Source organism: Acomys minous (genome assembly GCF_964271855.1).
Source record: "Acomys minous genome assembly, chromosome: 9".
Lineage (NCBI taxonomy): Eukaryota > Metazoa > Chordata > Mammalia > Rodentia > Muridae > Acomys > Acomys minous.
The window spans coordinates 39,122,919-39,194,491 of NC_140490.1; the positions used below are offsets into that span (position 1 = coordinate 39,122,919).

The following is a 71,573-nucleotide window of genomic DNA, read 5'->3' on the forward strand; positions in this document are numbered from 1 at the left end:
ATGCCAACTCTATGGGATGGGCACTGACATCATCTTCTTCCCCTGGGGTTGTGTGCTGGAAGCTCTGGGTGGGCATGGCAAAGCCTCTAACAGCCAGGGCCTAGTGGACAGTATTGAGACTGGGAGGGCGCTGTCCTTGGAGTGGCCAGCATTGCCTCGGGGAAGAGTTTGGCTGCCTCAACCCACTCTTACCTCCTTCCTGTCTCAGCTTCTGTCACCTAGACACCATCCACCAGGAGCCACACACACACACACACACCAGCACCAGGCAGTTGACAATGCTATGTTCCCAAACTCTGTATAACTGTTAACTAAATAAAGCTCTTTTTTAAAAAATATATATTATCCAGCATCTGTTACAGCAACACAAAACAGATTAACACAGAGTACCCTTGGTGTTTTGTTAGAACTTATTTTATTTTTACCTGTGTCTCATGGGGTGTGCACATCTGAGTCCAATGGCCGCAGAATCCAGAGGAGGGCTTCGGACCCCCTGGAGCTGGATTGACATGGAGTTGGGACCCGTTTGATGTAGGTGCCAGGAACTGAACTCGGGTCTTCTTCATGAGCAGTTTGTGCTGAACCATCTCTCCATCCTCTACTCTTGCTTTGTTGTCAAGAAAACAGAGTCTTATCAAAATGCATTTACATAGGGATATCCAGGTACCGAGCCACCACATCAGGATTTCCACCAGCCAGGCCTGAGGATGCCTTCATTTTTCAGCACAGCTCATTGCCGGCTACATGAAGTAACATTTCCCTACATACATTTATGTCTCCCTAGGCTCTGGGATGCTTGAATATAGAGTGAGTGGGTTTCTCTCTAGATTTAGTCTGGTGTGCATTGTAGCCTGAGGGATATACGATATACTGTCATCTACGCATGCCTGGAAGGCTCAGTTCCCTCGTTCTCAGACCATGAGGACTGTAAGACTCACCCATCCAGATCCTGGAGAAGCTGACCCACATCCCTCCACCCCTGGACCTGTCCCTGGGTCCATGCGACTCTCCCATCTTGCCTTAACCCCCACTCCACAGCTCAAGGGCTCTGCAGGGCAGAAGTGCTGTTGAGGGAACACCCAACCCCCTAACTCACTCTCCTTTTGACCAGATTCTGAAGCAAACTCACAGAACTTCTGTCCTGGAAATTGGGCTAAGAGGAGATTCAGTACTGGGAGACCAAATGCTACCGTTTCTCTCACACTGCACTCCAGAAGTTCCAGCCACACACTACTTGCTCATCTGCCCAATATCTGCTTATGTGGCCTGACCCTCCTCCTACAAGCTTTAAAGCATTCAATCAGCTAAACAGCTAAACACAAGCACCTCCATAAACACATCTCCATCACCTGGTCGTAGACTAAGAAGTTAGTCCCTCACCTCGCATTCTGGAGATGGTGTGAGAGCGCCACCTAGTGTTCACCTAATAGATTGCATGTTCCTGGGCAGCCTGGAGTTGGCACTATAGGAAGGGAAAGGGGAAAGGCAACATGGCTTCCGGTTCCTTACTTTGTTCATCATGAAACCCAAAGGAGGATATTCCCTCGATGCAAAACACATCTCTGGGAACTAATGAGGGGCCTGTGTAATAACTCAGGCAAAAGCACAGCCCTGGAGTCGGGCAGAGACACCTGGGCTCAAAACCTGGTGCAGCCATTTTTCAATCTACGCTGCTTTGGTCAAACTATGTTCCTGGATGGTAACTCTGTTTAACAGAGAACCTAACTGAGATCAAAGCTGGCACAAGGATGCAATCACAGCAGAGAAACAGCCTCACAGGACCAAGATCTGTGGTGAACTCCAGATCCATCAGCCAGTTATTCCTACCTTGCTAGAGCCAAGGCATTTTCTTTTTCCTAAGACGAATCATTCTCATTTGCCTCTCTCTGAGAGGTGCAATCAGTAAAGATTGGAGGGAGGAGAAAGAGAAGGAAGAGGGAAAAGAGGAGAGAAGGGGCAGGGGAGGAGGAGGGGAAAGAGGAGGGGGAGGAGGAGGGAGGGAAACCACTGGGTCTGGTGGCATATACTTGTCCCACCAGCTATTTGCAAGACTGAAGCAGGAGGATCACTGCATCCCTGAGTTGAAGATTATCCTAGGAAAGATATGGAGACCACACCCCCCAGGCCCCAGGAAAGGAAAACAGTAAGGTCAAGTTGTAGAGAACAAATGATTGTTACATTAACTTTGCAGTGGCCAATGAGGTTTTGCAAAACAAATAAATTCCGTGTAACCAAACTTGAAAAGGTACACAGTGTGACAAGGTTGAAAGCAGTGGGCCTCAGTCTGATGGATTATAACCCAAAACAGGCACAGGAGAAAGAGTTCTGCATTGGGAGGGGTTTTGCTTTGTCTTTGCTCAACATGACACAGGATAGAGTCACTTGGTGTCTTTGCTGGTGTTCTGTTGCTGTGAAAAGACACCATGCCCTTATAAAGCCACTCTGATAAAGAAAAACATTTAATGTGGCCTTGATTATAGGTTCAGAGGGTTGGTCCACTACTATGGCATCAAGCACAGTGGCGTGCAGGCAGATGTGGCACTGGAAAAGGATTGTCAGGAAGGGATGGGGGTGAAGACTGGGCCTGGCCTGAGCATCTGAAACCTCAAAGCCTGCCTCCTGTGACACGCTTCCTCTAAAAAGACCAAACCTACTAATGGTGCCACTCCATAGGAGCCTGAGGGAGTAGCAAACCAATGACTGGCCCAACCTGAGACCCACCACATGGGAGAGAGCCAACCCCTGACACTATCACGAGTACTCTGCTGTGCCCGCAGACAGGAGCCTAGCGTAGCTGTCTTTTGAGAGGCTTCATCCTGCAGCGGATGGAAACAGCTGTGTGATGTTTGACCCACAGCCGAATAATTAGATGAGCTTGGGGAGTTTTGTGGAAAAGCTGGAGAAAGGATTGAGGGACAAGGAGTCAAGGGCACTAGCCTCGGCCCATGGGGCTCACAGAGACTGAACTACCAACCAAAATGCGTGCATGGACTGGACCTAGACCCCTACACATAAGTAACAGATGCACAGCATGGTCATCATGTAGGTCCCCCTAACAATAGGAGGAGGAGCTGTCTGACTCTGCTGCCTCCCTTTCGATCCCATCCCCTTAGCTGGACAGCCTTGTCTAGCCTCAGTGGGAGAGGATGTGCTTAGTCCTGCTGTGACCTGAGGGGCTAGGGTGGGTTGGTACCCCATAGGGGCCCCCCCCCCCCCCCCCCGCTTTATCAGAGAAGAGGTGGGGATGGAGGGCGGGGCATGTGGGCAGGGAAGAGAGGGGGAAGGGGGCTGGGATCAGGCTGTAAAGTGATTTTAAACAACACATAACTGACACAAGAAGAAACCAATCATTCAAGCTATATAAGTTACAAAGACATGTGTTCTCAATTTCACTTTTTTATAGCCAAATAAAATTCAACAAAAAACAAGCCAAATGAAAAAAAAAAAACCACCACAACAACTGGGAAGAGAGAACCTCAATACTGAAAATGCCCCCATCAAATTGGCCCGTGGGAAAGGCTAGCCTATTATGGGTGGTATACTTGGACAAGGGATTCTGGGTTCTATAAGAATGCGAACTGAGCAAGCCATGAGGACTAAGCCAGTAAGCAGCACTTCCCATGGCCATGGCCTCTGCTTCAGTTCTTGCCTCCGGGTTCCTGCCCCGACTTCCCTCAATGGACTGTGCCTCCTCAGAATATGTAATCCAAACAAACCCTTTCCTCCCCCAAGTTGCTTTTGGTCATAGTGTTATGTTGACTGCAGTGTAGAAAGAAAACTTTTGCAGAACTCCATCAGAAAGGTCGAATATAAACAATGTCTGGGTGTTAGAAGACAGCTTTGGAGAACTCTGTATGTTCAATACCTCTTGGCAACCTATGTGGCTCCATGGACGCATCCTCAGGAACTTCTTCATGAGCCTTCCTGTCAGCCAGCCTATTTCCAAAAGTGTCGTCAGGGAAGAATCCCGGTCGTGGAAACTAACGCCTGCCTAGAGGTGTTTCCATAGCATTATTTACCACGAGTAGGAATGAGTCTTCAGAAATAATGCAAGGATGCCTGGAAAAGCCATAAGGCATGTCATTATCCAGCTAAAATGACAAATAATACATACACGTCTTTGTATGCACACACAGATATAGTTAAAATAAAAGTATCTCATCTGGGCCAAAAACAACCCTCACAAGAGCCACAGACTACCTAACAAAAACCCAGCGCTAGTATGAGATGCCCTCTTTTCGGCTGTCGATGAAAGTTGCTCAAGAGACTCCCAAAATGTTGCCTGCTATTGCCGATGCCCTCAGTTGCATCCAGAGGTGAAAGTTGCATCCCTGTTTCTGAAGACACCATGAACTTTGGACCCAGGGCCCAGGATCTGAGCAGCAACTGAGCTAAATGGTTCCTCCCTGAGGACTTGCTTCTGTGGCCTCATGCATGCTCCCACGGGAGGGAAGCAAATCACAGTCCTAGTAGCGTTACATCTGTGAACCACAGCAACCAACATGGCAAAATACTCCTAAGCGTGCAGTAGTGGCACGCATGCCTTGGTGGCCACCAGCTCTCTAATCGGACTTAAATCCTGCCTAACAAGAGGAAAACCGTGCCTGGCTCTGGAGACCCAGTGAACACACAGCTGCCACTTTACTAAACCAGCATAGTTCCTAACTACATTCTAAATATTTATTCTTACGCCCACCCATATCAAAGAACCTTCTCTTTGCATCAGTTGGAGACCGTTACAGGAAACCGCGACACCAAAATGCCAAGAAGAAGAGATCATGTGGAAGCCAGCCCCAGCTGGGATCTACAACACAATCCCTGCACCTACGGCGATCACTGAGGACGACTGGGCAGAGAGGTTGTGAAAGCCAGAGACACAGGAAGTGTGCTGTGAGGTTGTCTCCTAGAAGCCTCAGAGAGGCCACGCCCACAAATTCTCATCAACATGGCCACCTAAACAGGACCTGAACAAAGACAACACATTACTAACATGGGAAACCTCGCGGGGTCTCAATCCTAGACGAAGAACTATGAATGGTGGGAGCTGATCATTTATCTCCCCTAGGTATGGTTAAAATTCCTTCCCTGGGAGAGACATCAAATATCTACCTCTCTCCCACAGTCCCAACAACAAATCGCCCCGCCTTCTAAGGCTGTGCCCTCTAGAACCATCGGGAAACCCATAATTCTGCCGGTCTTAGGAACCGAGACACTGCCCAGGAGAAAAACTATAGTTATGAAGCAGTAACAAAATTAAAGGTGTGATGGGTGGGGTGGCGGGCGCGGATCCCAGGACAATCAGAAATATGTGTTTTCCGATGTTCCCGACCCACACGTTGAGAACCAGTTGCTTTAGAGAATCTGTGAACTTATAGGGCTTGCTTACAGAACTACAGGGGTAGGCGTACTCCTCTCCCAACTGGCTGCACCTGGAAAGCCTTACCTAAAAAGAAGAGAGTTCCCTACTGCCTAGATGAAGCCTCCGCTCTTGTCTGTTCTAGCTCCTGTACTCTGTTATACCCCAGCCTCTGACCACTCCAGCCCGTCCCTCGACCCTGTGAAACATTGCCAGGGGTGGGCGGAGAACGGCTGGAGACCCAGGAGAGCATCTCGTGCCCTTCTTGGGGCCTGGGGGGGGGGGTTGCAAACCATTAGCTGGCCCATGGGATGCTCTTGCAGGGGGAGCACAGCCAGACTCCCTGAGATGGTTTGCTCGGAGGGCACCAGGCACCCAGGACACCAGGGGACAGCCTCTCAGTTGGTTACTCAGCACATACACACAGGTGCCATGATACGGACTTATGGCTGCATTTATTAACTTAGGAGTTTGTGTACGTGTGGTGCATGTATGTGAGTGCGTGTGTAAACAACTTTTTAAAGGGAGGGCATGCATTTTGAAAACAAAGCAAAGGAGTGCATGGAAGGGGCTGAAGGAGGAAAAGGGAGGGAGAAAATAATGTAATTACCCTATCATTTCAAAAATTGATATATACAAAAATATTATCTATGAAAGTCCCAGGCTCAGAGAACATCGTGGAAGAAAGGGTGGAGAGAATGGAAGAGCTGGAGGAAGGGATGGAGTGGGGTGGAATGCTGTCTTCCGGGCATGGCACGGCTGTTGCATGCATAGCGGCAGCAACTGCTCACGACCTGGTCAAGACTGGGGCCATCAACGTTCGGTCACCAGGCCCCACCCTTCCCCGAGGAGGATCTACAGGCTATGAATGGCCACTGGGAGAGGGAGAGAGAGATTTTCTCCAGTGGTGTAGTCACTGACAAGTTGCCCGTGACATGTAAAGAATCCCTCACCCACCCACCTGTAAGCAACCCTGGTCAAACTCACTAGGTCATCAAAAGGAAAGACGGAATGAAGGTAGAAGGTGGCCTAGTTAAGAAGAGGCAAGGTGACTATTAGGAGAAGAGGGACAGGAGCGTGTGGCAAAGGGTGAATAGGTGTATGACGCGATGTCATCGTGAAGCATGCTACTGTTTGTAACTACCACGTGAAGCTATGGCCCCCACCTTAGGAAAGTACAATGCAAGACCCCATCTTCTTTGAGTGCTAAGAGCTTTTACTCCTGGAGTGGCGAGCAGCACGGTGAGAGGGCAACAACTGTTGATCCAAACCTGGATTTCTGTAAAGTCATTCAGATTTTCAATATCAGTCACACATCACTTAACCGTGGGTAGTCCCCAGACACGGATCCTTAGGCAATCTCCTCACCGTGTGAACAGCAAAGAGTGTGTTTACACACAGCTGTGACATGGCTTAAGTGATGTAATCCTAAGAGAGAATGTGTATCCAGCACATGGGTATGTATAGGTGTGAGCGTATCTGGTACATAAAATGTATACACTTAATAAAGATAATTTGCTATAAGAACAAATGTGTGTTTAAATGTTTGTTAAACACGGTATTTTGTTGCTTTTGTTTGTATTTTTGTTTGTTTGTTTGAGATAGGATTTCTCTCTGTTGTAGCCTTGGCTGTCTTGGCTCTCAGCAAATTTGTTAATTTTTTTTTTAAAAGAAACATTTCTTTATGAATGAGTGTTTGCTTGAATGTACGTATGCACGCCGTGTGCATACCTGGTACCCCAGGAAGTCACAGGAAGGTGTCAGATCTCCGGAACAGGAGCTATGATGTGACTATGAAGCGCCACATGGGGGCTGAGAACCAAACCCAGGTCCTCAGCAAGGGCAGCAAGGGCCCTTAATGTCTGAGCCATCTCTCCAGCCTCAATAATTTATTGTTTTTATTATGGGCTGTGTTACATGTTTCATGTAATCCTTGGGCCATTTAAAACAGGCACTCTTTAACAAACCATTTTATAGTTATAGGCGAGTAAGCTGTGGGCTAGAAGAATCTAGAACCTTTTGGTGAAAGTGGCAGAAATGGGATTTGAACCTAGCCATGTCAAGTAGAAGTCCACAGATAAGCACACTCCCTCACTGTCTGTGAACCAAGGGGGCTGCTGGGAGGGCCTGCTGAGTTCCGAGTACAGGCACTGTGTGTCCGTGCTATCTAATGGGTTCCCATAATCCACCTTTACCTTTGCAATCGTCTGTCTTCCTAAGGAAGATTGAGATGTGGCTCAGCCATGGGGCCCTGTTCAGTCAGAGCATAGGGTGAGGAGCTGGCAAGAGTACGGGAGGTTTTGATGTATGGGAGGCAGAGGGAAATGTGCACTATAAAAAGGCAAAGTGGAATGGGGAGGACAGAAATAAATACCCCTCAACAACTGTCATTAGGATGCTCTAGGATAAACACTATTCTCTATGGTTTCCGTGAGGTCTCTCCCCAGAGGACTCCTAAGCAAGAAGCTTGGATCTCAGGGTAGCAATGCTGGGAGGTGGCCAGACCTTTAGGAAGTGGGGCCCAGAAGAAGGTTGTTAGATCTCTGGCATTATCAGCATCAGAACGGGTTAATGTGGTTCTCATGGGGCCTGGCTAATTCCTGCTAGTATAAGTGTTATAAAGACACCACCACCCTGGGCCATATTTCCTGGCATCTGATTTGTCATGGAGCTCCTGCACCCTCCTAGCACTGTGATGTCATCCACCATAAGGCCCGTACCAGACCCGAACAAATGCTAGTGGACCTCCAGAATTGTTAGTCACATAAACGTGTGTGTGAGTGTGTGTGTGTGTGTGTGTGTGTGTGTGTGTGTGTCCTAATGATAGGTCTTAAATACAGGCACTGTCATTCCATTTTTATAGATTATGACATTCGTTAAATAAGAAGGCCAAACAAGCTACATGTACGGCCCTGCCTACCCAGCAGAGAAAGCACCTTCTGAGGCACACACTCTCCACTCCTGAGGGGCTGAGCCTGGGCTGCCTTTCTGAACGTGGGAGACAGAGGAGACTGGGATGGGGGACCCCCCACACTAGGCTTTGGGGACCTAAGGTTCAGAAGAGTAACACACAGCTAGTGGGAGACAGCAGCCCAGCGCCCCACTAATTGTCCCCCTTTTCGGTGTTCAGTTAAGGACTCAGAAGAAACCAATCTTTGTGCCTTTTCACGGCTAAAATTCTACAAATTCTCAAAGCAGCCAGCAAGCCGGCCTTTGTTGGGTTCCTAGGCAATGCAGACGCCACATCTCAGCACTGAGCAGAGACAGAAAGCGCTCGGCCATTCAAAGGAGAGCTGAACAAGACCCTTGTTCTCCCAAGTCCTGGAGTCCTGGCAGTTTCAGGCTCACTTTTAATCTCCAGAAGAAACGTCGTGCATGCGCGTGCACGCACGCATGCACACACACACACACACACACACACACACACACACACACACACACACACCCTTCCTCCTCTACAGCACAGCACTGCTCCTGTGAGTTTCGAAGCTGCTGATGGAAGAACTTTATGAATGACTGTTTTCATTCTCGTAGAAGCATCTTGGCTTTGGGGACCTCAAGCTTCTGATTTTTTTAAAGAGATAAACACATTCAGACATGTGCTTAGGTGCACACACACATTAATATGTATTAATATGTAATAGTATGGTGGAGAGTGCTTAGGAAGACACATGATGTCAACCTTTGACACCCACGTGCACATGCACACATACACAAACATGCATACACACAGAGAAAAGAGAAGATTAAAAAAAGAAATTAAATGTTCGTCTCTGGAGTGAGCCTCTGAGGCCGATGGCATCACCTCAGCAGTTTGCTCTGTTAGAGATGGAACCCACTCACTGATGAACCACATCCATAAACATTTCTTCTCTCCTAACCCAGAATCCTTGCCTTGCTGCCTTGGAAACTCGGGATTCCTCTGAATTTATTTACCAGTTTGGTTCTCTGTCTTGCGGATACAATGGAAAGTATTGTCCCCAAATTAGCAATCTTCCAGTTAGTTACTGAACCAGACCACTGACTCAACGGGGTCTTTAACTGTCTTTGGTGTGGCTTTCTCCCTCACCCTGGAAGGAGCAATGTGTGGGTTTATCTTTCCCACAGGACAAATTACAATGCCCCTAGTGTGGGGACGGCAAGTGCCTTGGTCTCAGAATTTACTTTATCTTGTTTTAAATAGTGAATATCTAAGAAGAGTTGGGAGGGTGCAGGAAAGGCGTTCTCACTCACTCTTGGTGACAAGTTGGTAGAAACACTGCTGATGGCTACACTTAGTCAAAAGTTTTTACATGTATATTCTGACCCAGAATCCCTGCCTCTACTGTGATACACGTACATATCTAACATGATACATGAATAGGCATTGTAAAGTTGCAGTAACAACAGACTGACGGCACCTAGCAGAGTGCCACTGAATCACCAAGGGGTGAATCCGTCCAATGGGAAATTATTCAGCCACTAAATGTGAGGAAGATTTGATACTGAGACCTGGACAGATGCTTCAGGTGTGTGGGCAAGGTACAGAATCCTGATAGGGAAAAAAAAATGGATGGATTAATCAGACAGAGCAGTAAAGACAAAAGTCGGAGATATTTTTGAGTCCCCTCTTCCAGTGTCCAAGTGCCAATTATGACATCTTGAGATCAGCCACAATGAGAGAATTTACTCCACAGAAATGGAGAAAGGTGATAAATGGGAGAAGCTGCTTTGTCCCAGAAGCCAGATGTGCCCATGTCCAAGCTCGGCTCAGGACAATGCATAAAAGCACATGTGTTAATGAAAATGGAAAGAAAGCCAACCAGGATAATTGAGTGGCCACAGAGAGCAAGAGCGGGGTGTAGCCACTTAGTCAGAACCACACGGCCAAGACTGAGAAAGATGACCCAGTGCGTGCAGGGAAGCAAATGGCCAGTCCCAGCTCTTCCTACCTTATATAGAGACTCATCGTGAGTTGAGATAGTGCCCAAACACTTAGGAGGAGGAAGGAAGATGCGCCAGTTCTATCAGCAAATGCTTAAGAAGTGAATCACCCTCAACAGGCCAGGCTTACAAGGCACCCTGTTCTCACTATAGAAATTCCCTCTTCAAGGCTAGAACTCTGAGCCACACATGGCAAAGCCCAGGGGGAAAAGCCATGGCCGAGCTGCAAAGGGTCAGCAATTCTACTTTCCTTTTGTATTTCTTTCCTTTAAAAGAAACAAAAAACAAAACCAAAACAAAACACTAGGTTGAGAGCTGGAGAGTTGGCTCAGTGGTTAAGAGCACTACCTGCTCCAGGGGAATCCACATTCACACAGGGAGTGGGAGGGTTGCGGGGTAGGGGAGTGTCATGAACATCTGTAACTCCAATTCCAGAGGATCCAACACCCTCATCTGGCCTCCATGGGCACTGCACTCATGTGGTACACATGTGCATGCCAGTAAAACATTCATAAATTTTAAAAAACACACACTAAGTTCAATAAGGGATATACACACTTAATTTTAAAATTCAGAATTAAAAACATAAGAGACAATCCCAGAGTCAAAGGCCACTTTGACTTCAAAGCTATCCTGCACTTCACAGGGAAATAATTTTTTTTAAGGAACAAAAATAACCATAAGACACTAGATACACTGTGAGATAAATGGCCTCTCCCCGCCCCTACCTCTCCCTCACCCTGGCATCTGTTTCTTATGCATTTGTCAGCTCCCCAGGGCACAGACAAGCAAACATGGTAGCCATGTCATAGCCTTTCTTCTTCTGATATAATCTGGCACACTGTGGAGAATGTTCTAAGGCTTGGTTTTTGCCTCTCTCTTCAGATCCCTCAGAGATACTTCCGTATCAGAATCTGAACATCACGCTCACCGTTTTTGTTTGCAACCCCACGCTTCCCTTCCTGTGGATTAACATGTGCTGTTCTACCACACCTCTCCCCATGGCCACGTTCACCTCCTACATTCTACTGCAGAGAACAGCTTGAAACACTTCGGTTAAGCAAAAACGTAGGAGCCGCCGGGCGTGGTGGCGCACGCCTTTAATCCCAGCACTCGGGAGGCAGAGGCAGGCAGATCGCTGTGAGTTCGAGGCCAGCCTGGTCTACAAAGCGATTCTAGGATAGCCAAGGCTACACAGAGGAACCCTGTCTTGAAAAACAAAAACAAACAAACAAACAAAAATGTCGGAGCCTATCAGAGCTTTTCAAGCCAACGCACACTCCTCACTTCTACACCCTGCTTCTAGAGAGGACAATGGGATGTAGCCCAGACTCCCAAATCACCTTAACCACCGAGCCAGGCAGATCCATCCTCTCTCAGACTCCTGCAATACTCCACCCCTCAGCCCACTCCTTGAACCTCAACTTTGCACCTAAGTGATGCTCCACCCAGGAGGAGGTTAGTAAACACTGCTTAGGAGCCATTCTTTCCCGTCAGGCAACGGCATGCTCGATTTAACCAGCAGGTGGCGCTATTTTCCATCTCTGCGCAGCTAAGACCTCTCCAGTTCTCACAGGGGGCCCTTGTGCAGAGAAACACTGGAGGGTGGGATGTGGCTCTACAGACGACGTAATTCATAAGATGACCACTACGCTCTCTGAATGCTCCTCCCCATATCCTGAAGCCACACTACGGTTTTCCCTCTGTCCTGTTTAGCGTGTAGCGGTGTCTCACTTGTTTTCTTGTATATTTAGTGACAGAATACTTAGCCTCCGGTTTGCTGGCCCCTTAGACAGCTGACTTCACCTGTCTGAGCTTCCTCTACCTTCTCTGTACAATGTGGAATGTGATTTCCCACCTTGTAGAGTTAATGAGAGGGCTATATGGGATTTCTTGTGCACTAGGTGCCACTGAAGTGCTCGGAAGTAATCAGTTACTGCCTGTGGTGTGGAATGTGTGCTCAGTGTCTACGCCTCACCCCTGAAGGCTTCCCTAAGTAGACACGAGTCCTCTGCAGTGTTTTACCCTGCCCCAGAGTCTGCCTTTGCTGGGGCCTCACCTGAATGTTCTCCCCGTACCTCTCACCATGCCTGGCCTCTTTCAAGTTGCAGCTTCAGCATTTCCCTTCAGCTTTCTCTCCTGCTCCCCCCCCCCCCGCCACCCCCAGCTACAGGCAGCCAGGGTCTCTCCCTGGCAGGCCCTACACACACTGGCCCCTGTTTAGTTAGCAATCACTCCCACCTGCCATCTGTCTCTGATGCACTTAGGAATCACTCTGTAACTGCCTGGGGTCAACGGAGAGAGTAAGTGTGCTGCACCGGGGCCACACTGGTAGCCTTCCAAGTTGAGCTCTGCTTCCTAGGGAAGACCTCCAGACATGTGGGGATACCAGTACCCCCACACACATCGGCCAGCCCTCAGCTTCCCCATTGCAGGGGCTCAGCAGCACTTGTGGAAATGACCATATGCTCTGGGCACAACCCACTCAAAAGCACACAGCCTTACACTTGGAGAACTGAGTCACGCATGCAAGATCTGCTGCCCCCTTCTACCAGGGTTTTCTTGGAGTCCAAAAGGTTGGGCTATACCCTGGAAGGCTGCAGTGTTAACATTTAAGATACATTCAAATCAGTGTCTAAATCTGAGCAGCTCTTAAGTGGAAACACTGTTGCAGACATGGGACCTCAGTTGACAGGTGTGCTGCTGAGTGGCTCTCGCTTCTGTCTGCCCTCAGATTCAGACACAGAACCTCAGCTGCCAAGTCCGCCTGTGTTGCCCCCTTGCTTCCCACCATGACTGTAATGGACTAAACCTCTGAAACTGTGAGCCAGCCCCAATTAAAAGCTTGCTTTTCTAAGAGTTGCTGTGGTCATGGTGTCTCCTCACAGCATAGAGCACTGACAAAGACGGATTGTCTCAATGAAAACGGAAACCCCAGAGCTCTCGATTCTCGCCAGAAATACAAGAACAGAGACAAACTCCAAACTCAGCAATGTTCTTGATGGAACCAAGTCCTAGTCCTTCCCTGAAGAACTTCACCTACCTCCGCAGCTGGTAGGTGGGTGCCCTCCCACACATTCCAGCCCCAGCTAACCCTGCTCCTACCTCAGCTCTACTAATGGCTGGTCCCGAACCCATGAACATGGGATTTAACCTTCTGCTTCCTACCTCCTCATGTTTAGGAGGCAGGGAAAGGGCTGAAGAGATGGCCCTGCTTTTAAAGAGGATCAGTGTCCGGTTCCCAGCAGCCATGTCGGGCGGTTCCCAAGCACCTGTAACTCCAGGTCTAGGGCATCCAGCGCCCTCTCCTGGCCTACTCTGGGACCTATACTCATGAACACATACCCCACATAGACACACAGTCTTAGGGTTTCTATTGCTTCCATGAAACACCATGCCCAAAAAGCAAACTGGTGAGGAAAGGGGTTATTTGGTTTACACTTCCACATCACGGCCCATTATTGAAGAAAGTCAGGAAAGGAGCTCACTCAGGGCAGTGAACCTGGAGGCAGGAGCTGATGCAGAGACCATGGAGGGGTGCTGCTTACTGGCTTACTACCTATGGTTTGCCCAATCTGCTTTCTTATAGAACCCAGGACCACCAGTCCATGGATGGCTGCACCCACACTGAGCTGGACCCCCCCTCATCAATCAATAATTAAGAAAATGCCCTACAGGCATCCGATAGCCAGATCTTACGGAGGCATTTTCTCAATTGATGTTCCCTCCTTTCAGATAGCATTAGCTTGTATCTAGTTGACATAAAACTAGGCAGTGCGCGCACACACACACACACACACACACACACACACACACATACATAATTAAAAATGAATCTTAAATGGCAGACCAAAAGATATAATTTCCAAGCTTATGTATGAGGGCATAGTTTCCTCAGAAATGGCACTCCTATCAATATGGGAGATGGTGATGGTGATAATGGTGATGATGATGATGGTGGTGGTGGTGGTGGTAATGGTGATGATGATATGACAGTGACAATGCTACGGCATCAAGTGGAGGGTCTGACACTGAGCATCCTGGACCAGCACTCATGTCAGTGGACATGCAAAACATGCATGCTAAAGCAATAAGGAAGTCTGGGTTGACTTAGAAATATTTCCATTTTTCTTTTTTCTTATTTTTTAAAGATTATTTATTTATTATTATATATACACAGTGTTCTGCTGCATCTACACCTGCAGGCCAAAAGAGGGCATCAGATCACATTCTAGATGGTTGTGTGCCACCATGTGGCTGCTGGGAATTGAACCCAGAGCCTCTGGAAGAGCAGTCAGTGCCCTTAACCTCTGAGCCATCTCTCTAGGCCCCAGGTTTCCATTTTTTCTAAACATATTTTTGCCTAGTCTTCAAGTCAATAGAAAAGCTGGTCCTACTGGGTTCCCATGACCGCACCCCCTCACTCCAGATGCAGGAGAGCCTCCTCCCAGGTCTCTCACACTAGACACTCGCTTGCTTGGTGGGAACAGGTGTTGTGGTAAGAAGCTTGTGGCTTTGAGCTGTGAGGAGCTGGGTGTTATCACCCAGGCAACTCCCCCTCCCCTCTCCCTCAGAGTCCGCAAAGGCAGCTGAGGGTGTCTGGGGCTGGGTATCATGTGCCAGGGCCTGGGCACAGCTTGATGGTGTCCTCCCTATGCCCTCAGGAGTGACCTGAGAAGGTGAGAGTGTCACCAGGACTTTCAATCTCTTCTGGCCCAGCTCCTCCAGCCAGCAGGGGTAATTAGGGATTCCTCCCTCTGTGCTTGCGGCACCTCCTTTCCCATCCCACCCTCTCTATCCCCTAGAGATATGCTACCACAGAGTGGGTGATGAGAACCCACCCAGCAAGCCCTCTCCCAGCAGGGACTGAGCACCCAGCCAAGTTGGGGTTGTGACACCAATCTGTGGGCAAACTCTCAGGTTACAGAGGTGGCATAGCTTAGACACGCCCATGCCCTCCTCCCAGTGTGAGGAAGGGCGGCTGCATGTGCATATATGCATGCACACACGAACCTCCCTCACGCGTGAGCAACAGTGGCTGCGCATAAATTTATTCTCTTCGGGTGTACCCTTTGAGCAGGCATTGTGCCAGGGGCTGAGGGCACAAAAGGGGAGAGGAAAAGAAGGTCTCCTCCATGGGGAGACGTGAATGCACCTTCTTCGCTTAATCAATATTCCCTCTAGAGGGAATTTGGATGCCACCCCACAGATACTGTCTCCCCACCACTGGCTGTCATTGCTACTTTTAAAGCAGGTCATGTTTGGGACTCTGGGGATTCTCTACTGCGTCTATAAACTCCCTCTCTCCCTCTCTCCCTCTCTCTCTCTCTCTCTCTCTCTCTCTCTCTCTCTCTCTCTCTCTGTGTGTGTGTGTGTGTGTGTGTGTGTGTGTGTGTGTGTGTGTGTGTTGTGTCATGGTGGTAAGGAAAGGTGCAGCTAGAAAATGAATAATGTGTTTTTCTGTTCGTCTACAACATGGCTAAAATTCTTTCTGAGCAAGAGGCCTGAACATCCATCCTCCCCCCTCCTCCTCCTCCTCTTTCTCTTCTTCTTTTGTTTTTTGTTGTTGTTTGTTTGTTTGTTTGTTTGTTTTTCTGAGACAGGGTTTCTCTATGTAACAGCTTTGGCTGCCCTGGACTTTCTTTGCAGACCAATCTGGCCTCGGACTCACAGAAATCCACCTGCCTCTGCCTCCGGAGTGCTGGGATTAAAGGCAAAGGTGTGTATCACCATACCTGGCTTCTATCCCCACTTCTAAGGTCTTAACAAACTGAGGAAGAATTCTACCAAAGTTCATTCTGAGGAACCAAAGAGTTTAGCTTGTTTAGTGAGCACCAGTGAGAGATGCTCACCAACGCTCAGTAAGGAAGCATAGGGGTGTTCCAAACAGAAGTCTCTGTCCAGCAGGAATGACGGTCTTCCCACAGCCACATAAGTGGAGTTTCCTCCCCTAGTCTTCCCAGGCCTATATACCCTAGCCTGTACCCAAGGCCACATGCAATTACAGCAGAATTGCCTACAACAGGTGGATGGGAGTGACTGGGTACTCAGGTGAGGGTCTTATGGCCCTCCCGCCCCTCTAATGAGGGCATATAAGCAGTCAACAAGCCTGTCTGAGACAATCCTTTTGTAAAAGAAGTACAGCTCAGAGGGCAGTCACACACCATACACCCCAGGGTGGCTCCCTTCCCTCACACTCCCCAGGGACTTGCCCCACTTGCCTGGATTTGTCTTGTGACTTCCTCCTCTTTCCAGCTCCCACCTGCCTGGGGCCCAGGCTGCTTGTCAAAAGGTCCCTGCTTCTCTCTCTCTACTCAGAAAACTCTGTCTATCATGGCCCCAATTAGCATCTGGGACACAGTGAAAAGAATTCTAAGCATTGTTGCTATGTGTGCATTTCACCCAGAACTGCACCTCCTCTGTCCTGAGGCAGGGGCAATGGCCACCCGACTCAGCCTGCTCCCCTCCCCACCCCCCAGTACAACAATGTGGAAATGCACCCACTCACGAGCCTCCAGGGTCAGGCAGTACTCAGCCCATCCAGGACTGTGTCCTTCCCCCCCCCCTCCTCCTCAAGGGGCAGTCCTCCCTCCAGCCCCTGCCCCCACCTCCTCTTCTGATGCAAAGCGGACATATGGCTCATCTCCATCTTTGGGGGAGGTTCTGTCTAAAGTCGTCCCAAAGATTCAGATTGTATGACAAATCACGTTCTAGACTATCGTGGCGAGAAAGCGGCCAGGCATTTGCATCATTACCCCCAGACAACAGCTTTATTAGGCTGAAAGGGAGGTTTGCCCCAATGCAAGCGCCGCCACTGACCTGGGCCCCTCTCCTCTCCATTGTCTGTGGGCGCCACGGCTCGCGTCTTCATACCATATGGTCCATTTGAGCACCCCACACTGCCTTCCTGGGGAAACAGGCATATTGAGAAACACGAGGGAAAACAGAGGCCTGCCCCTTGAGTCCAAGGACGAACTTGCCACAGCGTGGGGTAGACCTAAGTAAGAAGATGGAACCAGGGGTCCAGGGAGGCTTGTGGACACTTCTGTTGTATTTGGAAGCTCCTAACAGATCCCTGGACTCCAAGCATTTCTCCTCCTTCCCCCCTCCAAAAAAAAAAAAAACCGGTTTAGTAGATCTGACAGGCGGAAGGCTGAGGCCCAGGTTCTCCTCTCTAAGACCCTAAAACCTGAAAACCAGGTTATCCCTTCGGAAAGATTCAGGACTGTAGTTTAAGGGGGATTGTGGAAGGAAAGCCAGGAGACCTACTTCCTGTTCCTAGCTCTTTGAAGCTTTGCTCCAAGTAGCCTCTGGGACCCGATTTCCCCAAGAGAGTCTTATGGAGCCCAGTACAGAGAACTTGAAGCCATCAGAGGGCACTCTGCGGGGGGCCGGGGGCGGGGGGGGGGGAGGGACGACAAACATTGGGATCCAGAAACCCGGACAAGGACCGAGCCTGACGTTTCTTCAAGGAAGAAAGCACAGCCACTACCGGTGCGGTGCTGGGTAAGGCCGGCCAGCCCGGCGGATTAGGGCCAGGATTAACATTTTCAACTCCGCCAGGCTCCCTGACTCAAAGATCTAGCACGCTAATCGTATTACTATCCCTCGGATTATTGCCTTACTCGCGGCAGAACAGACTCTAAAATCAAATTGATTAAAGTCCCCTCCTGTTTTCTCTTATCTCCTTTGGTGTGTGGGGAGGGACCTCGGCTTCCGAAGGAGCGGACTTTGAAAGTCAGATCTGACTGATTACTCTCCTTCCCCCTCCTCTTTCCACGCCAGGATACGGTGAGAAAAGGAGCGACACGGTTCCTTTAGTCCCGCCCATGCCAGCTCCTAATTCCCGGTCATTTATCCCATATTAAAACTTCTTTAAGTAAGAATGGACCAGCATCCGCACCTGCTATGCAAATGCGGCCAAATCCAGCAGGGCCGCGGGGAGCGCGGCCATTCAGCGATCGCGGCGCCGCGCGGCCCTTCGAATGCAGAAGCGCGAGTCAGACAGATTGCTGGGGGGCGGGGGGGGGGCGGGGGGAGGACAGGGAGGGGTGGGGCGGGGCGGAGCTGCGGGAGGGGCGGGCTAGCGGGAGACCCTCAACGCACCTTTCCCTTGAGGCCTTCTTTCCTGGCACAGTTTTCCACCTACCTTCACTGTTTTCTCGGACTCACGCCCTGTCTTAACGCCATGGTCCTTATGCCCGGGTGTTCCCGGAATTCATCCTTGAGCCCCATCCTAAGGCTAATCTGCCTCTCTGGTGTTGGCGTGGGGTGGCCGCGCCCTCTATGGGACAGGAGTAAGGCAAGGTCGCCTCTGGCTCCCAGCCGGCGCCAGGTTCCCGGCAGCACGCTCCCCACCGCAGCCAACCCGAAGGAGGCCGTGCGATAGGCTAACAAGGATTAGCATGTTGGGGGCCATTGAAGCCCGCCTGGTCCTCACGTGGCTAGAGCCACGTCTCAGTCGGGTCTCGTGCGGCCCTAATCCGCTCACGAGAGGAGCCGGGTCGCCCGCACTGTGCCCGGGTGCTTGGCCCGCACTGCGGCCGCGTGCTTGACAGCGCGCTGGGTCAGTTTGCGCGTTCCCGCCTGACCGCCCCCAGGGCCAGAGCGTGGGAAGAACTGTAGCCAGAGGGTCAACGACGCAAAGCTGGGGGTGGGGGTGGGGGAACCCCTTTCCTCCAGCCCCCAATCTTTATTTGTGTCTCCATAAAAGAGATGGAGAAACGCCGGCTCTCCGGGGGCGCCCAGCGACAGCGAGGACCCCAATACATTCAAAGCGATAAATACACACTTGCGCTGCCCGCTCGCTCAGTCCCTTGGGGGGCATAGAAAATGAGGCGCTTCCCTCCCTCCTTTTAACTCGAGGAGAGTACCAATAATTCATGTATGTTTTAATTCTTCATCGCCCCTAGGTAGTCTGGGAAAACTAGAAGAAAAGAAAATGACGGAAAGTTATGGTAAAACTTGAGTTGCTGCTGAAGGCGCTTTCTTTGCCCCTGCTGCGAGAGTTTGAATACCGAGAATAGCCCTGGACTGTAACAAACAAAAAGAATGAAGAAGACAAAAGGTTTCCAGAAAAAGGTTTAGCTAGAAGACAAGGCTAGCGAAACTGAAAGGAGGGGGGAAAAAAGCATTTACAACGGGACAATAAGTGTACTAATCGCTTTGATATATTATACAAGCCCAAAGACCCAAAACATTGTGTAATTATTTATAAATGACTTCTCCACTCCTGTGCATAATGCAGAGGAAAGAATAAAACCGCGGGCTACTCTCTAAACTATTTCTAAATAGACCTGGTTCAAAAGGAGGCAGAAGTGTTTGAAATAAAATAATTAATGGTGGATTTTATGGTTGTCTCATTAAAACATTTTAATTACTGCAAACAAAATGCAATTGTGTTTGGAACCTAACATGAGGTTAGGTAGCCCAGTGTTAAGCTAGTGTTAAGCTAGTGAGGGAAGCGCCTCAGTTTCAGGCCTTAGTTTTGAATTCTTTGCATAAGCCATTGGAGTACATTTCATGATGACCTCTTCGGCACGCATCTTTGCGCATGTTCCCACACGGGACCCACAGGCTTCCAGTGTCGTTGATATTTCTCTCCTTTCCACAATGAAGATGCTATTATTAAGAATTACAAACACACAAAGCAGATTAAAAAATAAAATGTAGCAAAATGAATTCTGGCCTTAGTGACTCGACTTCCGGTGGCAGGTATAGCCTGGGTTGGAGAACTAACCCTGCTGACAACAGCAGACGGGGCTGTGGGTTTTTCTTAGTTTTCTCTAAATCCAGAAGACGTAGTTTCAAGAAATCTTCCAGGATAAAAACTTGAAGGCTCTGCGAGCAGTTCCGGCTTGAGAATCCCTGACCTCTGGCAGCCAGTATCTGATGATTCCAAGCCTCCCAGCAGAGGGGGTAGTCACCTCAGCCCCTCCCTCTTTGCTTCTGGGCCTGAATCCTTGTGGCCCTCACAAACCAGCACACCCCTTATACCCTCCCCCCCACCCTACCCACCCCCACTCTTCTTTCTCCCCCCCCCCCACTCTCCTTTGGGCACAAAAGGGACATTGTTTTCCCCTAGATTGGTCCAAATCACAAACATCAAACTTTGGACCATCCCAGGCATTTATTGTCCTCCTGCACAGCAGCACAGACTTGCCAGTCCCACTGCAGCTTGAAAACGTCTTGCAAAAAGTGTTTCTCTAGCCGGTAAGTTCTCCCACACTATTTGGGAGACATTTTTTTTGCACTAGAATGAAGTAGATTTGCATCGGGGCTGCCATTGACCCACAGTCATCTCACACTTGTGCATATTGTATACAACGAAACACGCCAATCCACAATGCCAGGGAATCTTCACGCGGACGACTCTGAGGTGGCAAATGCATACAGACGGCACTGTATTGAGCAGGGCAGGGGCCGAGGGGGCCTCCATGGATTTCGGGAAACCATGGATAATTTGCCATTTTCCTTGCTCTGTCACTGAAAGACCCCTCTGTTTCCCCCCTCCTGCCTCGTTTTCCCCCTCCATTTTACACCCCCTTCCACAACTGTCATGGGTCATCAATAAAGAAAATAGGGAATTGTTTCCCCCTTTGCAGCCCCACCCTGCTGCTCTTCTGTGGAAACACAACTGCTTGTCTGCAGTGTACTTAATCAGAGGGAAGGACCCACCGTGTCTGACGCCGCCATCCTCCCAGGCCTTCCTCTTGAGGCAAGGCACCTTTTTGGCCTTTTATTCCTAAATAGATTTTTACTCTCCCCCCCCCCCCAGTGTCACTCACAAAACCAATGCCCCCCTCCCCCACCCCCAGGTAGCTGCAGAAACAGAACAAAGATTGGAGTGAGGCAGCCTTCTTTAGAAATACTGGCTCTCTCCACCACTTCACTTCCTGTAGGATTTACAGGCAAGGCTGCACCTGCCAACATCACCATGGCTGACAACCCCATACTTCAGTGTAGCATATCGCCATGTCCCATGTCCCAGACAGCCTTAGGCAGCAGGGCCATTTTCCTGGCACGAATTGTAGCTGGGAGTCCATATATATATATTGGACTTGGGATTATAGTTTTATCCAATCAATTAGAGGTGATGAGGAATAATGAAATGTGGTGGTGGTGTTCCCCATGAACAATCAGATGATCACCCCCAAACTTGTAATTTCAGAGCAACAACCTACCACCCTGGTTGCTAGTAAGAGAGCTCTGAAAGATTGTTTGTTCAGCGTCAGACTTAAGTGTTTCAGAAGGAGGTGGACAAGTGGCCCAGAGACCACTTGACTGGGCATTGCCTCTTCCAACAAGGGCTGCAAGGCTGTGGATACTGACTCCAAGTGAAGTCATACTTCATTGACGTCATCGAGGCACTGACCGAGTTGAGGGGCATGCCCCCCCCCCACACACACACACAGACAGTCTGGTTCCAGTCCTGGAACTGATCCTATAAGCACTATAGTTTGTTGTCATTTTAAAATCCTGAAGCTTGCCTTGTGAGCAGATGGTTTTTGTTTAGGTGTTGAGCCCATTCATTTTTATGCATAACTGTGTACAATTTACCACCACTTTCCTCCTAATCTGCTCTTTCTCCATGAAAAATAAAATCAAAGATGTCTAGAGACCCCAGATGCCTTCCCCACCCTGACAGCTTCCCTCCCTGTCTCCTCTTATTGTAGAAATCCTGTTTCATCATTACTTAAGTTGATCTCAGGAAGGTCTTCTCCACAAGGAAGGAGAACGGCCTCCTTGCCTCCCCTTCGAAGGCCTGAGCCTGGTGTCTAGCACTGCCTAGACTTAGGTCCTCTTTCCCTCACACCACCCACCAGAAACCCTGGCACAGCTCTGAGTCTTTTAAGACATCTGTTGCACCTACTCTTAACCTCCCAGAAGATTGGCAGCTGGATATGTCACACATCAGGTGGCCGGAGCACCTGGTGCACCCTTGCCACCTGGACACCTGCTGTGGTTGGACCTTTTGTGTGCCCATATCCCATCCTATTGCTCTCTGGGAATGGGAGTGTTCACAGATGTGCTCCTGGGCTGAGTGAGATTTAGATGGCAGGAGAAACCTACGCCTCCCTAGCAGGAACATATCCCCTTATAGAAGATGCAAGCCATTTTTCTCTGGGTCGTCATGTCCCATTCTCAGGGCCAGCTCTACTACCCTCAGAGGATCTTATAGGAGGGGCCTTTGAGTTGCACCCCCATCCTAACAAAAAGCACCCAGTGGGCACCACTCCTCTACAGAGGAAGCAGCTGCTACAGGAGCAGGAAGTGCAAGCTGGAGGCATCCATGTTGTCAAGCCAATCGTGGTCATGCAGTAAAGGTGGGCAATGGGAGGAGAAAGCCTAGATCCACTACTAGCTTGTAATGGGCCACATGCACATGAAAACATTTCCTCTCTGGTCTATACCATGCAGGGCACATGGCTTTCTGGGTGGCAAACAGGCTATTGCACTTACATAGCCAAAAGTATATGATTGCTTCCCATCTCTTCAGCCAGTGTCCTTTATCAGTGAACATGGAACAAATTAAAACAATAGTCCTGCTCAGAGAGAAGACACGAAAAAGAAGGTCTACCACAGCTGCCCGTCTTCTTCCCACAGAAGGCCCATCCAGATGTGTCTCTATAGTCATTCTATCCCCGCCCCCCCCTTAGGTTGTCTGTTTACATCCGACCCTTCTCTCCCCGTACTCTCAAGCCTGACTCTGAAGCCATCTCTGACAGCCCCTTTCCCTTTAGGAAGTGTTCTTCAGCTCTGCTCCTTAAGGATGCTCTCAACACCATGAGACAGATGCTCATGGCTGCCCTCGCAGGCAGCAGCTATTTCCCCTCCCCAGGACCATAGGCCTGCCTGACACTCTTCAGAGACCTGGCCCAGGCTAGCCAGCAATGGGTGCACAGAATGTATCTGCCAGTTGGCTGAGACAGAAAAGCATAAGATGGGATTGAAAAGCACTAGCTCTGGGTCACACGGGGTAACCTGGGGAAAAGACCTCCTCATCTCATACCTCAGTTGTGTGTGTATGAGGTACAGGGAGGGGTTAAATGAACAACCCCCATAGGTCCTATTAGCAGTGAACCTCCACCAAACAATAATTAGGAGACAGTGCCAGTCACCCCCAACCTCCCAGAACCCCAGGCTTAATATAACATCCAGCCCAGATCAAGCCATCAACTTGTCTAGGTTGCCTCCAATGAACTGAGTGCAGGGTTCTAGCTTTGGCAATGGTCCTGCTTTGCTAGCAAATGGGAGCCCAGAAGCCTCACTTGGAAGACTGTTTGGACAGTCCTGAGAAAGCTGAAGAGTAAGCCTAGAAGACAAATAGGGAGGGGAAAAAAATGGCCACAGGGCAGGGCAGGCCTGATGGGCTCAAGTTTAAATTGCATGGCCCAATCATCAAATGGAGCAGCAGAGTGAGCTCTCCTGCTCTGGACCCCTCCAGCAGGAAGGTACTTCAAGAGGTGGGCAGCTCAAGTCTTGCTAGAGGTCTAGTTCAATGATGCTGACAGGCCCCCAAAGCCTCAGAAGGTGACCTTAGCTGGAGCAGGAGTTCTGGAAGATGCAAAGGAAGTAAGGACCTGTAGTCACCCTTGACACACAAGCAGAGGCAGAGATGCATAGTTGCAGGTATGAATTAGTGACAAGGACATCCGGGAGCCACAAGAAACTGGAAAGGGCTAAGTCCACTGGCACATTGGTTTTGGACTTCTGGGGTTCCGAGCCTCAGAAGGTCAATCTTCTGTGGATTTAATGCACCCACTTTGTGGCAATTTCTATGGAAGCCCAGAGAAACAGACACACAGGGCCCAGAACCGTCAAAAGATCCAATTGATGTCAGTGTACTTGGGACCACCAGAGGCCAGACTTGGGACAGAAAGAGGCAAGAAGTAGTAGGTCTGCCCTAGAGTAGTGATGCTTGCACAGCTCCCAGCAGCCCTCAGGCTCCCGAGATGCCCCCAGGATCTGTCAGCAACTACTCTTTCTTGCATAATCTGATTAGAGCCGCTTCCTGTCTTTTCTCACAAAACTCCTCCTCAAGCCCTTATCTATAACTGTGTCCTAGCTTTCTGCATAGATCTACACTAGCTGCTGCAGAGGAAAGGAGATGCTGGGCAGGGACTAGCCATCGGCAAAGAGGCCTTGCCTTTCACCATCAAGGCGCTGTGCTGGTGTCCCAGACAGAGCCTCCTCTGAGGACAGCAGGCCAGGCACTCAGATATCATGGAGGAGAGGGACCTCGAGTGCTCCTTTTGTTTTAATACCCGGCCCCACAATCCAAGCTTGCTCCTTAATGAGCATCCCCTCTCAAGTGCAGAGAAGAGCCTGCCTGGGGCTCTATTGCTTCCTAGCAAACAGGAAAGTAAGTAAGTCTTGACCTGAAGAATGAAGGCATTCTGTTGGAATAGGCAAGTTTATAACCAAGTGGGCAGAAGAGGTGCGGACGGAATTCCAGTGTGTGCTTGCTGCCCTCTGTGGGATATCTCGCTCCTGGCCAGAAGCTAAGTCCCTTAGCCAGCTGGTCCTGGGGTGGGCCCCTGAGGCTGGCACCATTTCAAAATGTGCAGCACAAGGCGACTCTTGGAAATGGAGAGAGCAAGGTTTTAGAAGTGACCCCTGTCACTTAGTGAGTCTTTGAGAAGAGGTACCTGCAGGGGCAGGGGGAGCAGAGTGGGACAACCAAGACCCAGCCCGGTCTGGGAACTCATTGGACCTTTACTTTAGATTCCTCTTGCTCTTTTCTTCACTAACCTTGGCGAAGCAGGGACGCCTACCACTCTCTGAGAGCTGTGGCTATTTGCTGATCCTCTCTGGTGGTGTCTGCTCATCACAACCCTCACGGTTTCAAAAGTGCCCTGCCCGGGAATCTGTGAATACGTGCAGCGCTACACTTGGGTCCCTTCGTCTAAATAAAGGAACAGAAGGTGGCTCGGAGAGAGGAAACCACTCGCACGCCCTCACCAGCAGAAGAGATGCGAACCCAGACTCCAGCCCCTGCCCTAGCTCTCTAATACCCGCCGCACAGCTCACACTTTCTGCCTGGGCTCGGCTTACCCTTCCCAACTCAGCTAGAGGCATCCGCGCGGCCCTGGAAGGAGTGTGCCTTGGGCGGCCGCTAATCGCCCCGGGCCCCCGCCTCCGCCTGTGTTTCCCTGCTTAGGACGCCCTGGCCTCCCTCGCTTGATCCGGCTCTCAGAGCAGGCAGGACAACCGATTGGCCGGCGGTAATTACGGGCACGCTCCAGGAGGGGGGCTGGGCGGGGGCGGCCTCCCGCGAGCATAAATTATGCAAATAGCCGGCGCCGCACGGGGCTGACCTGCCGCCTCACTCCATTCACCCGCGCCGCCTCGGGGGCGGAGGTGGCCGGGGAGGGGGGCGCCCATTGTTGCGCTCTGTACTTAAGGGGTCCTGAGGCCGGTCGTGTGCCACACTCGGTGCTCACACGAGCTGATCTGATCGCCGGCGACATCACTCGGGAGACCAGCCGGGCGCGTGGCCCCTGCAGGCGAGGCGAGGCGAGGCGAGGCGAGGAGGCCAAGCCTATTCCCCCCAGAGTCCCAGCGGTCTTCCCTGGCCCTGACGCCTACAACAGGCACAAACTAGGCCCGGGTCGTACAGAACGTAAGTGCGCTTCCACGGCGGTACCCTCGGCCCACACCTGAGCCCTTTAAACCTCCTGTCCGTCTGTCGGTCCTGTGCATTGCAAAGATGCCCGCCCCTTTGGAGACCGGCCTCTCCGACCTCGACGGCGCCAGCAGTAACAGCAGCAGCGACCTGTCCAGCTTCCTCACCGACGAGGAGGACTGTGCCAGGCCCCAGCCCCTAGCCCCTACCTCCGGGCTGCCTGTGCCAGTTCGCAGGAGCGCGCCCACCATTTCCGGGGCATCGAATGTTCCGGGTGCTCAGGACGAAGAGCAGGAGCGACGGCGGAGGCGAGGTCGCGCGCGGGTGCGGTCTGAGGCGCTGCTGCACTCCCTGCGTAGGAGCCGTCGGGTCAAAGCCAATGATCGCGAGCGCAACCGAATGCACAACCTTAACGCTGCGCTGGACGCACTGCGCAGCGTGCTGCCCTCATTCCCCGACGACACCAAGCTCACCAAGATTGAGACGCTGCGCTTCGCCTACAACTACATCTGGGCCCTGGCTGAGACTCTGCGCCTGGCAGATCAAGGGCTCCCCGCGGGCGGTGCCCGGGAGCGCCTCCTGCCTCCGCAGTGTGTCCCCTGCCTGCCTGGGCCCCCGAGCCCAGCCAGTGACACGGAGTCCTGGGGCTCCGGAGCCGCTGCCTCCCCCTGCGCCACAGTAGCGTCACCGCTGTCTGACCCCAGTAGTCCCTCAGCCCCAGAAGACTTCGCCTATGGTCCCGGCGACCCACTTTTCTCCTTCCCTGGCCTGCCCAAAGACCTGATCCACACGACGCCCTGTTTCATCCCATACCAATAGGCTTTTGTAAGGAAGGCAACGTTAAAACCTTCTTCCTCCCCCAGTCAATGAGCAATAGATGGAGAACCTGCTGAAGCCTGGGGGACCACCCTCACCCCCAGGTGGATGCTGGGAGCTTTAAAGGACGGGGGTGTTGGTGGGGGGGATACCTGACCATTTGTTAAGTCGCAGCACCCTTGCGGAGGTTGCCCCTTGGTCTGTTTCTCCACCCTCAGCACCGGCTTCGCCTGCCCTCCCCCCAGACGGCCTTTCGTTTTGCACTTTCTGAACGCCACAAAACCTCCTTTGTGACTGGCTCAGAACTGACCCCAGCCACCACTTCAGTGTGATTTGGAAAAGGGACAGATGAGCCCCTGAAGACGAGGTGAAAAGTCAATTTTACAATTTGTAGAACTCTAATGAAGAAAAACGAGCATGAAAATTCGGTTTGAGCCGGCTGACAATACAATGAAAAGGCTTAAAAAGGAGACACAAGGAGTGGGCTTCATGCATTATGGATCCCGACCCCCACCACTGTGGGCTTGCTCCAGGAAGAACCTGAGTGCTTGCATAGTTATTCAGGCACCGGGCTGGAGGGTACTTTAATTTATTCAGGATGCTTCATTCATATGAAAATGTATTTTTGTACATAAAGAGTTTATTCTATTATTATGAGCTATCAAAGTTTACATTTTTGTACTGCAGATGCTTCGTGTAAATAAAAAAAATAAAAAATAAATCACCAGATTCCTTGCCTAATATTAGTGTCTCTGGGGCTTCCCTACCACACCCCCCCCCCGACACACACCCCGTTCCCCTTGGCAGCTCCACCTGTAAAGTGAAACATTATCCCACCATCTCCAAAACCTCCAATCCTATTTCAAAAACAACTTAAAGATAAAAACGCACCTGACTCCCACCAAGAATGAGAGACAGATTAAGGCACTTGCGAGCCATCGTTTCTTTTCACCTTATAAAACACAAGGGAGAACTTTCAGACACCCCCTAAGCCAATTAAAGCTTTTTAGTGGAGAATTAGCTCCTATCCGCAGCTACCTGTAGAGGTAGGGGCTGAGGGAGTCTTTTGAGGAACCCCACATCAGCTGGCTCTGTGTTTCAAAGGGAGGGGATTAAAAAGATCAATACAGCGTGGCTAGGAAGCCCCAGTGACAGGTGGGCCTTGGCTGGGCAAGCAGGAGGGTCTACTCTTGGAACAGCCTATTTAGAAGGGGAAATTGATTTGTAAACAATGCCTTTAAAAGTATTGTCTGTTGAGCCTGAGGTCGCCCTGGCTGTGAGGAGTGAGGTGCATTGTGCTGCTGTGAAGTCCCCAGTGGAGTCTACAGCTGCCTTAAAACTGTGGGCTAGGGTGCCCATAGCCCACCACAAACAGGCGTTTATACTCCAAGTGTGGGGGAGGGGCGCCCACAGAGGAGGGCTTTTGCTTAGCCAGTCCTCAGGGGCCATAGCCAGGGCTTTCATTTGTTGCCAGCGAAATCCCAGTGGGGACTTTTCTGGCTATAGTGTTTGTCTGTAGTCTGACAATCAGCTAACAGGGCTGGCCAGCCAGAAGCAATTTTTGCTTGAAATTTCAGAATGGGGGATAATTACAAGAAGCTTCCTTACTGTCTTGTTGTGCTGTCACTTCCTGTGGCCTCATCCCACAAGTCGCCCCACAGTAGGACAGCATCCCCCTACCCGACACATGGGGCTGCCCTTTGTGATGGACGCAGTTATTTAGTAGGAAGGGGGCTTGTAGGACTGACCCCGAAACCACCTCTGATGGAAGCCGCCTCCCCTCTCACGCGGTGTTCTGATGGTTTGGATCCACAGATTCATATGCCCCAGCCAGCATTGCTAAGCCCTGCCATGGGCAAGATGCCTTATGTCAGATAAGAAGGCTACCTTCCAGAATGCTTTGGAAAATCTGATACCTTCTCTAATTGCTCCAGAACATAAAAAAGGTACTCAAAGAAGTTTGAGAAGTGGTAGGACCTGTGAGCAGAGTCAACCATTCCTGCTGGAAGCCGTCTTTAGGATGGCCCAGCCTGGGGCCTGCTGGATGATTCCCCTCAGATCTAAACCATCAGCTTTGAGCTTCTCAGAGCATCCGGGTGTTGGGCTCTCCCTAGGTCAGGGTGCTGGGAAATGACTGAGACCTCAGGAACAAGGGCTGTCTCTTGCGGAGACTCTTCAGCATATGTTTATGACAGGGAAAGAAAACAGCAGATTGGATTTATCACCTTCTCAAATCATGCTGCGGCCTCCAGCAGCAGCAGCTGGCATTGAAAACAGGGGTCATGCTTCCCAAGACCCAAGAAAAGCACCTCATCTTCTCAGTTTGTTGCCACAATACACTCACAACCCCAAGGTGTAGGGCCCAGACCCCCTTTCCATAAAGAAACATCTTTAAAGACATCCTTGTCCTACAAGAAGAACATCATGATGGGTGGATCAGGGCCCATGCGGGGTCTGCTCAAACTATTGCACTAACCAAGGACAATACAAGTAGTAAATACTGAACCCCTACTCTGATCTAGCCAATGGTCAGGACTTTCTTCACAGTTATGTGGAGAACAGGGACTAACTCTGACATGAACTCTGGTGCCCCATATTTGACCACCTCCTCTGGGTGGGGAGGCCTGATGGCACTCAAAGAAAGAATAAGCAGGCTACAAAGATGAGACCTGATAGCCTATGACCATATAGTGGGGGAGGAGGTCCTCCTCGTTCTTAGACCTAGGGGAGGGAATAGGGTGAAAGCAGGAAGGAGGGAGGAATGGGAGGATACAAGTGATGGGATAACAATTAAGTTGTAATCTGAATAAATTAATAACAAAATGGAAAAAAAAAAAAAGACATCCTTGCCACCTCTACCCATGTCAGCTTCTACAGTTCTTCCCAGAAAGCACCTACCTGTTTAAGGACAGCTATGGTAGCTCTCAAACAAGACAAAACAAGGAAAGCATCTCCTGTTCAGGGGCCTATTTATTCCTACAGCAGAGTCGCATCCATCCCCCTCACATCAGGAGGGGGCACTAAAATATTCTAGCCAGTTAAGATCATAGGGAGTGCTGCTGACAGCCAAACTTGGCTACCCTTAGTCATTATCCACTGAGAAGTCAGCACACCCTGAAGCAGACTCATTTATTCTCCCCCCGACTCCCACTCCCTCTATCTCTGCCTCTGTCCTGGTATAACATTTTTACATACTGCTCTCCCACCATTGGGTGGGGGTGGGAGGGAGGAAGACTAGAATGAAGGAGTAAAATGGAGATTTTACTTCTTTTCCTGTTTCCTTAATGACTATTCTTCAAACCCCTGCTATATACTAAACATTGGAATAAGCAAGACAAAGTATTTGCTCAAAAGGAGCCTAAACATTCTAGTAGACAGAGATAAAACTGAATTTATGAACAACTGTGAGCTGCCTAAGAAGAGCAAAGATTGAAATAAGGGCAATTGGGAACGCCAGGGAGAGAATGATGTAGTTTTGAAAACTATGGTCTGAAGAAGCCTTTTAATGATGAGTCACTTGGGGAAAAGTCTGAATGAAGTTAGCTGATGTCATGGCTTCACTGTGACTAGTATGATCAGGGTGTGGGGTCCCTTTAGGGGGTGAAGCTTTAAGGATGTTCTCAGTTCTTAGGTATCACCCTCATCAGAGGCCCAAATCTGTGGGGCCAAGCAGTGTTGGACCTGAACCTTCAGAACGAAACAAGCCTCTCTTTGCTTCAGTGCTGTACCATGAAGCCAGCATGGGGCGAAAGCCAGCTATGCAGACATATGAGGAGCAACATCCCCTGGGGAAGATGGAGGAAGTCCTGGTCACCAACAGCGTGTTTCAGGGAACAGCAAGAAGGCTGGCATGGCTGAAGCAGGGGGCACAAGGTGGGCAAGGAAAAAGAGGGAGCCAGGAAGGTCATCCAGATCCTGCTGAGCCTTAGAAACTGCTGCAGGGACTTGAGGGTTCCCATCTAGGGCTCTGGGGATTTGGAAGGTTGAGGTCAGAGGTCAGATGTAAAGGACTTAAAAGGCACCACAGTTGTGGTAAAGGAAACAGAGCTTGCGATGGGGGTGGGGAGCAGAATCTGACACTAAACTGAGCACTTGGGAGATGTTCCTGAGAGTCAGGAAGATGGGAGGTAGAAATGGTGAAGACGGTCAGAACCAAATGCATTTTGAAGGCAGAACTCCAGGATTTGTTGCAGCACTTGAAGAGAGAGAGAGAGCGAGAGGTCAAAGATGACTTCACAGATTTGAATCAGGAACCAGGGGGGGGGGACATTTAACTGACACCCCAAAACTACTCCAAGTGCTGAAGAAGAATGCTTAACATGGCCGGAAATAGTCCATTTTAACTCCCAAAGTAAAGATACAAACTTGGGCTGCAGTGCCCATAAAATAGAAGCAGGATTGTGCCAGGAAGAATTGTAATGTTGTCTGGGCGAGAGCCTTAGACAAAGGCCTAAGAGCAATCACAATGTGGGTGAGAAAGGGCCTTGGCTTGTGAAGTCATAGGCAAGGCCTACATTAACACCAGCCCCAGCCACAACGCCAGCATCCCTGCCATGCTAGGTAATGGTTAGGCACACTCACTCTGGGCTCTGGGCTCTGCTCCAAGCATATTACACGTGTTAGCTTATTCAATTAATTCTTATAACTGATGAGGTTGAAATATCATTACGAGCAAGGTAGGGTGGCACACGCCTTTAGCCCCAGCACTTGGGAGGCCAAGGCAGGCGGTGAGTTCCAAACCAGTCTTCACTGCATATAGAGTTCCAGGACAGCCAGGGCTCTATAGAGAGACTCTGTCTCAGAAAGAAAAAAGAAAGAAAAGAAAAAGAACTGTCATTATCAAACATCATTATCTCTACCTCACAGAGGGAGGAAGCAAAGCCTAACAACTTGCTAAGACCACATAGCTGGTAGTTGTGTAGCTGTGATTTGAATCCCAGCATTCCTGTGTTCTTATTTTCTCAAGGATCAAAGACCAAGCATAGCCAACCATTAGCCATCATGGGCAGTGTAACCAACCACAAGCCATTACGAGCCACACACACTAAGCCTGACCCATGTGGAGAATTAGCTACCATACTTTTGGTTTCTAGGGAATAAGGGTTTCCCCCTCATTTTTAAATAATAATTTATGCAGATTACATCCAGATTGTTACCCCCTCACTTGTATTTTCCAGTTCCCACCCTCCTTCCCTCTTTCTGCCCTATTCCTCCCCTCCCCCCCCCCCCCCCCCCGGTCCTCTGACAGAAGAGGACCTCCTTCCCTACCATGTGATCACAGCTTACCAGGTCTCATCCTGATAGCCTGCTACCCCTTCCTCTGTGTGCTGCTGAGCCTCCCCACCAAGGGGAAGTGGTTAAACTGGGACACCAGAGTTCATGCCAGGCAGTCCCTGCTCTCCCCACAACCATGGAGAATGAGAGGTCCATTGGCTAGATCTGGATGGGGGTCCAGGTTTACTGCATGCATTGTCTTTTGTTGGTACAACAGTTTGTGCAGGCCCCCCTGGGTCCAGATCTGCCAGCCTTGATGGACTCTTTGTGGGGCTCCAGAACCCTCTGGGTCCTTCCATTCCCCCATTCTTCCATACCACTCTCACCTGGAGTCCAGCTGCAAGTCCCAGCATCTGTCCTGATCTCCAAGACCCCCAGAGGACATCTATGTTGGCGTAATATCCACTTATAAGTGATTGTATACCATGTGTGTCTTTCTGTGTCTGGGTTACCTCTCTCGGGATGATCATTCCTAGTTCCATCCATTTGCCTGCAAATTTCAAGATTTCTTTGTTTTTAATAGCTGAGTAGTATTCCATTGTATAAATGCATCACAATTTCTTTATCAGTTCTTCAGTTGAGGGACGTCTAGGTTGTTTCCAGATTCTGGCTGTTAGGATTAAGGATGCAGTTTATGAAGTTCATAGCAAGTAAAGGTAGAAGAATAAATGACAAGAATCAACTAGAGAGAATCGGCAGGCAGATAGCAAACAGCATCAAGTGGGGTGTTTACAGCCGCTCTGCAAGCTGCTGGGAGCCCACTGAAGCTACCATGCTAAGATCCCAACTGAGAGAGCTCTGGGCAGAAGCTGCTTCTCAATGTCTGGGCCTGCAGATTTCCATTCCCACACCAGGCATTTTCACACCACGGGTAAGCAATAGTAACTTGTGTTGGAAACACTGTAGCTTCCAGCTGTTCTCAAGGATACAATGTTTTTACTACCCTTAGCTGTTTCCTGTTCTCCTTTCTCCTCCTCACAGAGCTGGTGGGAGCAGCCTGAATGCGGGAAAGGGAACTTTGGAGGGTGCTTAAAATAACCACACTTGAGTCTGAGGAGAGGGAGGTGTCTTCCACAATCCACTCTCAATAGCACAAGCAACTCATAATGATTTATCAATACAATTTATACTATACCCATGGGTAAGCTTGGTCATAGCTAGCGATAGGGCCACAGCTGCTGTGTGGAACTTTGGCCTGAGTGAGCAAAAGAGCTCCTTCATTCCCCCAGCTGAGAGAGAAGAGAAATGGCCCACAGAGGGCTTCAGAGCTAGTTCTCTAGCAAAGACCTGGGGCGTCAGTTTGCAGGAGCAGCAGAGGAAAAGCAGCCTCTTTGCCTGTACACAGCTGGAGGGAAAGCGATCTGCATCTCACTGAGCCTCAGATGTCCCTTATAAATTATTTCTAGGGCTATTGTGACCTCTGTCAAGCAGGAATAAGGGCTCCAACATTAACGCCAAGATTCTGTCTGGTAATGAGAGTATTAGCCTAAAAGACCTCCAATGACCACAAACCAGTATTATGGTCAGGACATACCTTGGCTTAAAAGCTGTCACTTCTGGGAGATTGTTTGGCATAAGACTCTACCCAGACACTGAAGTTATTTGCCACTTGCTGGGTTGATATGATCTGGGTAGGTATTAGGTCACACTAAAGGCAGGATGTAGGGATTTCAGATGGTCCAGCTTCTGATATCTTTTCCAACAAGAATTAGATGCCACTGCTGCTTGCCTTCTGAGGTCTCTCAGATGATGCCCCTGTGTTATTGAAAACTGTGTCTTCACCAACATGGTGCATGGTGTCGAATGCACACAAGGCTATAAAAGTCCCAGAATCTGGAAAGTAGAGGCAAGAGGATCAGAAGTTTGGGAGGCTGTGTTATATGAGACCTTCCTTGACTCGGGGGAAAAATAGGGGAAGAGAAGGAAGAAGAAATATTTTTGGTTTTTTTGTTTTGTGTTTAGTTTGTTGTTATTGTTGTTCAAGCCTTGAAAATGAGGGACAACATGCATCAAAATTTTACCAAAGTGGTCTCAATTCATTGGGATATAATAAAAAAAAAAGGAGTGATGTACATTGTTCATTTATCAACTCAGATTTGGTACTCACCGTCTAATGACTGTACTGTGGCCCTTAGTGTCATGCTACTTGGATCTACAAGACTAACCTCCCCATATAACCAGAATACCTAAAGACACTCAGTGCATGTGCTGGGTAGATGCTGTTATTGCTTAGATAATATAGTTCCCTCTATATTACCATGTTTTCCTCCATTGGTTGATGGACCTTTTTCTGTGTTTGGGGTCTGGTTTCAGTGTGTCTTCAAAGGTCAGTGTGACAGATGGTGTGAACTTGACAGGATATAGAATCACCTAGAAGAAAAGCCTCCAGGCCTACCTGTGAGGAATTTTATAGATTAGGATAGCCTCTGAACAGCCCCATGGGACATTATCCTGATTAGGTTAATTGAGGTTGGGAAGACCTGCCCATTATGGGTGGCACCATTCCTTGGGCTGGGATCATGCACCGTACAAAAAGAGAAAATAGGTTGAGCACTCTCTGCTCCCTGAGTGTGTGAGAAAGATGTGATGGTAGGCGCAAAAGGTCATATTGCATCCTCACAGGTAGGCCTGGAGGCTTTTCCAGTGCTATACACCAAAATAAGTCCTCAACTTTCTTTTGCAAGGTATTTTCTCACTGCAAGGAGAAAGTAGTTATGATGGTGTGTGCTAAGGTATCAAGAAGGAGAAACTTGATCCAAGGATGGTGGTAGAGGGAGGGGCTTTGGGCAGTGATTAAGTTGACAAGGACATCAGCATGAAACCCCTTCAATCCAGTCCTGATGGCTTTACAAAAAGAGGGCAAAAACCCAGGACACACACTTGCATGCTCTCTGTCCCTTGGCATATAACTTCCTGTGCTGTCCAAGGAGTCTGCCTGCAAGAGGCCACTGCTGGATAATAGGCCATGGATGTTGGATGAGAACTGTGGAACTTTTTCATGAACTTGCCAACATTTAGTATTTCTTTTCAAAGAGCCATCACACCTTATAACTGCAAATAAGGAGAATCGCACAGCAAGGTCAGCCGCACCAAAGTCTAAACGTTGCAATGAACGTCTACACACTTAGGAGCATCATTTGGAAGCCATGAAGCTTCACTTATGGATAGTATGCTTTTCACTATCAATTCTATTTTTTCACTTATGAAGTATTTTTGTTTTATATATATTCACTTATTCACTTTACATCATAGCCCCATCCCTCCTCACCTCCCGGTCCCGCTCTCCCCTCCCTCTTCCTCATCACTTCTCCCCTATTCCTCAGAAAAAAAGGAGCCCCCCTTCCCATCCACCCCAGCTCGTCAAGTCTCGTCAGGACTGAGCATGTCTTCTCTTGTGGCCTGGCAAGGCAGTCCCATCAGGGGGCAGTGATCAAACAGCTGGCAAGACAGTCCATAACAGAAAGAGCCCCCTCCCCTGCTCCCCTTACTAGAGTGCCCACATGAAGCCTGGGCTGTCCATCAGCTAAATCTTTGTAGGGGTGTCTATGTCCAGTCCATGCAAAGTCCTTGGTTGGTGCTTCAGTCTCAGCAGGCCCCTCTGGGACCTGGTTAGTTGGCTCTGTTGGTCCTCTTGTGAAGCTCCTGTCACCTCCACGTCCTTCTCTTCCTCTCCACCCCGTTTTCCACAAGGCTCCCTATTTATCACCCAATGTTTGGCTGTGAGTCTCCCATCTGTTTTGAGGTGCTGCTGGGTGGAGCCTCTCAGAGGACAACTCTGCTAGGCTCCTGCCTGCAAGCATAGCAGAGTATCATTAATAATGTCAGAGGCTGGTTCTCTCTCATGGGGTGGGTCTTGGGTTGGGCCAGGCATTGGTTGGACATTCCCTCAATCTCTGCTCTATCTTTATCCTTGCGCATCTTGTAGGCAGGGTGAATTCTGAGATCTGCCTAGTTAGAGGTCGCCATCCTCTGTCTTTATGGCCTTTGCTACTAGAAGTCTCTGCTAGAGCCCCTCTCATACCCCAACCCCCAGCCTACCCCGACGTAGGTCTCTAGGTTGTCAAAGTGAGGCCCTACCCATAGTTTCTCTTTTCTCCACAGGTCTTTTATCCTCCTGCTCCCACTCTCCTCAGGTCTGTTCTCCACCCTCATATCTCTCTGTGTTTCCTCTCCTACCTTGTTCCCTCTCTTCCACCCCTATCTCTGTCTATTCTATTTCCCTTCTGAGTGAGGCTTAAGCATCCTCCCTTGGATCTTCTTTGCTATTTATCTTCTTTGGGTCTGTGCTTATCTTGTGCTATATAGCTAAAATCCACTTATAAGTGAACACATACCATATGTGTCTTTCTGGGTCTGGGTTAATGCACTCAGAATGATCTTTTCTAGTTCCATCCATTTGCTTGCAAATTTCATGTTTTTCATACCTGAGTAGTATCCCATTGTATAAATGTACCACAATTTCTTTACCCTTTTTCTTTCTTTCTTTTCTTTCTTTCTTTCTTTCTTTTTTTTTTTTTCTTTTCTTTTCTTTTGGCTGAGGGATATCTAGGTTGTTTCCAGATTCTGGCTATTATGAATAAAGCTGCTATGAACATAGATGAGCAAGTGTCCTTGTCGCATGGTGGAGCATCTTTCAGGTATATGCCCAGGAGTCGTATTGCTGGGTCTTGAGGTAGAGCTATTACCAGTTTTCTGAGAAAGCACCAGATTGATTTCCAAAGTGGTTGTACAAGTTTGCACTCCCACCAGTAATGGAGGAGTGTTCCTTCTTTTCCACATCCTCACCAGCACATGCTATCACTTGAGGTTTTTATCTTAGCCATACTGATGGGTGTAAGGTGGAATCTCAGAGTCATTTTGATTTGCATTTCCCTGATGACTAAAGACATTGAGATTTTCTTTAAGTGCTTCTTGGCCTCTGTTGAGAATGCTCTGTTTAGCTCTGTGCCCCATTTTTTAATTTAGTTATTTTATTTGTTGGTGTCTAACACTTTGAACTCTTTATTTTGGATATTAGTACTGTAAAGCATTTTTTATACTAGTGAAAAGTGGACTTCCAGCTTGGTCACAGCATGCCCTCGAGTGTGAGAATGTGTGAATAGTGTGTCCACTCAAGAGCTCTCCTTGCACTTGGAGAGTGTCTGTCTCTTTCTCCTGAGTCTGTCTCTCTAGTAAGGAAGGTGTCATTGAGGATGTGGCCACCCTTTCAGCTGTGTCCCCAGATGAGAACTGTTTGCTCAAACCTTCATCTCTGCATCTGGGACAACCCAATAAGCAAGATCGGCCACTTTTTTGTTTGGTTGGTTTTTGTTTTTTTGTTTTGTTCTGTTTTTTTCAAGACAGGGTTTCCCTGTGTAGCCTTGGCTGTCCTGAACTCACTTTGTAGACCAGGCTGGCCTCGGACTCACATTGATCCTCCTGCCTCTGCCTCCTGAGTGCTGAGATTAAAGGTGTGCGCCACCACACCCCGCTGATCGGCCACATCTTAAATCTCTGAAGTTTCCTGTCCTAGAAATCTAATACTGTATACTTTACACACACATACACACACACACACACACACACACACACACACACACACACACACAAAAACAAAAAACAAAAAACAAAAACAAAAACAAAAAACAAAAAACCACCACCACCACAAAACCCACCACCACAGGAAAATCAAACAGCTAGTTTCTCCTAGAATTACATCAACTATCTTAAACAATTAGATGCCTGTCTGCCACACCCATACCCTGTATCACATAGGCTTGAACAGCAAAAATGATCAGTCTCACAGCTGTACAATGTCCACAGGGCCTTTTAATAAGTCTGTACCTTTTGCCCAGTATTGAGGATGTGGCCGCTCAGCTTCACTGTTTAATAGTGATCTTCAAGGGTTCTATGTGCAGAATTACTTTAGATTTCATCTAAGCTATTTGTAACAATTTTCCTCTCTTTTTCATGGCACATGATAGGGCTACATTCCCAGAATCCTTTGCAAGTGAGAATTGCCTCACGACTGAGTTGTTTTCACTGGGCCACCGATAGAAATTTTAGCTGTTCTTTTACTTTTGTGAGACTTTCACAAAGGCTTAAAAAAAAAAAAAGTCCTACCCTGCAAATGAGAAAATGTATATAATTTGCAAATTCATGAGTTTTCTTAAGTCAGAGAAACAAGGTTACTAAGTAGTTACTAGGTTCTTGGGAGAAGCACTGGAAAAGGGAGGGAAAGAGAGAAGGAGGGAGGGAGGGAGGAAGGGAGGGAGGGAGGGAGGGGGAGGGAGGGAGGGGAAATATAGAGTACACAAGAAGAAATCAGGAAATTAAAACTATTTGTTTATTTTATGAGTATGCTTGCCCACACCTATGCATGCACCATGTACATACAGAGCTCACAGGGGCCAGGAGTCAATTTCCCTGGACTGGAGTCATAAACAGTTGTGAGCCGACATGTGGGTGCTGGGAGCTGAGCTCAGGTCCTCTGCAAGAACAGACAGTGTTCTTAACCACTGAAACATCTCTCCAATCTCTATATTAGTCTTATTTATGATCTTAAGTGAGTGCAGATGTCCATCAACAGAACAGATATCTGTGTTGCTTAGTGGTCATTTCCATAAGGTATAAGTTGAAACCTGTCTTACAACACTAAGGCATGACCAGGGGCCGCCTCAACCTTCTTCTTTTCCCATTATTATTACTCGGACATGATGGCAGAGCATCTTCAGCTATGCAGAGGACAAGCGCAGGCCAATGCCCAGAAGGTGTTCAGTCTTAAACAATCCAGAGGCAGAAGTCGAGGGTGTGTATTCAGTAATGGTTATAGCAACTTAGCAAAATTATGTCTGTTGCATCAGGTAGTAAAAGATCTGAGGCTTGCCCTTGGATGTGTGGGGCAAAGTCATTTGGCCCTGAACTCCCCTTGACTGTTTCGTGAATGAGATATTAACTTTGTCCCTTAGCGGCTGCCATTATCACTGCCTCCCCTTTACAGAAGCCAAGCCTTCCCTTACTGTCTGTAAATCTCCGATGTGCGGGCTTCAGCCCCAGGAAAAGGTGGAAGCCAGAGCTTCTTAAGGAAAGTGCAGACTCAAAACATACTGGGGAAAGCAAGCAGGTAGAGCACTGTTTTCACACCACAGATGGCACCTTTGCTTTGGAAGAAGGGAGGTGAGTAAGACCATTATGTTTGGGCAGGCCCCCTACTAGATATTGAAAGGCAGAGCCATTTAAACAGCCTGCAAGTCCTTGATTTGCATCGAGGGGACTTTGTCAGTTTGTTCCCCAGAAGCAGTCAAAGAGAAGGCTTTGGGGACTCGTAACTGTTTTTTGGGTTTTTTTTTTTCTTCCTTCCTTCTTTCCATTCTTTCTTGCTGAAGGCAGGTTATCCTGGAACTTATTATGTGGACCAGCTGGCCTCAAATGCATAGAGGTCCACCTGCCTCTGCCTGCTGGATGCTGGGATTAAAGGTGAGTTGTCGCCATGCCTGCTGGGTACCTGGCCCGGGCGCTGAAATCTTCCAATCTAGTTCTTTCCATTCCTGCTCATTAACTTCATTCCACGTCTGTGTCCTCCTCCCAAATCGAAGGAAAGGATGGTGCCCACCTGTGTTCCAGGGTCTGCCAAGGTCTGTCTCAATAACGAGTTATTGAGCTAGGCGTGGCTCATTGAAAGAGCTTGACAAATGTCAGCCATTGGCTGACTCAGCTGTGAACGCTTTGTCACGACGAGATGATCTTTCCTTGGCCTCCAGATGGTCCCTTCAGTGCCTGAAGGTTGGAGGTCTCAGACGGAAACCTGACTGCTGTAATTTGATTCTCATGCAGCAATTCGAGTGTAGAGTCCAATGCTGTACTTTAAATGTAGAACTGACTGGAGGACATAAGAGGGGTATTAAATTATACCCAGCGATAGGCTGGCCCAGGCCCAGACACATGCCTGGCTGCCTCCAGGAGTTCTTCAGGCTGAGCGTAAGTGCTTGTGTATACAGTGCCTTCCTGTTTGCAAAGTAGTTTCACATCCATCATGTGACATTAGCCTCACGGTGCCCACTGAGGTAGAAGGGATTATTGTATCCGTGGCACAGATGAGGCAAGGGGCTTAGAGGTTAAGTGGCTCACCCAGGGTCATGGGGTTAATGAGAGGAGAGGTGAGACTCAGAGCCGCATCTGGCTCCAAGTCCATTTCTTTTTCTCGGATACTTTCTTACCGCTTCGGGCTGGCTTCCTCTGACCCAGAGCGCGCACCTCTACAGCACCACCGCTCTGCACATCACATGTAACCGAGCAAGAGATAACATCGTGAGTGTAGCATCATGGGGAGACGCATTAAATTGCCCATAGTTCAGCTACACAAATGGCAATCCATCTACTGAAATTTACTAGCTAGCTAGCACCTCCTTGGATACTTAGCAGGGATTAGGCGCCGAGCCAAGCATTTTAAATTGTATTGGCTTATGCAATCACAAGAGCCCCACCCCACCCCCCATTCTGTGTTTGGAATGAGGAAGCCAAAGCCAGGGTTGCAAAGCTAGGTGACTGGAGCAGGATTTAAATCCAGGCATAAGTGCACAAGCACTTATTAACTGCGTTGTCTTGCCAAGTCATTCCCCAGCAAGAAGACGTGAGCGTCCAACGACAGAAAACCATGGCTTATTCAGCCGTAAAGTGGTGCTCGAAGCACCTGGTATTCATTCATTTGATAAATTTAGGGCTTACTTATCTATTGCTTTTTTGTAAAACAATCTTGTATGAGTCTCAAGCATTTGTACATGTCTTGGGCAAACACTGACTCTCTTTGGTCTGAATTTAAAAATACTTGTATGTCCAACATCTTTAGAAGGTAGAGATGGTGTTCTTTGCCAGAGCGAGAGAGAGGTAGGCTATGGGCATAGAATCAGCATCCCTAAGCTCAGACAGAGCCTATCTCCTGCACCTCACTAAGTGTGCAGGTATCATCTTTGTGTCCCACTATGGAAACCAGGACTTGGGGAATCATTATAAAGATGCTAATTCAATGGCTGCTACTACTGCTGGATGCAAATCCACCTTCTCTGACCCAAGGGTCCCCTGTCTTCCTTTAGACTAAAACCGCGTCAGACTAATTTGTTAGCTTGCAAATAGGTTGACGTCTCAGACCCAAAGTTCTCAACAGTACAAAAGACTGGCCCAGCCTAAAGCAAACATATGTCCACTGTGAGCATCCCTGTTTGCAGTGTGTGTATATCCCAACCATCCTCACAGCGCATCTCATAGCATCCCATGTGCAACTAGGACTGCCACTTGCAGAGAGGTAATATACGGAAATAGCCAGGAGAGTGAGTCTGGTCCCCTTGGGCTAGCCATTCCTCTAGGGCAGCCATATTGACACCAGAGGTTCATTAAAACCTACTGTGTGCCTGACATCAATTTTCTAAGTCTCCCAGGTGTGCTTGTAAAATAGCTAGTGAGTGGAAGAGACAATCAATAGTCACCTGTTTAAAAAAAAAAACTTACTGATTGCCTACCACCTAGCTACGAGGACTCAGGAAAAAAAGACAAACAGGACTGAGACGGCTCATCAACTGCAGGAAAGACAGTCGGTAAGTAAGCAACAATCCAGGTGACTAAGAGAATACCGAATAGAAAAACAAAAGAGCAACAACAAAAAAAATCCTTTGGCTAGATCAAAGAACAAGGTGCGCTAATGGACTGTCCTGATGCTCAGAAGTTAGACACCGGTCTGATGAGAAGAGATACTGCTGTAGTCAGGACAACACACAAAGGGAATACAGCTGATGTGCCTCAGGAGCAGCAAGGGGGTAGTGTGGATAGGGTGAGTGGAGCCTAGGGTCCAGGGGGGTGGGGGGGGGCACAGTCCAAATCTCATGGCCCGTACGAAGCTCCAAGGCTGACGCCATCAGAATGATGGTGGGGACGATTTAGTGAGCTTTGCAGAGCAAGTCCCCTCCCCAAAACGGTGCCAGGACTGACAAGCTGCAGAAAGTGGTCAGTTCTGCAGCACGAGGAGGAAGCGCTTCTGCTTAGCCGCTTAATCATCTACAAGGCGACCATTTGCCAACAGTAATACATTAGGGGTGGGTATTTAACAAAATTCTACATGTTGGGGAGTGTTTTGTGTTTTGGCAGCCTTCTGGGGACACGCAGCTGAGTTCCCTCAGTGTGGGCTCCCATGCAAATAAATCCTTTGAACAAAAGTAGGGGGACACACGTGATTATGGGTGACTCAAGGCCAACAACATGAGCTGGGCTGGCACCACTAGACCTCAGAGGAAGGGCTGAGGAAACCCTCACAGGTGTGAGCCCAGCCTGGAGCTGCTCAAGGAAGGGCGAGGAGCAGAGTACCAGATACTTGCAAATAGCATGGCTATTTGCTTTATTTTTATCAGTTCTTGCTTCAAGTTTATTTGTAAAAACAACATAGGGCACTGATCACCTACAAATAGTGTGTAATACTGATCCATCTGTCCTCATGTGCACAGAAGCCTTTTCTATGGGGCCTTCACAGGAGCCTGGGCTGGGATCTTGAGCTGGAGCTGCGGCCTCAGCTTTAGTGTGAACCTCGGGCTCTGGTTGGCAGAACCTACAAGCCTTGGCCATGCAGCTTCAAATCGACTTTCCAAGCTTGGGGTGAGTGGAGAAAGCAAGACAGCTAAGTTTGTGTTTGGGGCTGTTTGGCATCTTAAGTTTCACTGCCTTAAACTGCGCATGCGCTCATCACTTTTGGAGCACTTGTGTTCATCTTCGTCAGGCCTTTCCTGCCGTGCTTCTTGGCAAAGTGCATGTTCCTCAGGAACTTGAGGTCAGCATCCTGAAGAAATTCATCCTTGTTACTGTGGTTTCCTGATACCATTTCTGTGCCATTTTCAGGATGATTTTTCCTACGACAGGGGGCTGGGTAGCCTTACCTACCCTGGAACTCATTCTGTAGGCCAGGCTGGCCTCAAATTCACAGAGATCCTCCTGCCTCTGCCTTCCAAGTGTAGGGACTAAAAGACGTGTGCCACCACTGCCTGGATCACTTTCAGGATTGTTAACAACATTTTTTTTTCTTTTTGCGAGCCTGGGGCCTGAACCCAGGGCCTCATACATGCCAGGCAGATGCTTTCCCAATTGAGCCACACCGATCTCCTCACAACCTCTTTTACATGTAGCTAAATGAAATGTTGGGGGATAGAAGGAGGAGGAAGAAGAAAAGGAGAAACAGAAGGAGGAAGGGGAGGAGGGGAGAAGGCAAGAATCAAAAAGGAAAGCAAAGGAGACCCCAAACAAAGGTACAGATGGCCCATTTATACCAACAGTTCTAACTCATAAGCCCAGGGGAGTGACTCAGCAGAGAAGAAAACATTCATGCCACAGAGAAGTGGGACCCACTCAGAGCAGCCATTAAAATGATGTAAGTGCCTAGGGTTGGAATCAAACACAGAGAAGAAACAGATCTCGAGCGTCACATTGATCAGAATGGCCTAAAAACCAGCTCTGTGCAAAAACGTCAAGGCACGAAGAGTCAGAAACGTCGACAGTACTTCATAAACAGTGACAGGGCAAAGCGGTAGGTCTTAGGTCACACACTTGAAGGGTTTCTCCTGATTTTGAAGTGGAATGCAAGTTATAAGGGTGTTGGGGGTGGTGGTGACATTTTCCACAATCAGCAACACCCCGGGGTATCTGTAGCCTGCATTGAGGAGCGGGGCTTCTGCTATTAGCCCTTGGCTATCTTTTAGGACCATAGTCTCTCTGCTCTAGGCAGCACTTTTAATAAGTTCCCCTGGACAGATTCCGCTAATGATATGCTTTTTACTACATAAAAAGAGGCTTGTGAAACCTAATTCCTCTGACATAGGCGAGCCCAGGTCTCTGAAGCAGTGGCGATTTCAGATTTCCACCAGGTTTGCTTGCACCTGCCCTTGTGAGGCATGAGGTTTTGTGTGCAGAAGCCTCCAGGGGTTGAAATTTAGCCCTGTCCACGTAGCAGGAAGGTCAGCTGAAGTCACTGGGTCCCAAGACACTGGACTTCAATCTCCAATCAAAAACAAAACATCAAAACACTTCTATTCACTGGGACGTGCTCAGTGGGGCGCTGGCATTTACAAATGTAAGGCCCCCCGAGAGGTTCAGAGGAGGGGCTCGGCTTAGACAGTCGATTGTTCTTGGAGATCTGACCAGGTCCAGATCTGTGTCAGCCGGGGCTCCCAAACACTGAGAGAAAGCCAGCCTCCTCCAGGCTGGGCCCTGGCTGCCTGCCACCTGATACCTGAATGAAGAGCAGAGCCAGCAAACTCCACACTTGTTTTGGGATGTCTGCCTCTGTGAAAAATGGTTCTGACTTTCCTAAAAAATAATTAATGTGTAAGAAAATTAGTTTGGCTTGGTTTTCAAAGGTGAGTGTTACATACCCACTAGTGAGACTGGCAGTGGGTTTAGTCTGTATCCTTCTGATGACCAAGTGAACATTTCTGAGGGAGGGCTCACTGGCCCGTTTGCCAGTGTCTTGCTTACTTCTCCACCTGGGCTAGCGCCTCAATGTTATTATCATCTGGTATAAAGATGATAATGACAGTAGCAGCCAGTGCCACACAAAAACAAGGGCCAAGAACTGAGCTACTGAAGTCGTATAGCAAACAGGAAAAACACTGCCACCCACTTTCTACAGAGGAGACACAGACTCGGACATCCGAAGGGCTTGCTACAGTACATGGATAGAACTTAGCCTTGAAAGCAAGTTTTAACTGTCATGTTCCAGGCCCCACGTGCTGCCCAGCCCTTCCACTGCTAGGAAACTATGGGGCAAAGACAGGATGCAAGCGAACGAGCTGTCCACCAACAGATGGGCATCCAGACTAGAGAGATCTGTCAACACACATGGAGGCACCTCTAGATCACCTGAAGGAAAGAGAGTCTGAGAGGCTTCAAGATGAAGGGAACAGTTTTACTATGAAAGTAGCATAAATGAAGGGAGGAGGAGGAAGAGGAGAAGGAGGAGAGGGAAGAGAGGGAGAGATCGAGAGCGAGAGAGACTCTTGTAATAAATGTACACTTCTACTTTAGATTACTACAGAAGAGAAAAAAGAAAATAACAATTCTTTTTATTCCTATCACTCCAAATCAGCCATGCTTCCCGTTTATCAAAGTAACCGTTGAAGGACAATTTATAGCCAACAAAACGCACACAGTCTAGGTTTAGGTTTGTAGACCTATTGGCAAATGAATCTTTAGCCGCCACGCCTGCAAAGGCACAGAGCATTTTTGCTGGCCCAGAAAATTCCTGGTGTCTCCCTCCATTCAGTCCCCGCCTCCCACCGCAGACAGACACCCACTGGTTTGTTTTCTGCTTCGTTAGCTTTGTTCTAGAGTTTAATCTCAGTGGAATTACACTGCGTATCTTCTTTAATCTGAAAGGTTTAGCTACTCTTAATTACTCAGCTTTATTATCTTCCTAGGATCCAGTTGTGACCGGGTAGATAGATAGATAGATAGATAGATAGATGGATGGATGGATAGATAGATAGATAGATAGATAGATAACCTAAAGTCATATTCACTGAGTAATATTACATATATACATACATACATACATACATACATACATACATACATACAATCACCACTTGTCATCGCCTGTTGATATGTATCTGGGTCATTTCTGGGTTGGTGCGGTTATGAAAAGAGCTCATCTACACGGACATGTATTTTCATTTTTCTTGAGCGTGGAATCAGCAAATACATGCTAGGAATATATTTGAATTTGGCTTCATATGAAACTGCCCAAGTGGATACACAGTTCTTCAGCTCTGACAACGATACGTGAGTGTTGCAATGGTTTTGAACACTTGCTCAAACTAGGCTCTCTTACTTTTTTTTAGTGCTAGTCTTGTGGGTGTGTTTTCATCTATACATGAGTGCCCGCATGAGTTCTTTATTTGCATATGCCCATGGAGGTCAGAGAGCATCAAGTTCCTGGAACTGGGGTTACAGGAGGTCATGGGCCATCTGATGTGGGTGCTGGGAGCTAGGCCTGCTGAGAACAGTAAGCACTCTTAATCACTGAGCCATCTCCTCAGGCTCCTCAGGGTTCTTACTTTGTATTCTGATGACTAAGTGAACATCTTCTGATGTAATTAGTGAATATTCATATAGCTCCTCTTTGGTGAAGTGTCTAAGTCTGCTTTCACAAGCTGTTATTTTACACTTAAAGCACAATCAGGTTAACACATCATCCGTGGGTCTCAGTCATTCTCTGTGTCCCTAGGGGAGGATGACGGAGGAGAACAAACCAACTAATAGCAAAAGGCATTCCTGAAACAAAGTCCTTGTTATCCATGTTTGCATATGGATTAGAATGGACTCCTGCCATTATTTGCCCCGTTCTTAGCTGAGCTATTCGTCTTAGTAAGCTAGATTGCAGGAAGGCTCTTTGTGCACTCTGGGGAGAGCAACTTCCAGGCCTCTGCATCCCAGCCATTAGCATCCATCCTGCGGCTCCCCTTGTAGTAAGAATTTTGGTGTCTTAAAAAAAATCCTAGTTATGTTATGTAAACATGTTTTTGTTTTAATGCCAGGTGTGGGTTGTGATGGGGCTGCTTTAAACTGTCCACAACAGCGAACTATTTGCCTCATGTGTGCTCTGGCAGGGGCGTGTAGTAATTTTGGGGACTCTAGAGAGGGGATAAAAAGACCAGAGGCCAAGAGAGGATGCAAGGCTGTTCCTCCTACTGGTTCCTGCTTCTGCTGTTGCTGGTTTGTCAAGTGGTCCTGAGAAAAGAGACAAGAAGTTGGAGATGTTCTGACGAGATGAAGATTGGAGTTGCCCCAAGGAACAAACTCAATGCCCCTAATCAGCAGGAAGTAATCTAAGAACTCAATGCCTTTCCCCCTCTACCCACTCTCTCCTACCTGATGTTGGGGTGTTGGAAGGGATTGGGGTGGAGAAGCGTGGTCGATATAAGAACCCAAATAAAATAGATTTTAAAAACATGCCAACATTCCCTTTTCATTTTCCTCATAGTTTGTTTTAGAGAGTAGGCGTCAGTTTTTATTAGGCCTACGCCATCTTCTATTCCCTCACTAAGTTACAGCTTCTTATACCACAGGTTGTAGGTAACTAAATGGCTTCCAAAACCCATGGCAACAGTTAAAGGCTTCTGGATGCATGGAATCCAACATTAATTCCAGGTCAAATATGTAAGGAATCTGAGGCACTTCTAGATGGGTTCACCTGTGCCGCAGTGCCGGTTCTGAATGCATACATGTGCACTTTGCACTGTGTGTGCTGTCAAGCCACAGGGTGTCAACCAACGATGACCAAAATACCTCTGCTTGGACTAGAGACTGGTTTTTGTCATGAGTTGTAGGAGTTTTCTTCATATACAAATCTTACTGCTCTTATATAGTGGTAAACCAGGCATGATGGCACGTGCCTATAGTACCAGTACTTGGGAGGCAGCACTTGAATGATCAGGAGGCCAAGGCCAACCTTGGCTATACAGTAAACTTGAGGCCAGATTGGGTTACTTAAGACCTTATTTTAAATCATATGAGTAATAATAATAATAATAATAATAATAATAATAATAATAATAATAATAATAATAATTTTCTTAAATAGTAGCTTAATTGTGGACCAAAAGACTCAACATTTTCCTAACATTGTTCCTCAGCAATTAGATATCTTATTAGTATATTTAGGGATCGTATTGTGTTAAAATGTTTGGCTTAGAAACTGATATCTGAGTTACCACTTGAGTTTCCTAGAACTTACTAGATGAACTCTGACTTGATACAAAGTTTCTAAAACTGCTATTTTGTACTACATAATTTAGGTGAAGTAGCATCTTCAGTGTTGACAATGATAAAGGAAAACAGATAAACACTGAAAGTGCTACATCCTGCAGTATCAAGCATTCAGCTGATTTAATTTTCCTATAAACATAAACACACATCTATCTCATTAATATGCAAAATTTCCCCATGCTTTTAATAATGTTAAAATGATATCTATACCAAAAAAACCCTCCTTTGAAATAAATTTCTTATTTACTGTCAGTAAATGTTTGATTTGTATAGGTTTTTTCTTTTTCTTTTTCTTTTTCTTTCTTTTTATTTTTTTATTATTATTAATTTTTTTAAAGCTATGTACTTGGATTGACATAAAAATTTCTCAAGTGAGAAGTGGAGAAAATTTTTAAATCTTTAACCTAAAAGATTTGCTCAGGAATCCAGGCTCTGCTTTTAGGAGAGGCAACTTGGGCGGCTGGCAGGGCTCTACAGGAGGGCCATGTCAAGAGCAGCAGCCCATCCATCCTGTCTCCTGTCTGGCCTCAAACTCCCACTCAATCAAGGGGGGTTATTAGGATTCGTGCCTGTGCTCGTATTTCCTCACCTGCAGTGATGACTCTGTGATCTCACAGTGACAGATAATTCCATGCCCCTCTCCCCTGCAGAGGAAGGTCCCAGAAAACACACCTTATACGCTGGCTCTCATGGGGCCACTGGCATGCCTTCTATTCTGTTAGCCTGGTATATATTATTTCAACCAATAGCTGGGAATGCCCACACCACTGCTCTTAGGGTTAGTGGTCCTCTGTGCTCAAGGTAAGCAACTTTATGTACTTAGTGTTGATATACAGAGGGAAACCTGCTAGATGCATCACGCCACAATGGGCTTCATTTGGGCGTCTAGAAAACACAGCCTTCGATTGTAAGGCCATGAAATGCTATACCATAATTACAGTTTCTAGGCACCTCTAATGACCCATTAAGATGGATTTGTAGAGCAGGTAGACTATACAGCCAGAAGCAGGTGAGACTGAAAGCTCCAGGGCTTCCTCCCCACTAGAAATAATCTATCATAGAGGAAAATCATAGAGGAAGATCTTTTCAGAGTGCCATCACCACAGAGAAGATCAATCTTGAAATGTTTACATTTCTTAGACTAAAAATCACTGTGAGAATAGAGAACATCATGAACTTGACTTATGGGAATACAAACTGGTAAAAAAAAAAATCACTGGAAAATAATTTGTCATTATCTTGTAAAAAATGATGTTCCCTGTTACCTTGGTCCCAGCAACTGAACATCTAGTGACTAGATTTTAGTCATTTATTCTAGAGAATACAACTTACACACCAGGAAATAGGTATAAGGAGCACTGTTTATAATGCCTTCAAAGTGGGGCTAGAGCGATGGCTCAGTGGTTAACTAAGCACTTACTGCTCTTGCAGACGATCCAAGTTAGATTCCCAGTGCCTATGTAACCAAAGTTTCAGGGAGCCTTCTTCTGACTTTCAAGGTACTGTGCACACACATGATGCACATACACACACATGCAGAGGAGAACATGCATACAAACGAAATAAATATGTTGTGGTACCAGCACACAATGGGGGCATTATGCATAAATTATCTATAGTGATTAACACCAACATGAATGGACTTAGAAATGTAATTTTGTCCTGGGTGTAGGGCATGTTTGTAATTCCAAAGCTGGAGAGGCAAAGCAGGAAGGCTGCATGTTCAAGAGAGCCTGGGCTGCGGAGGGAGACCCTGACTATTGAGTAGGCTGGGAAGAAAGAGAGGGAAGCAAGAAGCACAGCAAGAGAAGGTATAAGGAAAAAGGGAAAGCGAGAGAGGGTGAGAAGGAAAGAGGGACATTGCAGCTTTGAATTAAGGGGACAGTGGTAAGAAAGAGCATGAAGGAAGAAGAAGGTCAAGGGGAGACCTGCAAGTAAATGGTGGTTGGCATGGTTTTGTTTTATAGTGACCTCATTAGGTGACACCTACATCCTTTACCCCAGCACTGCACAAGTGACCTTGCTTGGCAATGGGATCTTTGAAGACTTACTGAAGCATCCTGGGTCTATCTAGGGAGAGCATCCTGGATCTATCTAGGGAGAGCATCCTGGATCTATCTAGGGAGAGCATCCTGGGTCTATCTAGGGAGAGCATCCTGGATCTATCTAGGGAGAGCATCTCAGGTCTAAGGAGAGCATCCTGGATCTATCTAGGGAGAGCATCCTGGGTCTATCTAGGGAGAGCATCCTGGATCTATCTAGGGAGAGCATCCTGGATCTATCTAGGGAGAGCATCCTGGGTCTAAGGAGAGCATCCTGGATCTATCTAGGGAGAGCATCCTGGGTCTAAGGAGAGCATCCTGGATCTATCTAGGGAGAGCATCCTGGTTCTAGGGAGAGTCATGGCTCTAATGACTAGTGAAAAGCAGTGAAAGTGGTGGTTTGAGATACAGACCCAGGGCCGAGACTGTGTGAAAACTGAGGCACACAGTGAATTGATGCTACCACTTGCCAAAGAATTCTAGGAGTGAAGTGACTAGCAACAGGGAGAGGCAAGGAGAGAATCTCCCATAAAACTTTTAGAGGAAGCTCAATATTGATGACACCTTGATTGTGCTTTCAGCCTCAGAGAGAGAGAGAGAGAGAGAGAGAGAGAGAGAGAGAGAGAGAGAGAGAGAGAGAGAATATGGAGTTTAGGCTGCCTAGTGTGTCCTGACCTCTCATGACAGCTGTAAGAAGCAAATAAAATAGGTCTTAGGCTAAATGGACCATTTGCTGTTTATTTGTTTGCTTGAAACAGAGTCTCACTGTGTAGCTCTGGTTCCTGGGGCTCACTGTATAGACCAGGCTGGCTTCTAACTCCATCTACCTCTGCCTTCCAAGTGTAGGAATTAAAAGTGTACATACTACGCCTGGTTAAGTGATCCAGTTCTGAGGCTTCATTTGATATCAAACATATACCTTATTTACATGTGTTCTATTACGTTGTTATGGTTTGCATGTGACATGTTCCTCACATGTGTTTATTAAATACTTGGTCCCCAGCTGGTGGGGGACTGTAAACCTTTTGGACAAGGGTCCTCTACAGCAGACATAGAGCCATAGAGGTGAGGCCTATGGGTTATAGGCTAGCCCAAGGTCTATCCTGGGTCTCTCCGCTCTGCAGAGATGTAAGAAAGGAAGCCTGGCTGCAGGTGCTGTCAGCCCAGACAAGCTCAGTTCCAACTGTCACACCTTCCCTACCATGATGTGTCCTCTGAAACCACAAAACAAGCTCTCCCTGCCTTCCCTCCCTCTCTCCTTCCCTCCCTCCCTCCTTCCCTCCCTCCCTGCCTTCCCTCCCTTCCTCCTTCCCACCCTCTCTCCTTCCATCCTTCCTTTCTTTGCTCCCATGAGGTATTTCACAACAACATAAAGAAAATGTCACAAGACATGGTAAGAAACGATTAAAGATTACAGCTTTAAAAACATGTTTAGAAGCAGGATTTCCTAAACCCATTTCAGGTCTTAAACATGGAAGAATTTCATGGTGCCAAGCAAGTCTTTTCTGTGCCCAGAGTTATGCCAAGCACATTTTAGAGAGGGTGAAGAGCCTCATTCTGTGGCCAAGAAAACTGAGGCGAAGAATATCAAAATGTTTGCCTGAGATACCATAGCAAATACGTAGGAAAGCAAAGGGTCAAGTGAGTTTCAAAGTGCAAAACCCAAACCACAGCAGAGACCCCAGGTCATAGTTAGTTACCTCAAGTTTGTTAACCTCAAATACTATATGTCACCAGTGGCTGCTCCAGCAACATAGTAAGTTCATACCTGTTTACCTCGAATGTTTGATTCCTTTTCTCAGCTCCATAGACATTTTTTAAATTTATTTATTTTTATTTTATGTCCATTGTATGTCTACGGGTGTCAGATTTTGGAGTTACAGACAGTTGTGAACTGCCATGTGGGTGCTGGGAATTGAACCCGGGTCCTCCGGAAGAACAGTCAGTGCTCCCAACTGCTGAGCCATCTCTCCAGCCCTCAGCTTCATAGACATTTAAGTTTTCCATTTTCATATGAAGTATGCACGCACTAGGCCTCAAGTCTTCTGGTGCATTCCACCATGTCCAATGTAAGTCACCTTCAGTTAACTGAAGTACACAGTTCATTGCTCTCTAACCCCCTGGTACCAGCCACAGTGCTGACAACATATAACTTAATAATAAGAAGTTTCTTTGTCTGGGAATGTTGAGATGAGAGGTGGGGTCACAGTGGCGAATGAAGGGGGTAACAAGGAAGCCAAGTCAAAAGGAACCAATCCTGTGGGTACCCTAGGTCCTAAGGAAGTCAGAATGCCTGGTTACCCTTTTGGGGTGTGCTCCTTTTCCTCCTGGTTCAGAAGAGTTTACAGAGTGGTGGGAAAGAGCAGGCTGGACCACCTGACTCAGCTTCGGTGGGGAGGGGAGGCTTGTCTTCCTTCTGGGGCTCAGCTTGAAGCCATGTTCCCTCCCCACCCCTTTTTTCCTATGAGAAAAGACATTTGTCAGATCCTGAGGCCAAGCCAGGATGCTGGGCTTGGGGGCGGGGCCCCACTCATCTCACTGCAGCAGGTGCTGGCTTCCTTCCTTTCCTCCCCCACCGCCTTCAGCAGCCAGTGGGATGAAATTAATTGAGAACCAGAGGTCAGCTTCCAAAGCTGCGTCTCAGCTTCCCTGTAACCAATTCTTGTGACATAAGTCTAAGAGGAAGAAACTGGCCTTGTATAGGAGTAGGTAGGAGTTTGAGACATTTTATACAAGTCCACAGCAAGAGGATGCCTTGTCTTAGACCAACGCTGGTTCTTTTCAGGTCCTGCTTCACTATCGTCAACAAACGGTAGGTACACGCCACTCTGCAGCTTACGAAACCTCCTGTTCATAGATAATGTTTGCGAAGTCCTCAGGTAAACAGCACATACATTATTTTTAGATAGACACAGGCCAAAGGGCAGAGTGGAGAGAGTGGCAGAGCCCTACTCAAATCTGGGCCTAGCTCCAGGCCATGTACCACCTCAGGATGCCAAGTCCCATTCATGCTAACCCCCGTCCCCCGCCCCCTATGAGCCCAAGAGCATCCCAAGGTAGCTTTATTTTCCCCCACTCTCCCACTTCCTCTTGGAAACAATGTGTCATGAGCCTGGAAGACACACTCAGCAGATGGTTGGTTCAGGAATAAATCTAGGACTGCCAGATTTTCTCCACCACAACAATTTAACATTCCCCCTCTACTGCTGTTCCATGCTCAGGGTGAGAAGCCCAGAGACGAGATCCCTGTCCCAGGAAGGGGTCCAGCACCCAGAGGGCCTGCCTGCCCCTCCCTGCCTGGCCAGCTGGAGGGTTCTGTATCTCGCCTCAAAGGGAGTCAGCTGGAGAAAAACATTTGTAGGCTAGTCCAAGTCCTGCCCACACAGCCCTCAGGATAAGCGTGCCAGGCTTGCCTGCCTTAAAGGAAGAGCTGAGCCTTTTGGTTCAAAAGAAAAGCTTAGGGGTCATCTGTTAGCTTCTCTGGCTATAAAATTCAGGGAATGGAAACTCTATGTTCTATTCTCTCTCTCTCTCTCTCTCTCTCTCTCTCTCTCTCTCTCTCTCTCTCTCTCTGTGTGTGTGTGTGTGTGTGTGTGTGTGTGTGTGTGTGTGTGTGTGTGTGTTGTCTATATGTGTATCTTCTTTGATAAAGACTTTGAGTGTAGTGCTTGAATCTACTTGCCAATACTATCTAGTTACTGGGATCAGCTTAAAGAGCTAGCTGTAGAATATGCAGAGCTGGCTAGTCCAAAGATCTGGTCTCCATAGGAGCCAAATCATATAGCCATTGTTTTTTGTTTTGTTTTTTAGTTTTTTAATCACAGATGAGCCCAAAATAAAGACAATCCTGGAAGAAGCTTGCAAGCATGTCCAGCCTGCAGCCCATAGGCTGTACCCACACAGGGATGGCTATGAAAGCTGCCCAGCACAAAAGCAGAAACTGACTTGAAACAGCACGTTTTTGCTATTTTGCTTCTGTGATTTAGTTGCGTCATTCTCCAATAGTAACTTTGGAGAGGACAAGGTCGTGCTGCTTGGTCCAAAGGTTAGACACACCTGAAAGGCATGCTGGAATTCTCTTTCGAAGCCTATTTTCTTCCTTTCAGCAGAAGATGGCGGCCATGGTGTCATCAGACCAGATCTCTGCTCCTGTGGCTTGTTACTATTGCGCAGAATTATTGTCCCCAGACCCTCCTCCCGTGGAGCAGCAGGCTGGCCTGGGAAAGGACTTTATTCCCCTATTGGTTGAGGCTGGGAGGGCCTCTGGGTCATTCTGAATGCCACCCTGAAGCCCATCATTTCTACCCTATGGATCAGGGGTCTCCCCAATAGTTCTGTCATTCCATTCTTCTGCCTCAGGTCTTACCTGCTCTTTGTCCTTCAAACACCACACATAGGTATTAAAACACATACCTTTCATGTTTAAATCTTTCCCCTGACTCCAGAGCAAAATTTCTTCCAGAAAACATTTCACAGTCTGTCTTCCCTTTCTGGTCTCACTTTCATTATGTGTAGAACCCACTGTAGTCGGTTCTACACCTGAATTATGTTTTTGGTAACTTCAGGCTTTTGCATGAAGCCTTCCAGAGGCTTCTTGTGTGTTTCCAGCCAGGGTCCTGTGGGGAGAGCTCCCTAACAGCTCCAGTCAAGCAAGAAAAATCCAAGCAGCAGATCTGAAGCAGGCCTCCTCAGGCCCCAGCCCTTCCTCCTTCAGGGCGGAGGACAAGAGGCCTGAACTCCTGTCCAGGTCAAGAACGGCGAGCCGGAGGTCAGTGACTCCTGCTTCTGCTGCCCCACACAAAGGGAGCTTCTCTGCTTAATCCCCAGGGCTGCAGGGTAAACATTTAGAAAGAGAAGTTCGTCCACAGAGGGCCAGCCTTTGTCTTCTTATCCCGCTAAAAGATGCTCCAATGGAGGAGGACTGTCACAATGCCTTGAAGAACAGGAAACAGCCACAGCCTGACCAATGCGATGGCCTAAGTGATGGAGGTGACCCAGCATTGTAAAGGGCTGAGCCAACAGCCAGGATGAAGTTCCCCACACAGAGAGCCCCCTGCACATGGCATGCGAAGCCCTTAGTTAGGCTCTGGGCTGAGAACAATTTCCATGCCTTTATTTCTAAAAGCAAATATCCCCAGGCTCCTGAGGACAGAGAGGGCTCTGTGCCCACTCAGCCCAGTCCTTTCCCAGCCCCCCTCCCTCAAGCCTGCTTGTCTCCTTCCAGTAAGCCTGGTTCCCATACACTTGCAAGGCCCTTCCCTCACTGTGGACCACCAGCTCTTCACAGTCACCAGAGCACCTCAAGAGCATCTGCATCTGTTTCTAAATGTTAAGTTCTCTCTGTAGGAGATCATTACAATCTCTTCAGAGACAAAAAGGTTCGCTGCACAGGAGGCTAAGGTACCACTATCTCAGGTCTTAAAAATAAAGGGGGGGGGGGGGTAGTGGTGGAGGGATGGCTCAGTGGTTAGGAGCACTGTTGCCCTTACAGAGGACCTGGCTTCAGGTCCTGGAATCCATGTGGCTGTTCATAACTATCTGTAACTCTAGGGGATTTTACATCCTTTCCCAGCCTCCTCAGGCATCTGGCACACGCATGGTACACATACATACATGCAGGCAAAACATTCATACACATAAAAATAAATAAGTCTTTAAAAAATTAAAATCGGCACTTAAAAAAAAAAGACTTGAGAGACAACGGATTTTGCTCCAACCTGTCTGTGATCAGTGGGAAGAAGAGTCCCTCCCTGTGCTGCCCTGGCCTCCTTTGGTGATGGCCCACGCTGAAAGGTGAATGTCTGAAGGGGACAGCTGAATAGAATGGGGAACAGGTTGCACATCCTGAAAACCCCATCAGCCAAAGCAAGTCACCTCCCTAAGCAAGTGCTGGCCTTGGCAAGAAAGAGGAGTGTTCGGGAGGGCATCCCCGGCCCCTTGCACCTCCCTTTGAACCTCCAGGTAGCAAAAGTCCTATCTAGAAAGAAGCAAGCCTGAGTCCAAAGCAGCTATAACCAGTCAGCGGAACCCTCACTGAGCCCTTGGGCTACCTTGTCTTCTGTTGCTGGAAGCCTGATTTTATTTTTGGTAGCCCAAGTTTTGTTTGCTGCTTGGTTTTGGCTTTGCCTTAAATTTGTTTGGGGGGGGGAGGGAGGGGGCAGGCATGGTAGCACACGCCTGCAATCCCAGCACTTGGGAGGCAGAGGCAGGCGGATCTCCATGAGTTTGAGGCCAGCCTGGTCTATAAGCAAGTCAAAGACAGCCAAAGCTACACAGAGAAACCCTCTCTCAAAAAAACCAAAACCAAAACCAAAAACATTTTTTTTAAGGCAAGATCTTACGTAGCCCAGGCCAGCCTGGTACTTCTTAAGGAACCAGGACTGACCTTGAATGCATAAGCCTCCTGTTGCCCCTAGACTCCAGAGCCCCACTGCAAGGGCTAGCATTAACTATGGCAGGTGTCCTCAGTGGTCCTCAGCATCAGGAGCACAGAGGACCCTTGACTCTATCTCCCAAGTGCTGGGATCTCAGACACAGGTCACCAGGCCCAGCTACTTTTGAGAAAGCATCTCACTAAGTAGCCTAGCATAGCCTCCAGCTCATGACCGCCCTCCCTCCTCTGTGCTATGTTTCCTGGACTTGGAAATGGTAGCTTCTAATTTGATAAAGCAACACCACTAACAGGACAGTATTGATGAACCGTCCGACAGCCGGGAGATCTGTATCCCAGAGCAGAGACACGGGGGCCTCCAGAGCTGCTGTGTCAGTCCTATCTCCACTCCAGAACTCACTCTTCTTAGCTCTCTGGAATCATTGACCCAGTCCAGAACCCACTCTGCTTAGCTCTCTGGAATCATTGACCCAGTCCTGAACCCACTCTGCTTAGCTCTCTGGAATCATTGACCCAGTCCAGAACCCACTCTGCTTAGCTCTCTGGAATCATTGACTAGTCCCCCCCAGCCCAGCTAGTGTCCGTTTATGCCATATGGACCATACGACCCTCAAAACATCCCTTCAAGGTAATTACCACTAACCAGTCACCTTGTAGATTGTGTAACATAAGTCTTAGTGTTACTAACTCCTCAATGAAGATTTGGTGCCATCCATAAGCAACCAGGTCAACTTGTAAATAAGACTAGCCAGCATTTTGTAGCTTTTGAGACCTTAGCAAGGGATGTAAGCAAGGTACACGTTGTCTGTTGTCCCATCTCCTGTCACTCCAGACTCCAGACCACCACTGCAAGAGACAGCAGGCCTTGACTGTGGCAGGGTTCCTCAGCAGTCCTCAACACCGGAAGCTTAGGGGAACACCCAATGGTCCCTCTCAGAAGTGGACTGGGAAGTGAGAATGGAGAGCTGGGTGGTGTGGGTGAAGTGAAGGCATCGGATGAAGGCAGCTGAGGGGCGTGTCACACCGCAAGGCAAAGTTACCGGCTTGTGCTTGCACTTAACATAATACATAAGGCAAAACAAGCACTAAGTGTATAGAGAGGGGTGGCCTAAAAAGACCAACAAAATGTCTGTTCTCAGGGTTGTTAAGTTGCCTTTCAAGTTCACCTCACACTGGTGGCTCCTTGCCTCCTTTAGAAGGGTGATGAATCCGGCTCACGTGTTTCTCTACTCTGTGTTGTGCACTGTGTTGTGCACCGTCTTAGCACCAGGGTGGGGGTGGGATGTTCCTGCCACATTTGGTGATTACATACAAGTGCTTACTCCGAGGCCAGAAAGGAGCAGGGAGAGGCCACCTCCTGCCTTGCTTTCGCTTAACTCCATAGCCTCCGGAAGTGGCCCTACTTGCCGCTGCATACACCTTCCTTCCCAACTGTTTGGCAGTGCTAGGCGAGCAGAGGGCAGGCACTGGCGCGCACTTCCCCGGGTTCCCCTAGGCTGCCTCCTTGACAAGGTCGGAAATGACTTGTTAGGGTTTCATCCATCCTTTCACTGGTCGGTGCCCGCCCCTTCTCCCTACGGGTGACCCTAACTATGCTGTCTCTGCCTCCATTAAGTGGTCCCTAATTGCCAAGACCAAAGGCCCGGGAGGCACCTGGCCGCAGGCATGCTCACCTGCAGCGTCCTAGTATCTGGGTGGGTGGTGGACAGCGGAGCAGCCCCCACCCAAATGAAGGAGGAGGCGGGAGGCCCAGCTTCCCACCTGTCAATCACTACCCAGCAGCTGCGCTCTGCCGAAGCTGCTGCGAACTGCTCCTCCGAGGGAGATAAATATCATCGGGAAATCCAATCCAGCGCGGCTTCAGAGATAAACAGATGTGCTGGGCGCCAAGGCCCAGGAGACAACGCCCCCGCCCCGCCCCAGGAGCCCGCCCAGTCCTGCACCTGCCCCCAGGCGACTAAGATAAGCCTCTTGGGAGGCAGGCTGCGTCCCTCAAACTCGGAGAAAGGGTCTCTAGCGCTGTGGGTGGAGCTGAGGATGGAGCTGAAAGAAGCTCCATTTATAACTCTGTGCAGTAGACTGCACAGAGGCTTTGGCATGGAGTACCAAGGTTCGAATCCTGTCTCTGCACTGTTGGCCAGGCAACAGCAATTAAAGGTGGAGTGCTCATCAGTGAGTGTCACTTCCACTCACAGCTCCTCTCTGAGCGATTGAATCTGGACTGGTGTTAAGATCTATGCTTGCCCCTAGTCTTGGTTTGGGCTAGATAAAACAACTTCAGGCTGACAAAACTATTGATGACACCGGAGAGCGAAACCATTTTGGGAGAGGGAGGCAGATAAAAGATGTGACCATTGGGAGTAATGTCTGGGATTACTCCCTGCTCAGAACACAAACTCATTCATTTATACCCCTATCACTGAGAAACACTTCCTGGCAGAGTGAAAAGGGCCCTCAGTAAAGTTTGAGGAAGCCAAACTCTCCCAGATGCCTAAAGACCATAGACCATTTTCCCTAGCCCCACTGAACTGAGCCGACTTTTGCTTAAGTGTGAAGAGTTGATGGATTTCTGGGACTGAGCCTACTGTGTAGCTTGATTTCCAGTTCCCAAGGCCAAGGCAGGAAGTTTTCTTGTATGAAGCCAACTAAAGAAGGGCAGGGCTGCTGGGCATGATGGTGCACACCTTTAATCCCAGCAGAGGCAGGCGGATCACTGTGATTTAGAGGCCAGCTTGGTCTATAAAGCGAGTTTAGGACAGCCAAAACTACACAGAGAAACTCTGTCTCGAAAAAAAACAAAAGAAGGAGGAGGAGGAGGAGGAGGAGGAGGAGGAGGAGAGTAAGGCTCTGAGCTAGAAATGGTGACCACTGGGCCACCCTTGTGGTACACCAGCTGAATCTCCATCTCTTCTGTTCTCTTTCTTTTCTGTTCTGGAGTCCAGGTATTCCCACATGGCCATAGCTTTCCACAGAATCAAGACCTGGAACTCCTCTTGAATCAGGAGATCCACATGAGTTTTGGGTGCCTTGGAGACTATAGAGACAGGCCCCAGAATTCCCTGCTGATGAGAATAGGAGATGCCTGACCTTAAACAGCAGCTACCCCTGGATCTACCAAGGATTCCGCCCCCGCCCCCTGGGGGGGGCCAGCAGGACGCCCACTGGCTTGCTGTCCTCTCCCGGAGGAGTGCACAAGGAGTGCAGCGTTCCCCGTTGCTCTCCCCAATTGAAAGTTTACTACCCTCCTTTTTTTTTTTTTGGAGAAGATGTCTGATCCCACTTTGCTCCTGTATGGCCGAAGCTCGCCCTGTCCGTGCTATTGTGATCTTTATACTAGCTCGGCCTTTGTGGGTCTGAAAGGATCCTCGGCCTCTCGGGACGCGCTTTCCCACTGCACCAGCTTGAGTCCCGCGCAGTCTTCGCCAGGCCCGAGGTGTGGTGTTCCCAGAGACACTGTACCCTCCAGCCGGCCGACCCCCAACTTGCAGCAGCTGGGATCTATGGCACAAGCCATTGAACCACTGTAGTCCCCAAGTCCCTGCAGTCTCAGGCCCTGTCTGCCGCCCCCCCCCACCGCCCTCTTCTAGCCAAAGTGAAAAAATGCAGACCCTTTCCTTCAACTCGGAGGACATTGGACTGGAAATAAAATGCTTTTGAGGCCGGAAGAGGCCGCCTCTGCCTGCAGAGCTTTGTGCGGTGTTTTCAGAGACATTTGCATCTGTTTGCGCTTGGGTAAACGGCGCTAAAAGCTCGGCCTGCCGCGGAAAGCCAGAAGATTGTTCGGTGTCTTGCCCCCCCCCTTCCCCGCACTCCCGCCCCTTCGTACCCCAGCCCTCTGGGCTTTAGCCGGGCGCTGGATGATCTGTGCCTTGCGCGCCACCGGCGCGGAGCCGAGGCCTGCCAAACCCGTCCGGTTCAAAGATTGGGCACCCTCGCTCTCGGCTCACTTTTAAACAATTACCTTTAACAATACAATTTTAAGCAGAAAATCGCCTAACTAGATTAAACCCACACGGTATTAAAACAAAAACAAAAACAAAAACAAAACCGGGGTTGGAGGAGTCCGCGTCGACAGAGGAGTGCGCTGCCTAACAGGATAGAAAGTGTGAAATGCATGCAGAGGTGGAACGGCCGGCAGGTGCCAGGCCTCCCTCTGGCGGGCCCGGGCTAGGAGCTCTCCTCGCCCCCTTCAGAGGCCGCACGGGACTGGACGCGGCTCCCTAGGGAGCAGGCGTGTGGGGCTGGGAGCCTATCCCAGCGACCCCCGGAGGTGACAGGCTCCGCTGGCTCGGCCTACCGGCCCAGCTCTGCTGGAGCTGCTGCATCCTGCCCACCCCTACTAGGGAGGGCACAGGGCAAGGCTAGTGACGATGGAACGCCCTCTCCACTCGCGAGACTGAGCAGACAGGCTCTTTTAATAGGATCGAAATCAAAGTCAGGCCTTAGAAAGCTCCATTGCTATGGTAGCAAAGTTCCCCTGAAAGCGACAAAGCCCGGAGTTGCCCCCACCCCTACCCAGGCCCTGCCCTCACTCCCCTCCCCACCCCCACCACCCCCACCCAGCAAGGCCTGGAGCCACGCTCTGGGCGCGCTCGGACGGGTTAATCACTGCAAAAACAAAGACATGAAAGGCTCTACAATTGGAGGGCCCTCCACTGCCTCCTCTCTGGCTAGGGGGAGGGGAGGGCCGAGCTGGTGGAGTTTCCCCAGCTAGCCTGAGAAGGCGCTGCGGCCCTGGGTCGGGTGGCAGCCCCAGCCCACCATCCCGAGGCGATGCCGCCCACACAATCTGGCACCTCCCGAAGAAGTGCTGGAGGTCCGTAGAGAGGACCAGACACTCTTCCACTCTACCCCACCCACAGCCACAACCCCACAAAGCAGAAACACAAAGCCCAAAGATTTTTCTTGGGGCGGGGGGGGGGGCTTATGGTAATGTTTGAAACTTGAAAGAAAATTTCTACAAACTTAAAAACAAAGTACCCACAAAATTCAAAGTTTAAGGAAATAATTGTAATAGTTGCAAACCCACCCACTCCTAGAATGCGATATAAATTCAATTTAATGTGGAATCTAGACTACATTTGTATACACATATTTAATATGATGCGAGGCTTAAATACTTAAATTACCTTAAAGATTTCCTTTAAACCTCTCCCTGGAATTCAGGGGTCCAACTTCAGCGAGTTTATTCTGCGACTAGTCTTTTGGACTCCTGGGCTACCTTGCATTTTTCCCTTTCCAAGCCCTCTGAGGAAGATCAGCAGGGCATTCAACCCCTGTTTTTCTCTGCCAAGCAGGGGACTTTGATGGGAGTAGGGCAGGGCTTGTCTGCTCGCAGACCATGAAGGGTCTATCTGGCTGGGGGGTGGGGGGGGGGGCTTCCTTTAGTTTCTACCTTCAGAGAAAATGGAGCTGTAAGAGGAGAGGGGGGTGGAGAGGCACGTCTGAGGAGCGCCCCCAGAGTTTACAAGGGAGTGCTCCCGATGTCTGAGGAGACTTTAAGCAAGCATGGAGGAAACTGCTGGCTTCTGGTCCTTGAGTCTAAGGACAGTTTTACCAATTCACAGTATAATTGGGAAAAAAAAATTTTTTTTTAAGCCTGTAGGGTTAGAACTATTGCAGTACCCAAAATTACCTAAATCCAAGCCAGGCATATCCAAGATGATGATGATGATGATGATGATGATGATGATGATGATGATTAACTTTACAGCCTGATCGAAGTCCCCCTCCCTCCTCTCTCTCCTCTCAGTCCCATCCTCACATCCCTCCTCCATTCCCCCATCCCTGTATCCTAGGGGATGGTAGGTTCCCCCATGGGTACCAACCTATCCTGGTACATCAAGTTGCAGCAGCACTAGGTGCATCCTCTCCCACTGAGGCCAGACAACGGCAGCCAGCCTATGTGAAGGGATACAAAGGCAGGCAACAGAGTCAGAGACAGCCCCTGTTCTGCTTGTTAGGGGACGCACATGAAGAACAAGCTGCACTCCTGCCATTCATTTTCTTACTGTTACTCCCCACAGCAAGGAGGTGCATCAACAAGACAAGCCTCCTCAGTAGAGCAGGCCAAAACATGGTGTGGTAGTTGGAAGAAAATCTGCCCCCATAGGGTCGTAGGGAGTGGCACTACTAGGAACTGGAAGGCCTTGTTGGAGTAGGCGTGGCCTTGTTGGAGGAAATGTGTCACTGTGGAGGTGGGCTTTGAGGTCTCCTATGCTCAAGCTGTGCCCGGTGTGGCACACAGTCTCTGGCTGGCTGCTGCCTTCGGAGGAAGATGTAGAGCTCTGGGCTCCTTCTCTAGCACCCTGTCAGCTCCCCTGCAGCCATGTTCCCTTCCATGATGATAATGGACTAAAGCTCTGAAGTTGTAAGCCAGCAAACACCATAGCCAACGGTTTTCTCTTATTAAATGGTTTCCTTTATAAGAGTTTCTGTGGCCACGGTGTCTCTTCAACGGTAATAAAACCCTAAGACATATGGCAAATGCTTGACAAGTAGGACATGGTACCACACCGTGTTTCACACTCTGCTGATAGGCTTCTCTCACTGATGAGTCATTATTATAGGATTTGTCTCATTGACGCGTGGGCACATGTCCAATGTACATATGGAGGGCCAGCAGACAGGCACAGGGAAGCTAAGCAACCTACACAAGTCAGGCAATTTACCTGTGATTGTTCCTTATTTCTTCTTATTACAACATTGTGCTTTCAAGGCCCAGGGAGTCTGTGGTCCTGGCAGTGGGGCTATCTGGTATCCTTTCCTCAGGCCCGATGCCTCCCTCTAAATTTACATAGACAGCAAAAGGCAATCATAAGGAGCCTTAACCCAAGAACCTGGGAGCAGTGGTTTGAGTGTTCCTTCACCTGGGAACAGAGGCACCTGAAGCTGGAGGGCGGGTGGTCTATGTAATTTGTCATCCAATTTCCTTCTCCACCACCAGCCCTTGTTTCTATGATGCTCACCAAAGTGAAGTCACCCACAGGTTCCATGTATCCCTTCTATGTAAGCTACAGAGCTGGCAAATACTGAAAAGACCACATCCTGAGTAGCACAGGCTAGCCCTTCCATTGGCAGAAGGCAGGGAGGCAGAAGAATGCCCTGTGCATTAGTTTGCTTCCTATTGCTGTGGTAAAGGCATGGCAAAGGGAAGCTGGAGAGGGGGGAGGGGCTTGTTGCCCCTTACAGGTCACAGTCTTTCACTGAGGGAAGTCAGGGCAGGAACTCAAGACAGGAACCTGGAGGCAGGAAAGGAAGCAGAAGCCATGGGGGAGTGCTCCTCCCTGGCTTGCTTCCATGCCTCACTAGCTTACTTTTTTATACAAGCCAGAGGGCTGGGCCCTTCCTCATCAACCTTTAATCAAGAAAGTGCTCCTACAGGCTTATCTACAGGCCCTTCCAATGGCATTTTCTCAGTTGAGATTCCTTCATCCAGGATGAATCTAGCCTTTGTCAAGCTGACAAAAAACAAAACAAAACAAAACAAAACAACAACAACAACAACAAAAACTAGCCAACATACATACACTCCTGCTCCCATTCGAGGGAACTCTATCTGTTAGCCTTGATCAGGCTTAATGAATCAGGCACTTCAGAGCCAGCCATGCAACACTGCAGCCTCTCTGGAAGTAGAGAGGAAAATGAAAGCAAGGTAAGCTTGGGGAGCAACGCCCCCCACAGTCCATACAGACCAGCAGGATCCGTCCGGATCACCAGCATCTCCCAGGAAAAAGGTGTGACAGACCCCTTCAGACATCCTAGCAGTGAGGGAAGAAGGGACCTGGCATCCTGTCAGTGTGGCAGGGAAGGACCTTCTCTGTCATGTCTAGTCTAACCATCTCTCACTGCCCAAGAGCAGAAATGCATATAGGGGCTCTAAGCTGACCCAAACAAGAATGAGCTATCTGCCAATAGTTGTCAGACCAAAGCTTGTTGTTGGAAATAAGGATCCTGCAGTCCTGAGAGTCAATGAGTGTCTCCAAACCAGAGCCAGGCAGTAAAGAGAGAAGCTGGCTATGGATCCTCCATACCAGGAGGACAGTGTGTCCTTGGTAAATGGCTAAGCAAGACATGCAGGTGTACCACTGCTCTAGCTTTCGGGACAGAGCTTATGAGATATTTGTCTTGGGGCTGACAGGTGACCTTCAGAGGTGAAGGCTTAACCCCTCTTAGCCTTTGACCTCTCATCACTGCTCCTCTCTTGGCTTCTTCTCTAGGCAAAGTAAGTGTACAAATCCTGTCTCCTTCTGCCCAGAAGCCACCTGGGCCAAGAGGCCCAGCAGAGCGCCCCCCCACCCCCACCCCAATCACTCTTGTTCAAGTGAAAGGAACCCCAGAGGAGAGACGCTGTCACCTCAGGTAGGACAACTGCTGCAGGAGGGAAAAGCTGGAGCAGGCTCTGCCTTCCATAAGGGACTCTTCTCTGCACAGTCACTGGACCCATGCCATGGACTGCTAAGGTGCAAACCATTCCCAACACCAAGAGAAAGCACCCGCAGCCTTACAGGAGATTCCTACAGCACCCCACCACCCTGCGCTGTGGGAAGGGGCAGCCTCCTGCAGCAGCAGCTCAAAGGCAGCAGGCAGGCTCTCAGAGCAGGGGACTTCCCTACTTGAAAGAACAGTAGCTCTCAAGTGCAGACTGGGAGCAGCTATTTCAATGGGCCCCTTGTTATGCTAATGAAAGAGTCTTCTCTGCCGCCTCTCTAAAAGACCTCCTTGTCTTGACAGTGTCCTCCTCATGCCTAGGCATGCGAGTGTGTAAGGTCCTCGTGTCTGTGTGTGTGAGTGTGTAAGGGTCAACAGGACTCTTAGAAAACAGAAGGCTTGGGCTTCCGGGCTTCCGACAGGACATGCTGGGAGAGAGAGTGTTGCTGACCTCTGGCTGATTTAGATTCTCCCTCAAGGGGCACCTCCTCTTTCAGAAGGACCCTGGGGATAGGCAGCCAGGCAAGGTTGGTTGTCCCCACTTTACAGGCTGTGTCACTGGAGTGGTATCTCAGACCTTGGTGAATAAAGCAAGTCCCTAAAGTCAGACTCTAGAAACCAACCTCATTCTTTTGTCCAATGGAGAGAACTGGGGAGATCATTGTGGAAGATGCACTTGGTCCACAGACTCTGCAGAAGCTGCTCAGCACTCAGCACACACAGGGTGGTTGGGCTTAAACAGGGGCCCCTGGGAGAGCCACTGACTGCAAAACCTTGGTGGTCTTATACAATTAGATGACCAATGTAGACTGCCTCCTTTCCTGAGTCAATCCTGGGGTGCTCCACCTGAGCCAAGGCCCCACAAAGGCAGCCTGTTGAAGGCCTTGGCCTGCAAGGCAGACCTCTAGCCCCACCCCCACCCGCAGCTCTGTCTTCCTTGACTTGGCTTCTCCTCCGTGCCTCAGTCGCATCTCTCAAATGGACAGGGCAACCTTCTTCGCAGTGCCTACACATACAGCATGAAGCTGCACCCAGTGCCAGGTTCCACAGTAAACGCTTGCCCGATGTGATGTCAGCTATCACACACGCACATGGCCATCTTTCTGTGTTGCTGTTTGTCCAGCCTGCTTAGAATCCTTGGGACCCTCCAAGGACAGGCCCCAGACAAAGAGTCCAGAGAATTGGGATCTCTATGGCATCCTCCTAAGAAGAGAAAAACATTGAGAAAGCCCCCCCCCAAATGTTTTTCCCACCTCACCTCTGTTCTCCCAACCCCTAGCCCCATAACTGTCTTCTCAGGAATATGGGATGACAGTGGCTCTGCTTTTAGGGCTACCTGAAATGAGAAAGTTGAGGGGAAACACTGTCAGCTGGGTTTCACCTGCAGCCCTACTCCCACCCCTTACCTTTGGAGCCACACAGGGGTGGGTGGGCACTGTGCTCACACAGAGCCAAGAGGTGGCTGTTGCCTTGGGGAAGAGAAAGCTCTCAAGAGCAGGCCATTGATCTCAAAGGGAAATAATGGGATTTTCTGGGATTCACATTGATCCCCAAAGGAGAAAGGCCTCTGTTTGCCTTTTTTAAGCCGCCAAACAAGGAACTAAAACCTTTTTTCAGCCAGGAATCCTTTCTAAAATCCTCATTATCCCTGGGGCACCGAGAGAGCAGCCCCTCGTGCCTGGCTCACCATGCAGAGAGCTCTCCTTCGGGCGGGCTTTGGTCTCCCTGGTTTCCTAGTGACCTACAGCCACTGGACCACAGGCACTGGCAGCTGATGCTCAGTGCTCAACTATGGCCTGGAGGCCTGTGTTCTCCATCCACCTGGGGATTTGCTTCCCCACAAACAGGCTAAACCAAAGATGAGGACTGTGAGGGTGACAGCAGCCATGGTGGTCACCGCAGACAGTCACAAACATTGTTTGTTCTGGAGGAGCACAGCAATGCAGGCTCTGCTTTCCTCTCCACCTGGCCTCAGCCCTGGAGATCTGGGGATCCAGGCAGCAAAACCAGGCCTGGTCCTGAAGAGCTGGCCACACCCCCAGGCTCCAAGTGAGTGCAGTGACCTTCACTTATCACCATTTGAGCCTTCCCGCTCAGAGCCACACTCTACAGCCAGTGGTCATCCATTGCTGCCCACCTCACAGACACTTACACATGCCCATGCTTGCCTGGCCCCACATCCATCTAAGCTTAGACCCTAACCTTCTGCCTCGTTCCTTTCCATCACCTCTCTGTTCCGATTGCTCTCTCCATCCCTGACCAGCTTCCCCAAATCAAGAAACCTGGCCCATCCTCCCTCCACTCCCACCTCTCTACCAGACCCGGTCCTCAGCCCAGCAACTAGAGAGAGGCTTCCTTCTCTTTCCCTTCCCTTCCTCACTCAGTTGTGACTTCAGGGGATCCTCAGCTCCCATGAGGATAAAGCAAAGAACTGTGCCTTAGCCATCCTCCATGAGCCAGGCCTCAGCAGCACCCCACGCACATGACACCCAGCACTCATGTGAGTGCACATACATGCAGGTTATGTTTTTATATTGCAGTTCTTTTTCTGCACACATTCCCCCTGGCAGTCTTTTCCCCCCTCTATGAACTACAAGCTCTGATCCATTTAAAATTTTTAAAAATATTTATTAAATATATTTTATGTGTATGAATGTTTTGCCTACATGTATGTATGTGTACCATGTGTGTGCCTGATATCCAAGAAGGCCAAAAGAGGGGGTCAAATGCCCTGGAACTGGAGTTATAGATAGTTCTGAGCCACCATGTGGATGCTAGCAACTGAACCTGGGTTTTCAGCAAGAGCAGTAAATGATATTAAGCTCTCAAGGCCCCTAAGCTCTTGCTGCTTCTCTCTCTCTCTCTCTCTCTCTCTCTCTCTCTCTCTCTCTCTCTCTCTCTCTCTCTCTCACTCTCTCACTCTCTCTCCCTCCCTCTCTTCTCTCTCTCTCTCTCTCTCTCTCTCTCAAGATTCATTCATTTTATTTTGTGTATATTTTGCCTCCTGCTTATATGTGTGTGTACAACATGCATGTTTAGTGTCTTGGCTCCTGTGGAACTGGGGTTAAGAATGTTTGTGAACCACTGTGTGGGTTCTGGGAATCAGGTTCTCTGCAAGAGCATCACATGCTCTGGAACCATTGAACCATCTCTCCAGCCTTATCCATCTGCCTTTTAAAATATCCAGGGTAGGCAGGCACAGTGGTACATGCCTGTAGTCCCAGCACTTGGGGAGGCAGGTGAATCTCGGTGAGTTTGAGGCCAGCCTGGTCTACAAAGTGAGTCCAGGACAGCCAAGGCTACACAGAGAAACCCTGTCTCAAAAACAAAAACCTCCAAACAAGAAAACAAAACAAAGCAAAACAAAACAAAAACCCAGCCAAACAAACAAACAAGATATCTAGGGTAGCTGGGTGCCGAGGTGCATGCCTTTAATCTCAGCACTCAGGAAGCAGAGGTCGGCAGATCTTTGTGAGCTTGAGGACAGCATGTTTGCATAGTGAGCTCCAGGGCCAGCCAGGCCTACAAAGTGAGACCCTGTCTCAAAACAAACAAACAAACAAACAAACAACAACAACAAATCCCTCATGAAACAACCACTACCACTTCTAGGGTGCTATATCCTCTGGGAAATTCCCCCAATTACCATCGCCACTCTGTGTTAGGGCGACAAGTGTCTGTGGCAGAGGCTGCCAGCTGACTCTTCTCTTTACAGTAACAGGGTTTCTAGCTGGGTAAAGGGTCAAGAGAAGAACTGTACTGGCCGGTCTCTCCTGCGGCTCCATTCTGACCAATGCAATATAAACAAAGGGGCTACGTGTAGCAACTTCCAGGAACCCCCTTCAGAGCCCCATAGCGTGCAAGCCACCTCTTCCTCGTCTCTCCTTTCACCCTGCCATGGGTGATGCTACCCACTTAGATGATGAGGAAAAGCCACAGACTAGGAATGGGGGAACTTGGTTCCTGTGGGTCTCATGAAACAGAGAGGCCATGATTTTTATTTATTTATTTATTTATTTATTTATTTATTTATTTATGTACTCTGACTTCATAAACACCAGAAGAAGGCATCAGATTAAGAAATCCTGCAGAGCAATCGAACTTTACCTTTTGCAAACAACACTTGTTTGGGGGATTTTGTGGTTATTGCTCCAAATAGTGTCATTCCCTCTGTACCCCAGGGAGCATTTCATAACTGAACCTATCACACTGTGTCATGCTACTTTTAGTGGGTCTGCTTGTCCAGGAGACTAAGAACTGCCTGACGGATTGTCTAAGTCAACACTGCATTCAAAGAGCCTGAAGCGGAGTAAGCGTTTAATAATGGGTGAGGGACTGATGAGGGGAAGGTGATGTAAACACGCAAATGAGAGACTGCTGTGGAGCAGAGTTCTAAGTGCAGTTCTTAGACACCAATGTACCAGCCAGGATCTGCATGCTGGTCTTGCTTTCTGACATGCACAGATACTATTTCTGTTACCTTCTGTTACAAATAGCATCCCTTACCCCAAACCATCCTACACACACACACACACACACACACACACACACTGCCTAGCTCATTCTACCCGGGCTATGGGGTTTGGGCCACTCGCAGGACTGTTGGTTCCCCAGATATAACATGCCTTTGTTTCAGATGCGAACAGCGATGGCTCAGGAAATACTTCCTGGTGACATCTGAAGGCGGCCCTGTGGAATGTACTAAGAAGGACAGGGAAATGGACAAGGTTTAGCGATGACCTTCAACCAAGGAAAGACAGAGCTAGGTGAAACATTTTTCCCTCCCCAAGACTAGGAAGCTCTCCCTGCCTCTGCCAAAGCCTTGCAGAATAAGCAGCCAGCTGAGTTGGAAGCCATGCAGGACACCTGTAATACTCACGTGATGTCCATTCTGGCCCCCACCCCACCCCAAGTCTCCACCCTTTCTCCCGACTTCCTGACTTCCTGGGATGGATAGTGCAATATTAGCACTACCATTTCTGTACCTCTCTTTTCTGAGGATACTCATAGTTATTATGCTTGGTAGGTGAGAAGTCTCCTGTGGTCAGGGCACGGGGTGGGGGGGGGGTGATGTGATGCAAGTCAGTGCAGGGACCGGGAGGGAGATCTTGCCTGGTGGTTTAAAAAGCCCCCCCACACACCCCTCAAACCCCACCCCCATATACTCATGTGTTTGAACACTTTGTTCCAGTTGGTGGCGCTGTTTGGAAAGGTTATTGAACCATTGGGAGGTGAAGCTCTGTTGGAGGAAGTGTAGGCTTGGGTAGGCTTTGAGGTTTTATAGCCTGGCTTCACCTCCTCTTCTCTTTGCTTCCCACGTTTAGATGAAACGGGATCTCTCTGCTTTTTAACTCCTGGGTCAGCTTCACTCTCCTCCTGTCAGGCTTTCTGCACCATGATGGACTAGATCCCCTGAGGACCTTTAAGCTAAAATAAACTCCTTTCTCCTCTAAGTTGCCTTCGGTCATGGTGTTTTATCACAGCAGCAAAAAAGAAACTAATACACGGTGCTTCCTTTTAAAGCCACCAAGAGGTACATAAAATCCATGCAACCAAATCCCAAGTAGAAACTGTTCTAATTTTCACATCAAATCAGCCGCCAGAAACAGCCAGGGTTACCCAACTACTGTAATGGTTTCTATTTGATGTCATATGGTCAGCTCATACTGAGACCTGAGAATTGATTCACCCTGGCTCTTTAGATGGGTGAACTCAGGGAAGTGGCTATGTCTCCCCCGTGCCTGTTTCCTCACACGTGGCTTGCATGTAGGCTAATAACAAGAATAACATACAGTGCAAGTTTGATCAGCGTTAGTCATTGTAATCACTGTGAGAAGGCATCTCAGAAGAGTCTGAACACCTTTCAAAGCAGCAAGTAAGCTGCTACTCTGGTTGCCTCTCAATAAACCAAGAAGCAACATTCAAATAAACTGTAACAAAGAAACAATGCCAACCACATGTCCTTGGCAATGCCTCTGTTACAGCGGATGGTCTAGCCACCCAAACAAATGTGCCTGTCAGGAGGCAGAAGGACCTCACTGGCTTCTGTGGTACACAGGTATTGGTAGATAGTTGAATATACTAAAAATGAGAGCTCCCTTTAATCCACCATTTTGTTTCTGAGAAGATATCCTAAGGTATGCCTTCACGCATGCAAATTGAATGTGTAAATGATTCCCACTCCTTGTGCGTTTGATTCCGTTCCAAGATTTTTGGGGTAATCATTGAGAATCTGTATTTTACCTTTGCTGGGGCTGTTTAGTTGATAGAATATGAATCTGGAATAGGTGAGGACTATCTCATTTACACACATTCTGCTTTCAAAGATAAGAACAGAGAGAACAAAAGCTAAGAAACAATGATAGAGGAAGGGAGGGAGGGAAGGAGGGAGGGAAGAAAGAGGCTGAAGCCATAGTTGAGGAATGAAAATCCTAACTGGAGAGGAGCTTTTAAAGCCAAGGCCTAGCAGAGTAGTCCCTAGATTCCCCTGATGTGCCAGTCTGTGACACAAGTACAGAGTGTTTCAGTGGATTCTGAGGAGAAGGAGCCAAGGCCTTCAGAAATGCAAGCCCAGGGGATGGAAACCTGGGCCAGAGACCGTCACCCACAGGAAGGGAAGGGGAGAAGAGAGAAGGGAGGAGAGTCCTGAAGGAGCAGACTCCCTGAACTCTGGATCTCTGACCACGGCTGGCTCTGAGAACCTATGGAGCAGCTCACAGGCACCTCAATTCATGGGCAAATAGAACAAGGGCTAGTCCCACTTAACAGACAAGGAAAATGAGGCCAGAAAAAGGAAGTCATTTACAGGAAGTCACTTAGCTAGTGAGTGACAAAAGCAAGCTGTGGGCCCTGCTGCTCACTTCCAGAGCTCCACCAAGGCAGCTTTGCCTCAGGATGGACCTGCAAGAGGTGAATTGGACAAGGGGTTTGAGACTGAAG

The 71,573-nt window shown here is 48.8% G+C and overlaps 1 protein-coding gene and 1 long non-coding RNA gene across 4 annotated transcripts; one reads left to right on the plus strand and one right to left on the minus strand.

Moving 5' to 3' along the window:
* Window positions 1-396: 396 nt before the first annotated feature.
* LOC311605484 lies at window positions 397-33,817 on the minus strand. 3 transcript variants are annotated; one of them, XR_014781978.1, is made up of 5 exons: window positions 33,532-33,817; window positions 32,324-32,607; window positions 17,099-17,186; window positions 3,866-4,059; window positions 397-607 (listed from the first exon to the last, which is right to left on the minus strand). It is a non-coding gene; the product is annotated as an uncharacterized lncRNA (long non-coding RNA). The 3 variants fall into 3 exon arrangements; XR_014781979.1 differs by lacking the exon at window positions 397-607 and having other exon boundaries at window positions 3,229-4,059; XR_014781980.1 differs by lacking the exons at window positions 397-607; window positions 32,324-32,607; window positions 33,532-33,817 and adding an exon at window positions 18,429-18,724 and having other exon boundaries at window positions 3,229-4,059.
* NEUROG1 (neurogenin 1) lies at window positions 25,992-26,726 on the plus strand (the record flags this gene model as incomplete). Its single annotated transcript, XM_084795322.1, has 1 exon — window positions 25,992-26,726. The coding sequence occupies one exon, from the start codon at window positions 25,992-25,994 to the stop codon at window positions 26,724-26,726; it is 735 nt and encodes a 244-aa protein (XP_084651448.1).
* Window positions 33,818-71,573: the final 37,756 nt, after the last annotated feature.